Genomic DNA, 71,588 nt, shown 5'->3' on the forward strand with positions numbered 1-71,588 from the left:
GAAGTGCGCAAACAAGCTTTCATGATGAATAAAAAACGATACTGAAGGTAAAAAAGCCGACACAAACTTCGGGCATTTCAGTCTTTGTTTCGTTTTTTACCTGCTTTCTCGGGTGTTTGGTCCAGATATGTACGCAATGCGTCACTAGTAACGACTTGCTTCTACCTAGTTACTTTTTTTCGGTAAGAAGTAATATATTTAGTTACTTTTTTTAGAAAAGGAAAGAGTAACGTACTTTGTTGCTTTTAAAGCCAAGTAATGAGTAGCAATATATCTTTACTTTTGAGCAGTAACGTGTACAACAACGTTTAAACAGTCTGGTTTCAATTCTAACCTGAGTATCTGTTCATTGGGATAAGGGAAAGTGGGCAACCCCCAAAACAATTAAACATTATGAAGGTATAGCAACGTTTATGGCGGAACACGTCAGTCGAACTCTGCAGCTGGGAGTGTTCATCTCCCAGCGAACAAAATAAGGGCGGTTGGTTAAACCTTCTAGATTTGTGTACAGACTGAATGTAAACCCGGAGGTTTCCAACGCGGGAAGGCACAGAAGTCCACTTCGAACTTTACAAGCACAGAGAACAAAAGTGAAAGGAGAATCCCAGTTTCACCTGCTCTTCCTGAAGCAGGACAATGCCGTTCCTTCGAACGCGTCAGTAGAACCACTCTTTAGCGTCGCCGGAAATCTATTAGCCCCGTGCGCGACCGAAAGCGTCGCTGTGGTCGGCCTTCCACGATTGGCCGAACGCTAACTATGACGTAGGAAAGGGGATTTATCATCGACGGAAATAAGAGGAATGAAAGAACTTTAAGTTTGACGGTGTTGGCAGTGTTGCTTTAAAAGCTCAATGATTTCAAGCTTCCACCATGCTATTTACAAACACCATCGAACTTGTTGTTTGCAAGGTAATGACGTCACAAGGGGGAACCATAGCAGGGCGCCACCAAAACATCTCGCCGCTAATTGTGAAGGAAGCCGGGAACAATACCTGATGGAAACTTCGAGACGCAACTATTTAAGTAATGACTACCAAGTATAAAACAACGAACCATGAAACGAACCATGATACAAAAGTAGTTGTGTATTTCGTTGTCAAAGTAACGAGAAAAGTAACTCGCTACTTTGGAGGTAAACTAACGCGTTCCTTTTGAAAATCATAAAACAAGTAACGTATTTAGTTATTTTTTCAGCAAGTAACCAGTAACGGTATTAATTTATTTTGGCGGTAATCTGTACATGTCCCGTTTTGTCCTGTAGAACATATAATAAAGTATAGCACTTAAAAAAAAAAATTACATTTACGAAAGTGGTAGGTCAAAGCATTAGAAAATCCATGTTGCAACTGAAATTTTGTTTGCTGTTTATTTTGCAAGTCCCCTCTCAATATTTCTTTGGTTTTTTTCTGGCTTAAAAAAATACGCATTCAATATTCTGGTTGACATTCTGACAAAAATACACGTCGTAAAATATTACAAACATGCTTCGGTCTTTCTGGGCCTTGTTTCTTTTTTTAAACCAAGCTGTCATGACTGAAGTGACTACTACAGTCACGTGACTGGTAACTATAGTCACGTGGTGCTTGCGCTCTTTCCAGAGCTCCCTCCGGGCTCTAAAAGTTACTTATTAAACTTTCTTGAAAAGGGCGCAAGCATCACGTGATAGACCTGTACGCCTGTAAGAAATTGGCGGCGGCGGCTCGTCGGAGTGTTCCCTTCCGGCGGCGGCGCGGCGAAACGCGTTCAGCCGGCGGCGCGCCATGCTCAGCGTGCGGCGGCGGCGAGGGGTTGTGGTTCTGGGGACTTCAGCGGAGGGCTGAACGGCTCCGACATAACTTGCGGCGGCTGCGGCGCAGCGTGTCGTCGCAAAGGTTTACCTAGTGATATGTGGCGGCTCCCGCGCACCCAAACTACAAATTCGTTTCGCGCGGTAAACATGGCTCTATAATTTTTTTTGTTTGTTTGTACTTTATTTTAAGACGTACTTCACCCATTCAGGCTGTTTCATATTTTTTTTCTTTATTTGCAGATTTTTTTTTTAAGATCGCATTTGCGATTCGACGCCATGCGGGCCCAGGTGCCGCCTCTCGAGTAGAATTATCGCAGGTTTTGTTGGCTAACCCGGTGCGAACTGTCTACGCGAACGCTGAGAAGCGGCGTTCGCGTCGCACTGGCCATGCCTACTTCCATCTGATACATATGCCGGTCGGAAACCGGTGATATGTCACTCTGCTCCATTTTATTTTTGTGTTGTTGCACTACCTAGCAGAGTGCCAACTCCCCCCCCCCCCTTTCCCCTTTCTGTCCATCGCATACCAGACACAGCAGGCAAAGCTAGCATGAGCTCAATACTGAGAGCGTGCGACACCTAGACGGGACACGGGAAGACATACGGGAAGCCAGTGGTTGGCAGCGCCACCAAAAACAACGTCAGCGTTTAGTGAGGCTGTAGATCTTGGACCTCTCCCCGCAGCATCTTCAAGGAGTCTCCGCCTTCCCATGGCCGTGTTTCTCGTCCTCGCTCCGGAGGGAAGGTGTGACATCCTGAAATTATAAAACCTGCTCGCGTCCAGCATTCTCTGTGTGGGTTTTCACTTCGTTAGACCCGCAGGAGTTACACGGAGCTCGGGTTCAGTTGTGTGTCCTGCAGTTGAAAGCGGCAACGGCGGCAACAGGTCCCCTTCTTTTTCTATTATCTGCTCTGGAATAAGCCACTGGAAAACGTTCGTGTTCGCGGTGCTCTGGAAATCCCTACGGGACGACGTTCATGAGAACCAGTAATTGATAAAGTTTACATGAGAACCATTTTTCGCTCCTCTTAGTATTTAATTGCTCTTCACTTGCCGGCGGATTGCGTAAACGTGCTGGAATTGAGATGCTGGACACGGTTTTTGCCGGCGCCTGGAAGGCATCTGTGTTCTCAAGTTCCAGGTCTCGTGTAAAAAAGTTTGCGCCGTGTTCGGCCCTGAACGTAGCGCTGTGCTAAGGTAAGCCAATCTTAGAAACTAAGTTTGCTGCTACACGGAATATCGATGCCAGTCAATTGCGTTGAATACGAAATCCTTTTGCGAGGAGCTGCGCTCTGACGCCACTGTGTTGTCGCACACTTCCGATGGCTACAACGCACAACGAGGAGGAGGGGTCTACTCTTGGATACAACGTTTGACGTCAAAAATCAATGCCACCGCTGCTTAGTGTTGCCAGTAGAGCCACAGTTAGTGATCATGACGTGTAAGCTTTAAAATTTGTCTTATCGAAACAAAATAAAAATGTTGAGATATTTCGCAGAATTATTCAGGGGTAAATATTTTGTACACGGTGAATGTTTATAAAAATCGATGACCATTTATTCATGTTTCGCAGAAGCTTTCCTTTGAACCCGGTGCTTCCACATTCCAAGAACAAAATTGCGGTGTCGAGTTTCGAGGCTATATTTATGTTATTATTTCTCTTTTAGGAGGACGTTCTTGTTAGACTGATTATGTATCGCAATATCAGCAACATGCTGCTCGTACTTTTTGCCGTGGTGCTTATTCTACCGGCATTTCAAGGCGGTAAGTTTGATTAATTATGTACCTATTTAACAAGCATAATATGGTCTTTCTGATTTCTCTCGAAATCTTTTTGCTAGTTTTCCTTTAAAGAAAAAAAAAAAAAAACTCCTGTGATTGGATGCCACCGGTGCTCTGTGAACGTCGTTTGATATTGCAACCAATGCTTTAAAAAGTAAGGTGTCTGACGAGGTCCTCACAAGTAGTTTTAATACCTATCTGACCCAAAAAGAGGTCAGCGCATCGTATACCATTTAAAAGTGCTCCGAGGAGTTTTTTTGAGATCGCCTCTATCTGGCGTTAACTCACTTTATACGCTCGAAGCCTCCTAGAAATCTGTAAATCATAACGATGCGCGGTCGGTTTCCCCATTTAAAATGAAAAACGCTTAAAAATCTCTGTAATACAACATTAGAGCGCAGCTCTTGAGGAGTTGTAGGGGAGGGTACGGAGGGGAGGGTATGCCAATCGTCCTACTCCGTACTCCTTCCTCCCCTTCTCCTCTCCTCCTCTATTCCCTACTCTACTCTCCTTCTCCAAATCAGTTTCCCCGCTAAGTTTAGCGGGGAAGATGACGTCACATGACTTGGTGTCACGTCACCTATGAACAAATTCAGTTTCTCCACTAGATTTAGCGGGAATATTGGCGTCACTTGACGTCATCAGATGACCTCCATTTATCGGGGAATTGAATTGGTGTAGAGGTCACGTGAAGCCAGTTTTCTCGATAAATCTAGCGGCGAAATTGAATTTGTCCGCTAAATCTGGCGGAAAAACTGAATTTCCCGCTAAATTTAGCGGGAATAGAATTGGTGCTGAGGTCACGTGACGTCAATTGTCCCATAAATTTAGCGCGGTCACGCCGATGCCGATGGCGCTCAACCCGGAAACGGGCGCCTAAGTGCTGCGCTCTAAAAAGCCGAAGGCCGGGACGACATCTGACCAATAAGAACGTGATATTTCGTTGAGATTGCAAACGCTGTTATTAGAAAGAGTGTATGCCTTTGTAGATTATAAAAGCATACAAAACGCAGTCCAAAATATTTGTTTCGTGTTTCGCGGAGAGGGAACGTAATACTGCGATAATCGTCTCAAAAAGAGCGCACTATTTATTATATTCCACGGGAGTGATGTGTCCGGTCGTCAGCTTTTGAGCGCGTGCTCGCAAGATTGAATCGTAGTCCGGGTTGTATGGGCAACGAACCGCGCGCATTCAAGATATCACTCCGCGGTTCCACCGGTCGGAGGCGCCAGAATCCTTCGCTTCCTAATGGCTGACATTGATCCTGGCTTCGGAACATGTTACTCCAATCGCCAGAGATGTCCTTTGTCTGTTGTAATTATTGATTGCATTTTTCATAGGGAAATCGGCCGTGTATTGTAATGATTAAGGGATTTCTAGGATACTTAGAGCAAGCAGAGTGAGTTGTCGCCATATTCATGCGATCTCAGAAACCTCCTCAGGGCACCTTTATGAGTGTCATACACCCTACACAGTTGAACTGCTAACCTTTTGTCTATCACTTGCGTTCGAGAAATTTTATATTCTTGATGTCGCAAATGAAGCGGTCGTGGCCCCTCGGGGTAATGCGGTTTTTGCAAGCTTCAGGGTGGGTTAATCAATTCGTTATTAAAAATGCAGCTAATATTTAGTGCGAAAAATAACTGGTGATGATGTTTATCAATATCATCGAATGTTTTGTGCAGATGGACCAATTTGCACACCTGCCATTAAAATGTTTTGTTGGATAACTTGAAATGATTATTGTTGTTCCTAATAAAAATTATTGACAAAAGTAGAACTTGAAATCAAATTTTAATTAGCCGAACTTCTGCCTACGATCTTACAAAGATACGACCATTTACGCGATGCTTTCGCAAACTCACAGTGCGTGCTAATGTAATGCAATTAATGGAATTGTGCAAGGGAGCTGGACAAGACTAACGATAATAATCTCTGGAGGAGGGGGACAAAGAATAATCAAAGATCTCCAAACACAGTTTAGAGATTTCTGCTTCTCTTTTGTTTCTGTTTTTCTGTTCTTGGAGATTAGTGCTTGTCCTTTGTCGCCCTTGTTCCCCTTCTCCAGAGATTACTATCAGTGCTTGCGTTTGCTGTTTACGCAATACTAAAGCTCACACTAATCACCTTGCCTTTCTGTACATTCAAAAACAATTTCTTTTTCAGAGGGATTTTCATCTGGGATTAAATCTCGTTTTCACTGCTTGGGTTTTACTGAACCGATGTTGTCTTTATTTTGCAAACTTAGTGGATCTAAGGTAAGTCTTGCGGACAATCAAATGCAAATGAGATATTTTAGATAATATAAGGCAACTTTCTATTTTTTTAAATGCGAAAACTAATTATTTACTTTTGATATTACTAAAAACCTGAGTTTGGCATAATAACGTGCAATATTGTAGAAAACATTCACAATGTTACCAAGTTAGTGATACATTGCGTAGACGGGGGTGACATAAGGCGAAAATATGTGGCGCTCTTTTTATATTGTCCATTCTACTGGTGTTAGGTGAATTGAGTAATTTGACAAGCTCGAAAGCGGTAGGTATTCGAGAGGTGAAAACTCCTGGGCTCGAAAATTCTCGAGGGTTTTATTTTGGAAAATATTTCTTGCCTAAATATATTTTATAGTTCTTAGCAAGAACGAATGCCTAAATTTTCTGTTGCTCAATCGTTTCTTTGCGCTGATGTCACGCTCGTTCTTTTACTAGCATTATATCACACCTTCCAAGGCTATTTAAGACCTAGCACAGTCTCACAGAGTTCTACGGTGCGCTTGACGACCACCACCGTCATTGATCACCTCACGCACTAACAGCCCTTTCCTATACCCCAACATTCGGCTATGACGTCACGCAGCTGTAGTGGCACTGCTGTCGTAACAGCACAATCGCAGAGACTGACGCGGATCTGGTTCCTGCACACGCGCAGTGCCCACCCCTGGTTTGGGCAAAAGCTAACTTGTTTTGAAAGAGGTCTCACCGACACACCGCTGACAAACAAGTCCCCGTGTGGTGTGGGCACTGCGTGTGCACAGGAACCAGATACTGGGGGGGGGGGGGGGGGGGGGGCGTGTTCAGCGGTGCCATTCCCGTGTCCGCGGCGTACGTGCCGCGGATTCCTTTCGAGGTTAAGACGCGCCTAGGTCGGGGCGCGGTACCTGAAATCCCCGCTGAGGCATGGTTGTATAACAACAATATTAATTGCACTGCAAAGCCTTGCAGACTAAAGATTTTAGAAAACATCACGCGCCACCCCCTTTTTGTACTACTATCCAATAAAAGTTACTACAAAAAGTGTTTTTTTCCGTCTGTTTGCACGGAAAAACCCAGTTCCAGCCTCTGATTGCCCGGCGCGCCCTCGGCGCGGCCCCTGGCAACAGCGGCGGCCTCCGCGATTGGCCCGCACGAATGACCGATTCGGTATCGTTTTAGAAACGGTGAAGAATCCCTAATACCGGGCGATATAGCCGGTTCAGACCCGACAAATTACCAGAAAACGGTGCTGGATACGGTATATCAGCGTGGCGTAGGCCGATTCAAGTGATGTTCCTCTGACATCGGCCACATCACATTAATACTGGCCCGATCTTTACGATCCAGCGCCAATATCGGCAGTATCAGAATGACATTGACCCAATTTCTCCGATCCAACGCCAATACTGGCTCAATACTGTGTGCTGCCTGGGTATTCTGTGTGTGTGTGTGTGTGGGGGGGGGGGGGGGGGGGGGCGTTCATTACAAGGGGCAAAAATGTTTCCATTTACACACTTCGTGAAAATGTCATATTAGGCGCCGATAAGACACGCCAAGGTACTGTGGCATATCTCCAGTGATGGAGGCGCACCCACGGCTGGTCGGGGGCGCGCCACAATCGACATGCTTTATAAATTACCAACCTTTTTGGGGCGCTTTCGGCGTGCCTTTTGCAGAAGGAAGACCGCCGCGCCCTACGAAGCTCCCTCAACACGAAAAGCAACCCGACCGTTCTTAGGTGTTATATATTGCTATCCGGCGGGCACGCTCAGGTATATTCGCGACTACGCGTATGTGATGTTCTATGTCTCGTCGTGACTTCATTTGGGAGACTTCCGAACACGGCATTCCAGCTGGACTCGCCCACCTCGTCGAGTTGGGGGGGGGGGGGGGGGGGGGGAGGGGGGGTCACACCACCAGCGACCGGGTGCTGCCCGAGGGGAATCGGACGTCCCGTTACTTCTCGCAGCCGATAACGGCTGGAAGGTGCGGTTCCGGACTCATTGGCAAACTGAACTCTGGTCCTGGCTCTATTCTGGAGGCTTCGACCACGGCATTCTTGCTTGCCTCCCGCCCCGCCGAGCGACGAGTCGCATGCTACCACCGCCGGAGCGCCGCCCGAGTTAGCTATTAAAAAAAAAAAAACTCGGCGTCAACTTTTCTTGGCGATGGAGTGGAAGGTACAGCCCCGCGTTCCCTCTCCCATTTGGAGTGTACGCAGTCTCTCCTCCTCCCCCATTTCCGGGTAGAGGAAAAGAGCCCCCGCACACTCAAAATGGGAGAGGGAACGCGGGCCTGTACCTTCCACTGCATTGCCAAGAAAAGTTGTCGCGGAGTGGAGGCGTCGGATTTCCAGTTTCTCCTCGGTCCCGTAACGGCTTGCAGGTGCGGGTCCAGACGCTCTAGCAGACAGGACGGACCCAATGGCAGACCGGGGCTTTCGGGTCGACTACGTGGAATCGGGGAGAGGGTGAGGATGAACTGCGGAATAGGGTGACAGTTCCTGGCGGGGTCGCGTCGAGGGAAGCCGGAGAAAAAGCACCTCGCGGTATGGAGGAAGGACGCCGACACGCGGGACGCCGAGAAAGTGCGGGGTTTTGGAGAACGAGTCCCAGGACGCAAGGCCGTTGGAGAGGGGACCCGGCGAGACGACGCAAGAGATGGAGTCAGAGACGGAGAAGGACATCGCCTAGGAGCCGGGCCTGGTGCGGAACCCCTGCGAGCACCGCAAGCCCGCAAGAGATGCACGGCAGGACATGTGAGCCCTGTATCGTCAAAGCCTCATTAGTGTTTTATTAGTTCAAAGATATACATAAAAACTTAACCCGGCGATCAGTGTTGTGAATTCCTCCGCCCTGTGTGAACCCTGAAGACGGTAATGCACGCCGCCGTCACACGTATATGACCTCGTATGAAGTGTAACCCCCGACCGCCGAAGCCCGCTCGCATGGATCAAGTTTCGTTAACAAAGACAAGAACTCGTACGAAGTCCAACCGCCGACCCCCAAGCCTGCTCGCGCGGATCAGGTTTCGTTCACGGGGAGGCTACCAGGCACTCTCAGCCTACAGCGCAGAGTGCGCATCGCTGTGCCGTTCTGTTACGGATTAAATAAACGCATTTACCCGGAGTATGTAAAATTAGGCCTGAGCACTTTCACGATATCACTGTCCGAAAGCGGACTCCAGACGACGGCTTGTTTGTTGACATCAATGCATCCGATAGGCGAAGAATGTCCGGGGCTCGGCAATTCCTCGGCCCAAGCTTCGTCGAGTGTGCGCGACACTCTGTTTCACAGTTGATCACTTCCGTAACTACCGCGACTACGCAGTTGCGGCCATATTACGAGAGCGGCTTGGCTTGGCTTGACTTGGCCTGATAGCTTTGCGGCAGAAGAAAACTGGCTTGGTGGCTTGCTAAATTGAACGCAATTCGAGACTCGCGGATCTGAAAATTGGAGGTGCGTTGATTACGGGAGGGGAAAAAAAGTCAAAATATGGATGCCCGTTGGGGGGGGGGGGGGGGGGGGGGGGTGTGTTTATTGTGCGAGTAAATACTATGCTCCATACATTTCCACAGGACCAAATATGAATGGCACAAGAAATGAGAAGGGGGGGGGGGGGCGGCGCTTGAGAGTCGATCGCCTGAACTCCCCATGTCTCAGAGGACGCGAGTTCGGCCGTTGTTAAAAGCGACGAGCGAAGATTCTGGAATGACTGCTGCCGGAGCCACGTCTATCGCCGTTTCAATCAGACAGGAAAGAGCGCGCCTCGTTGAAGCGAGCAAGCCAGCAGATAAGAATTTTCTGCAGAAACCACTATTGTTGGTTGCCTATGAATTGCGATAACATTCGTCTAGGACAGCCTCAAGGACGATGCCTTAGACAACGTCGAGGACGACGTTCTAGATTGTGATATCAAAGATGACGTCTAGGACGACATAGGTCGATTTTAAGGACGACGCCACAGTCGGTCCGCTGTCAACTTGTCTTGACACCGGTTCTTCTTTATGCGGGCGTTTCGCAGGCAGCACGCTGGTGTCTGGCGTGTGAACCTCTTTAACCGGCGGAACCGCAGTCTCTACCTGAGGCCCTTCATTCCTCAACGCCGGCGGTTGATTTCATGTCCCCGTCTCGCCTTTGTTGGTCGGCGCCTCTTCCCGGCTTCCCGTGGATGCGTCGACCGAAGAAGCAGTGACCACGTTGAGCGAGTGCTCCGACTCGGCCTGGTCGACCTTCGTGCCCGTGCTTTCCGGTGAATCGGTGGTGGGGGCCGCCTTTTCCAGTGCTTCCTGCGAGGTCGCTTCATCCATTACATGCTTGGCGTTGGCGTCTCGTTTACCCGAACATGTGACTACCGCGTAGGTCTTGATGTAGTGATCCGCGAAATAATTGAAGTAACTGCAGGATACGGACTTCGGCATATCTTAATCACACGACGGATGGGCCCGCTCCGTCGATATCGCAGGCAAAGCGGTGGTCTGCCCGACGCCATGACGAGAGCCGGCCCTCCGGCAATATGCAGCTGATGAGTCAGGCATCCAGGCCTAGCCCTGACGGAAGCCAGATAACAGCCGTGCGTGTCATCGACCCGCAGCCCATGACACCTTGAACCCGCCACTTGTCAGTTCCTACGTCGATCACCTGGTCATACGGTGCAAGTGCCACCCTCACCTCGTCGTCAGGAACGTAATGAAGCAGCCAATGAATCTAAGCCCGGGCGTCCCACTTCGTAAGGTGCACGACGACACATCGCCGTCCCTTGACGACGAGGTCGCCCGCTGCGAGGATCTTCCGCTTATCCTCGGGTGGCTTGAAGGTTATAGTCCAGACGTGGTTCATCTGGTACGCGCCCAAGGTAAGAACCTGGGGGAGCAGTGCCAGTTGACTCAGAGTATCGCAAAAGTCTTGCACACGGTACGGCAGTACCCGGACATCGGCGTGAAGAAACACGGTGTTGAGCACCGTAGGGCCTTTGGCAGAGGTGGGAAAATTATCTGATTTTCCGAAGACGCAGAGTTATTCCTGTCACGTGGCCCAACTGGGCCACTATCGCTGCTCCGGTGGATCCTGCCATCCCACGTCCACACCCGATGAAAGCGGGAGTAGAATGGGCCACGCAGACACGGTTGCACGGATTAGGAACGAGCGGTGGTTTATTCGCCCTGTACTGTTTGGCAACAAATTCAGTGGGGCCATCTATTGGGTAGCCCCGACACACTTCCGGATCACATATATTTCCTAATGTTTTACTCATCATTATTTTATCATGAGAGTGAATAAGTCTGACAGTGCTATAAGGAACCATTTCCAGAAGATAGCATGTATATTTGATATCGCAAATACTGCTAAATCCGACATCTAGTTCAGAACTGGAAGTGGATGGGGGCTATTTGCGCACTGGCGCAACCACGGTTCAACTTATGCGAGTAAGAGTGAATATTTGTGGCTATGGCGCTCCACACCTAAAGGTGAAGCGTAAGCATCCTCCTGTAATTTTTCTGACCTCTTTCAAAAAAAGCAAGAGTACGCGTGAATAGCTTTGATATGCGCTGAAGATGAGCGGGAGCAGAGATTCCGAAAACCCCTTTTATGCCGTAACACTCCGGTAAGGAGGTGCTTCACGGTACTTCCAAAAATGATTTTCTGCAACCTCCGTGTACCGAACTAAAAACAAAAACAAAAAAATCTCGATATCGGTAATCCTGGAAGCGAAATGAAGAAGATTTAGCTGTTTTTAGTCAAATACAGAGCCGCTTCGGTTCCCTTTAAAAGCGGTAACCAGGGTGCGCAGGCAGATTAGTGAACGTGAAGCTGCAGGACTTATAGTTCTCCTCGCGGAATCTCAGTCTGCCCGCAACCTGCTATCCTTGAGGAGCGCCCTTTGTGCGCTGGACGCCGCGCTCCTGAGAAAGCCTCATGAGAAAGCCAAGAAAACAACGTGGGCTTCTCCCAAATCGAACACGCCTTCGGACTTGGTTTAACCAAGGTTAATCGTATTGCTATTTCTGAGTTTCCTGCTGGCGAAACGAATTGTTTGCGTTTTAAAAAGGCAAGGTACGGCAAAAGAAGAAAAGAAAAAGGAAACCTTTTTTGTCTGGATTTACATTTAAACTTTCATTGTACCCACCCCAAACTGAACCAAAAAAGAAAATCAAACAGGCAATCCAAAAAGAAATATAGTGGTTGAAAAATTGCGAGGAGAATACGCGAGGTGATTTCCTGCTTTTATGTTCTCGGAGGGTTGGCGGGGAGGGATGTGAGGGTCGGGTTCCTTTTCTCTGCTTGCGGGCCGGTCATTAAATTCATCTATTAAACGTGTTTTACTTTTTTTAATGGACATAGCTTAAATATAATATGTATTTGTGACATCATATTGCTGCGAGCGCAGCTGGCCATGTAAACAGCGTGCCCTTCGCCTAACGGTGATCGTGCTTGCCTCCAACACAAAAGGCCAAGGTTCGATGCCTGGCCGCAGATAAACCTTTCTGTTGTTTTCGTAATGTCGCGTTGTAGTAACTTCTTGAACCCTGTTGCTCATTCGAGGTTAAAATGTTCTACGCGCCGAACCTTCTAAGCCGAGTGTTCCAGGAGCGCACTCGTCTACATAAGCTGCTCCGCGTGGCGGGCCGGATTCAGCCTCGTCCCAGCGTCCGATCCTGATGTCACGCCGACTTCGACGCACGCGACGCTACGTTGTTTTCGTCTGTCTGCTTTTTGTTTTGGTCGCCGAGGAAACGTTTTAGTTTCCTCGGTTATTCTTTGATTCGTCACCTCCTTATTCCTGACAATATGTGAATGCTTTGCAGCATGTTGGTGGTCGTCATCCTTCATCGTGCCAAGTGACATGTGTGGATCGTGACCAAAGGCTGCGGCTGCCAAGAGAAGTTTGCCCCGGCGGTAAGCTGGTAAGTCAGGAGAAAATGTTCTCGCTGCCTTAACGCTCCTTTTTTTTCTCTTTTGCGGGTACCAGTTATTTGCACCTGCTCTATTCTGTATATTTCTCAAGAAGTTATTTATCGTTCACTAATCCTTTGGGCGTGCCACAAGTCTGAATACAAATTTTAGCATTTGTCTTTGTTTGGCCATAACACAAGTGGTACTTATTGGCTCTCCATTCATTCTGTGCAGAGCTAGTACGAGAACAGTTTACTATATTTGCCGGACCATGCGTCATTCCATCGAATCCCCTAGGCAAGACGTAGCCAGTCAACTTTGTTATGTATACTCAGATGTTCAGATATTTTCCTATAACCTATTTTTTGTCTGGGTTTACATTTAAACTTTCATTGTACCCGCCTCAAAGTTGCACAAAGCAAAAATCAAACAGACAATCAAAAAGAAAAAAAAAGAGAATATGGTCAGAAAATGGCGAGAAGAAAAAGAGAGGCCTCCTTTTATGTTCTGGGAGGTCTGGTGACAGGGAATGTGAGGGTCGGGTGCCTTTTCTCTGCTTGCAAGCCGGTCATAAAGTTAATATTTTCAACGTGTTTTATTTGTTTTTAATAGACATAGCTCAATTTTAATTCGTATTTATGAAATCGATAACGCGTCATATTTTATACCCAACTCCACATGCTCACGTCGACTACTAAGAGCCTGATAGGAACCGAAACCTGACGATCCAAATACAGTTCCTGAAGCCTCTCAGTGCTGTGTTTCGGCAAACTAACATCTCGACGATGACTTGTGGGGAGTTGGCGTGGCGATGGCCACGCGCAATGCCTGGTGATGAGGCGAATCTTTGCCTAAAATTTGCAACCTATCGTGCAAGTTGCTTTGCTGCAATAATTATTAAGATACCAAAATATATTACATGCTGATATGAGTATAAGGGTGACTGTATATTTATCAAAATTAAGAGCAAAATTAAAAGCAAAAGTATTAGCAAAGGTAGCAGTATTAGCAAAAGTAGCAAATAGTAATAGTAATATTTAACGGATCCCGGAACGATAGGGCAAAAAACTATATAAGGACAGAGTGCAGAAAGTACAGTTTTTGTGTGTGTGCTGTTCGTGTTCTATTAGGTTTTCAATCTTTCTCAAGGTTTTACACTAAACCAAAGCGCTCCCATACAAAAGAAAGACATTAAGTTGAAACGTTTTTCGTTTTACACAAACATACTAGCACTTGTGCTATCCTAGTATACTTGCCCGCAACACCACTGACGAAGAAGCGTCTTTGCCGCTGTGTAATTTCGGCGGTACTTGTGGATTTTTTCTTCCGACTTCCCCCTCGCCAAACATAATGATGTAGTAACGGGAATTGTGTCGTTCTCGTTGACGCTGGATTATCTCATAAGAACGATATTCAAATGCAGCCCATGGAATTAACACAAGCACTGTGTGAGCACCAGTGTTGGGTAAAGCACACCTAAAATGTACTTCAAGTAAAATACAAAGTATTTGATAGGTTATGCATTTTAAGTACAAACCTCGGGGCAATGTATTTGAAATAAAGTACAATAAATACTATGTACTTTCAAAGTAAAGTACAGGTAGTTTTTAATCTTTCTTCTTTCGGAATACTTAAATATGCCCTTTTAGTTCTTTATAACAAGGTTCTTAAACGCGTGACCCACGACTCTCTGGGATGTGGCCCACAGGTATCCCGCGTCTCCGAGCCCCCGTTCCCAATGCCACGAGCATGCCATGTGCCATAATTATTTTATTTTATTTATTATTTATTTTTATTTAAGAATACTGTCAGCCTTCACTTGAAGGCTATTACAGGAGAGGTAACAACAATATATATAGTCATATCAAAAATTTGAACTCTATACATATGTACGTAATAGAAGACTGTTATACAATTTTTAATTGAAGACAACGTGAATCATATCGCCACACTTTGTAAAAAGAAGTGAAATAGAAAAAAAGGAAAAACGCCCTTCTTATTTATTGCTGGGTAAATATCTTTTCTAAAGAAGACTCGAATTGGGACATATTTGCAGAATTAATGACATAATCTGGAAGTTGGTTCCAGTCTTCAATTGTTTGCACAAAGAATGAATATTTAAAAACGTCTATCCTACTATTATACGGTTGGATTGTTTTATTGTGATTTAATCTGCGCGATCGTTTATGTGTTTCATTTAAATATAGTTCAGGTTCAATGTTTAAGTGATTGTTATACAACGCAAATAAGAACTTTAGCCGCGCTATTCTCCGTCTAGTTTCTAATGATTGAAGTCCACACTGGCTAAGCATTTCAGTCACAGAGTCTGTTCGTTTGTATTTATTAAGAATGAAACGTGCAGCCTGCCTTTGAATTTTTTCTAGTCTATTGATGTCTACTTTTTTGTTTGGACTCCATACAATACAGGCGTACTCTAAAATAGGACGGATCATTGTCTTATAAGCTGTGATTTTGGCATTACTAGTTGCATGTTTTAACTTTCGTTTAAGAAAGCACAAACTTCGATAGGCAGAGGAGTAGACATTATCTATATGGGTGCGCCATTGCAAATCGTGTGAGATCACCACACCAAGGTACTTAAAACTGTTTACAACACTCAAATTAACATTGCCTATATTATAACAAAATTTCAAAACGCTTTTTTTGTTCGTTATATGGATATATGTCGACTTACGAAAATTTATTTGCATTTGCCAGTCCTCACACCATTGCCTTAGATTTTCCAGGTTCCTATTAAGAGCTAATTGATCATTAGTATTGTTTATGACAGAGTAAAGAAGGCAATCATCTGCAAAAAGTTTTAGTTTTACAGGTTCCGCAATATGCGTAGCTATATCATTTATATATATCAAAAACAATAATGGACCTAAGACTGAGCCCTGCGGGACTCCTGAGGTTACAGATAGAGGTGGAGATATGTTTCCATTTATCTCAACTTTTTGACTCCGATTTGACAGGTATGCTTCTATCCAGTTAACGATTTTATCACACAACCCTATCTTTTTTAATTTGAATAATAATTTTTTGTGAGGTATGCGGTCGAATGCTTTTGAAAAGTCTATACAAATTACATCGATCTGTTCCTTATTATTTACAGATAAAGAAAAATCATGAAACGTTTCAACAAGCTGCGTTACGGTTGACAAACCATTTCGAAAGCCATGCTGATGAGAGTATAACGTCTTTCGCTCCTCTAAAAAAGTAAATATATATTTTGAAATGACGTGCTCCATCACTTTACAGCAAACGCTGGTCAATGAAATAGGCCGGTAGTTTTCTATCGTAAAGCGGCTTCCTCCTTTAAACACAGGGACGACACGTGCGGATAGCCAATCTTGCGGGAGTGACTCCGTTTGTAATGATTTGTCGAAGATAATTTTTAAATAAAAAGATAGCCACTCTGCATATCGCTTTAAGAATTCATTCGGTATTTTATCCGGGCCTGTTGATTTTTTTGTATCCAGTGACAATAGCTTAGCAAATATTCCGGACTGGCTTATCTCTATTTCTGGCGTACTCGTTTCAATATCAGAATGAAAGGCCTCATCGAGATTTTGTACGTCGTGGGCTGTGAAAAGACTGATTGGAAAAACACGTTAAACCGATCTGCCATTTCTGCACTGTCAGTAATGACCACATCGTTTTCAACAATCTGCTCGATCATTTCCCTCTTTCCTCTTAAGAAACGCCAGAATTTCTGAGGGGCAGTTTTTATAAAGTTGTGAAGAGTCACTGAAAAGAATCTCTCTTTGGCTTGTTTGAGTGATGTTTTTAATTTAATTTTTAGAGCATTTATATGTTCTTTAAAACCTTTTCTGTGCCTTTTGATTTGACGTTTTAGGTGGATAATTTCACGCGTTATCCAGGGATTTGTGCGATATGTCTTTTTAGTTTTATTGGGAACAAAGGAATTAATACAAAAGGAAGTAGTAGTTTTAAAAAAATTCCACAGATCATCTACTGTACTTGTAATGCTTAGTTGGTCTAATGTTTCTAAGGATGTCTCTAAGTAATCTATAATACTTGTATCGTCTGCGCGAGTAAAGTCTTTAACAATTAGGGGCCTAGCAACCCTGCAATGACCCTGTCGTGGTAGTGGAATCGTAAACAAAATCATTTTATGGTCTGAAATTCCTTCTACAATTGAAATCTCGTAATCCGATATGTTTTCTGTAATAAAGACAAGGTCTAATGTTGACTGAGACTGGTCGGTGATTCTAGTGTATTCCTTGACTATTTGGGTAAGGTTGTGATTAAACGTTATGTCAATTATTTTTTCTCCGTTAAGGATATCAATGCCACCAGCTGTCAAAAGAGCCCAATTTACATGGGGCAAATTAAAATCTCCAGTCATGATTACCTTGGTAGTATCATTTACATATTTGCACAAAAACTCATTCAAGCCCTCCAAAAATTCTACTGGTGCGTTTGGCGTTCTATAAACCACTCCGAAAAGGAACGTTCGACTGTTATAAGAAATTCGGCACCAAACAGTTTCATCACAGTCGCATTCAAGCCCCACACAATCAATGTCATTTCTCAAACAAATAGCCACACCCCCGCCTCTGGTAGTTCTATCACACCTAACTAATTTATAATTGGGGGGAACAATGCAATCGCTTTCTATATTGGAGTTTAGCCATGTTTCTGTAATAGCTACCACATGGGGACTGTGGGCAAGAAACAAAATTTCTAGAGCTTCAATTTTATTAACCACACTTCGGGCGTTTAGGCTAATAACTCTCAATTCAGGTGGATCGTTTTCAGCCGCCCTTGCATCGCGTCAGTTGTAGGCTGCCCCACTGGGTTGAACACGACGTCGCTGGTTTAGATTAAGATCCCACACAAATGTTTCACCATTAATCTTCAGCTTGTCATGTACAAGTGATACCTTATCGCCCTTTGCTCTGTTCGATGCCGCGCTTCCCCATAATAGTTTTCTTACTTGCACTGTTTCTTTTGCGTAGTCACTACTGATACTGAGCTTAGTTCCTTTTAGTTTTCTACAGTTTTTAAATATTTCCTCTATCTCGTTGTAGTCGAAGAACTTTATGATTACCGGTCTATTCGTTTCCTCGCGCTTACGTCCAAGTCTGTGAATTCGCTCAATCGAAGTTACTGTGATGCCGAGAGTCTCCAGGAAGACATCTTTCGTTACGGTTCGCTTCAGTTCCTCAGTGCTTTCGTTGTGTTTTTCGGGTAAGCCAAATATAAGTAGATTATTTCGCCTTCCTCTATTTTCTAGGTCAATTAGCTTTTCACTTTGCTGTCTGACTGTCTGTTCTAGGTTTGCAACGACTTCCTTTAGACTATCAACTTTCACCATTTCGCTCTGAATATTTGACATTGCATTTTCCAGTTTATTAATTTTTCCGTGAATATTATGCATTTCTTGCCTAAGATTTGCTTGACCACTTTTAACTTCTTGAAGATCCTTACTCATCTGGCCCTGATTTTCCAAAATCTTTTCTAACTTCTGTTCTATTGTTAATGGTCCTGGGTTCGATTCAACGTCCCCAGAAAGCAGCAACAACATTAACCGACGCCAGCAATCACACAAAATGGCAAAACACTTTTGAGGGCACGGCACTATCACCACAAATTTGTAGCTATTTTTATAACTGTGCTGCTTGTATTGTAAACCAACCTGCAGAAGTAGTTGCGGAAATTTAGCCATGCTGGCCGTCGGGTGAGTGCCGAGCCCTCTGATGTTGGCCGGGTCTGGTCCTTGCTTTTGTAGTGGCGTGGTGGATGACGTTTCGCGCCCACGATGAAAATCCAGCCAATGGGGGCGGATGATGACTTGTTGTTGTCCGATGCTGTCCTCGGGTACCGTGAATGGCGTGTTGGATGGCGTTTCCAATAGTATCGGCATCACCTGCAGAAGTAGTTGCGGAAATTTAGCCATGCTGGCCGTCGGGTGAGTGCCGAGCCCTCTGATGTTGGCCGGGTCTGGTCCTTGCTTTTGTAGTGGCGTGGTGGATGACGTTTCGCGCCCACGATGAAAATCCAGCCAATGGGGGCGGATGATGACTTGTTGTTGTCCGATGCTGTCCTCGGGTACCGTGAATGGCGTGTTGGATGGCGTTTCCAATAGTATCGGCATCACCTGCAGAAGTAGTTGCGGAAATTTAGCCATGCTGGCCGTCGGGTGAGTACCGAGCCCTCTCATTTTTATGTTTTAAAGTTTTATATCGTCGATTTATTTAAAGGTGCTTTACCCTGTGCACGCATTTTGCACTATTCTGTTTCTTTATATTTTGGAAGAAGTATTGCTTCGTCCAAATATTTGCTTTTCAGCCCTTTCTCATGTAAATCAACCTTCACAACTACTAGAGTACACGAGTGCGAGCTCTGTGCTCAAAAAGGCACCTCGGCTGCACGAACTCTTGCTCAGCAGGAGTAACGTCTAAAGTCCAAGATTTTTCTCTGACTTTAGACGTCTATGATCTCGGGCTTTTGTTCTTAGACAGGGGAATAATAGTGTGCTTGCTCTCGTTCTAATAAGGCGAAAGGCTTACTTGTCCCATAACGCGAAAAAGCGGCATTGGCGTTGTGCCCGAAAACTGGCCATAAAAATAGGTCGCCAAACACGCGTCTCAGAAAAAAGAACACACCAACGCAGTTGTTTTTTCACGGAAGCCGGAGGGGGCGCTCAAGGTCAGACCGCACGGGCCTCAGAAATAGAAGACAAACAAAAGCACAGCAAGGCAGATGCTTCGTCACGAAAGCCGTCGTGAAGCCGCCGGGGTTCGCCGCGCCTGCGCAGTGGGGGAGCATGATGTCACCGCCGGAGAGACGTGTGCGAAAGCAAGACGTGGCGCGCGCTGCTTGTACGAATGCGCTGCGTGTAGGAATGTTTTCGCATTCCAACACAAAAGCAGTCTTAAGTGTCTTTGGCGAGTTGTGAAAACTGTAATTATTGTGGTAGAGTGGTGTTTTACATTTTTTCATAAAACCAGTTGTGGACCCAAAGTAGTCGTATATGCAAATAGAAGCTAAAGAGTGAAAATGATGAGCTTACAAAAAGCAGAAAGCACAAGGTTTCTTGTCTAAGAAATCTATGAGGTGTCGCTGGGACAGCCGGCTGCTTTACAACGTGAAACACCAGTGTTTGTTTGTTTGTTTCTTTCTTTGTTTTTGTCTCAAAATAACAGAACATTGCCCCCGCCCTCCCCCACCCCCATCCCACCCTTTCTAGTTGGACCTAGTCCTTCGGGGTGGGCTACTTGCCCCCCCCCCCCTCCCCTTTTCGCATGAGTTTGATACCCCTGCCCTATACATTGTTTTTTCTAACTGGTGATGCATTGCTCCAAGGGTAATCAGGAGTGCACAAGTTATTTCCGGAATCGGCGGCGAATTTGGGATAAAGTCAAGTGGCATCAGGGTTGACAAATCATCATTTAGTGATTCAAATCGAACAAGGCCAAATTGTGAGAATGTACTTCGGAAGTCAGCAGTTTCACTCTCCTCGGAAAGTACCAGAATTAAATACTTCAAGTAAAGTACGAGTACTTACTCAGTGAATGAACTATGAGTAAAGTACAAGTATTCTAAACCTCCTTGCAGTGAGACTTGTACAATGTACTCAAAGTATTTCCCAACACAGGTGACCACACGACTTGGCCTCATGACAATCAATGCGTGAACAAGTATACGGGTGGTGACTGGAGCCAAATCGCTCCCGCGACTGGAAGAGCCGACCCCTAACGCTGTCTGCAGCTTAGCACGTGCGATGTACTTGCCAACCCCAGTGCACGACTGCGATGAAGGTTGGGCGGCATACAATCAGAACAAGATCGTGTTGCCCATTCTGCCTGTAACTTGAAGAAGTTAACGCCACCTTTTTCTCTAACTTTGTTGCGACTGCCATTACGATTTTTAATCTAACCCATGTTTTGTAGGTTGTGAACGTGAAAGATTACTGCTGCGCGTTTTTTAGTGAAAGTCCAAAAATAGTGGCATTGTACCTTTTATAAAAGAGTCAAGAGGCTAAAAGTATATTTTTGTTGCAAGTAATAAACCAAAATCTCCTTCAAGTACCCGAAATCTTGTTTGTAAAAAGTACATTTTACTGCCCTCTTTTTGGGCGGATCTTTTATCACGCATTCTATTGCACAAAAAGTGCAGTGCAATTAAAAAAGAAACAATTCATAGATGTACTTGAACGATATGTGTGTTTTGGTCATTATAAAACCAGTCTTGCTTTTTTTTTTCTACAGACCTGCAGTGCTGAAGTGGAAGAAAAATTCAATAATTGGATGGTGCAATTGGAGCAGGCGAAAAATATCACTTGTGGATGATTGGTGCCGTGGTTAACAAGGGAAGTAACTTTTGTTGCGGCAACTGCAATAAACCAACACGTTCATGTGCCCTTTGTTTGAATCTGTCATTGATAAATTGCATATATTCTCTTTAGTTAGTCATGTGATGCTCAGTAACTTCAAGCTGGGCTGCGTTGCGGTACAAGCATTTCCTGTTGTATCCTTGATATATTTTTTCTATTATATCTATTTCAATCTGCATCAAGAAAAAATTTGTAGACGGTATCTGTAACTCAGTAATAAAATGTATTTAGAGTTATCGATTCTATTTCAATATCCTCCTGGACACATACGCCTTGCGTTGCATGCGGTTTCAGAAATGAGCGTTCGTAATTCAAGGGAAACAATAAAGGAAATGGTTAGTTCAAACTTCAAGGTGGCACAGTGTTTAGTTGAGAAATCTGGAATATGGCCTTGGCGGACCAAACAACAAATATAATTAAAAGGGAAAAAATGAGAAAAATATGAAAATGTATACCTGGAGGAATGGCTGCTCGGACACTCGGGCGCTAGCTTTAAAGTATTTCATCGACCTCCATTTTTATTTATTTATGTTTTGTCACACAACAGTGTCTGGGGTAAGGGGATACGAAATACGCGCTCTATTGCATTTCTGGCATATATGGAGGGGAACGGCGTTCGATTTCCCCACAAACAATTGTTTTCTGTGGAATTCAATTTCTAGGAAGTTCACCTGATATAATTAGACTGTGGCTGCGTTTACGTGGATGCGACTGTCGCGCATCGAATCGAGATTTGACTATTTCCATTGATAGTAGATCGGTAGAAAAAGAAAAAATTCACAGGGTCTCTTCTGTTATCCTCAGGGTTCTCCCCAGGAATTCCTGAGAGGTGGACAGGACCGGGGGAGGGAGTAAAGGGGGGGGGGGGGGGGCAGCATTCGTTTTTTTGTTAGGTTTCTTGGGTCGTCGCGTCTGTTTATCGCTACCCCCCCCCCCCCCCCCCCCCCGGGACGCTGCCGGCGGAGCGCCGCTGATATAGAGAAAGAAAAAGCCGTTTACAACTCTCTGTAACGCCGGATTAGAGCGCAGCTTTTGAGGAGGAGGAGGGAGGGTAGGGAGGGATAGGATGAAAGGGTACTGAGGGATAGGTGACTCCTTCAGGTCACGTGACCTCAGGTTGGTCACGTGACCTCAGGGGGCACGTGACCTCAGGGGGGGTCATGTTACCTCAGGGGGTAACCTTCATGACTCTTGTGAGGGTAACCCTCGTAACCCTTTTGAGGGTAACTCTCGAAATCCTCGTGAGGGTAACCCTTGTGACCCACGTGACCCTCGTGATTGTACTCGTTTGAGGGTAACTAACCCTCGAAACCCTCATGAGGGTCACCAGGGTTACTCTCACGAGGGTTACGAGGGTAACCCTCGTGATTGTACTCGTTTGAGGGTAACTAATCCTCGAAACCCTCATGAGGGTCACCAGGGTTACTCTCATGAGGGCTACGGGGGTGACCCTCGTGGTCCTCGTGAGGGAAACCTTCGTGAGAGTAACCCTCGTAACCCTCACAAGGGGGGTTACGAAGGTTACGCGCGCTTACGACGACGGCGACGGCGACGCCGCTCAAGCCGGAAACGGGCGCCTAAAAGCTGCGCTCTAGAAGAAACACGCCGAGCGCCCGCGCTTTTTGTTTGAAGCAATGTCGCAGTGACGGCAATCAGCGATGCGATAGCGAACCATAACGTGGCGGTGCGCGGACCTGTTGAGTACGACGGCGACGGTCTGCAGCCATGTGCGCAGGCAAAATCGCACCATCAAAAAAAAAAAAAAAAAAAAAGAAACGAGTGGTAGGCGGTCAGTTGGAGCGATGGGCGGCCAGTCGGAGCGGTGGGCGACGATGCCACTGCCGTCCACCGTGGGGAGAACCCTATAGTTATCCCTAAGACGCCTTGGAGGCGAAAGCCCAAGCGCCGTTGCATTAAAGACAAACACCCATAAGTTACTTTATTCACTTTGATTCCTCTTAATTTGCTTGTCATCCTTCTTAATTTAATTGCCTCTAATTCGCCTGAGTGGTCACGTAAATGTGATAGCGAACTTCTGAAGACAGCGCGCTCTCTCACGGCGCACTTTTGGCGCCATTTCATTGGTCCCGGTAATAGCGAACCTCCGATGACAGTGCGCTCTCTGACCACGTACTTTCGGCGTATTTTGGAAACACCAAGATTTCGGGACACGCACGCTCCGCCACAACTTACGCCATCTATCAGCCGCCGTTGCGCTGGCGCTCATAACTCGATGGACCAGAGCAATTTTTTTTTCAATGCAAAGAAAACTAATCACTCAACCTCTTTGCACTTATGTGTCACTTTTTACTACGCTGCCCTCAAGAAGCAAAAAAAAAAAAAAATTGGTGGTCGCAGGTTTGTAATAAGTATCGCCAACATGCAACCAAACGTTTACTCATTAGTTCCAATATAGGGCCGCAGAAAAATCATGTCTTTTCGACATTCAATGCAAACCTCAAGAGAACCACATCATCAATTTAGTGGCATTTTCGTGTATTTATACCCTGGTAGCACACGTCATCGGGAATCAGATAGCAGACGGCGAACGGGCGGGTATAGGCCATAGGAAATGCACGTCTGCCATTTTTGTTATCTTTCTAATAATTCGCTACTCCCGAGTTCACGTCTGAAAAAAATAAGCAAAAAACTTTGGAATAAACGACGTTCGTGTTCCCAATTTCAGGTATGTACGTTTGAAATTCGATTTTTACTAGGCGTGCGAAGTGTGAAAATTTTTACGGCCGCACCCTGTATATGTTCTGGTTGCAAAACGGGAATTCTGTGCGATTTTGGGCAACGATGAAGAAACTTCCACTTGGAAAGGGATACAGTTTGTGGACAGCGATAAAGGACTGCGCTCGTCTTATGGAAAGCATGCAAGAAAAATTTTATTTATGCTTAGCGCCCACTCAGAGCTCGTCAAAGTAGATGTTCGTCATTCGTAGGCAATGCACTAAAACATACTTGTATTCATTGGATATGAGGTGTACATAGCAATCAAACGAGCGATTATAATAAATAGTGTGCTTCCATGCTTCTCTAATTTCTCATGTAAGAAAGAAAAATCTTTTGCTGCAATTTTTTTTTTCTTGAGTGCTGCTTTAAAAACGGTTTTGCGGATGAGATAGATAACACCGTTTCACTTCGAACATCAACAGGGACGCAACAAAAAATGTAAGTTTCCGCCACTGGGCTGCGTTCCGGAGTTGTTTACAAGCTTTGGTGTGGTCCCGACATGTTCATGTGTTATGACCGCTTCACGGAACAAAAGCGGGAATGTTAAAATTATACACTTAGTTCCGAACTTGCGGGTCGAGGTAATTTACACTGCCCACTTTGGAAAAAAAAACCACCACCTTTCCGCAAGGCTTTTTTTTTATTTTTTTATGTGCATTTACTTTTATCGATTTCCAGGTTTAAAGGGGCCATGAAGTTAAATAAAATTTTGGTTTGGAGGGGGGGGGGGGGGGGGGGCTAGTTGGCACATATCGATTAAAAGATTAAAAGGCGTGACTAAGGTAATTTCCTTTTAGTTGCGGCCAATTTTACATAGGTCAGACCGGCCGATGCCTTAATGAAAGAGCGCGGGAACACAAACTAGCCGGACGCAATGATTCGGGTGAGCATCTTGCGGAACACTGCGAACGATGCGGATGGTAACCTTTGTTAGAGCACGCAAGGTTTATTAAGAGAGGGAAGAAGGAGATGGAAAGGGGATAAATCGAAGCTTTCGGTGTACACAAAGCAGCTGACAAATGCGTAAGCAGCCCTTTTATCTGCTAAACAAAGAAATTGTGTTTCTTGAGGGCTGCGTGTGATGAGCGATAGGAACCTTTATCTGTTGCATGTGTTTAGGCGATGGGGATAAACAGTTTGACAATTTTCCGTGTTTTATTAAATCAGTTGGAAGTTGACACTTGTTCGTGTCGTACGTGCTTCTTTTTTCGTCCTGTTCTGTTATAATAATAATATTCTTTATTCAGACAAGTGTCTAGGAGGATGGGGCAAAAGGCGATTTAAATCGCCTGACAGGGCTCCATCCCCCTGTACAGTCAGCAGCACAACGTACAGAAACATAGGAACAAAAACAATCAAATACTAATAGTGGGATTACACTAAGATACATTGATATAACAAAAGAAATGAGGCCGGAAACTTTAATAAATCATGTTATACCTGAAAGGTACGTTTTCAGTGTTCGTTTAAATGTGTATAGTGTGTTGGAATTATTTATCATGGACAGTATTTCAGGGTGGTTGTTTAATAGCTGTGCGATCTGATTAAGTATTCTTTGTTTACCGTAGTTTGTGCGTACTCTGGACTGAGTGTAGTGGGTATGGCGAAATGAGTATATTGATGCATTGTTGATGTAATTTTCATGTACAAACTGAGGGTGGGCTTTTTTTTTGTAAAACATGTAAATTGCCAGTTTTTGAATGAGTGATTGTTCTACCGTAGGAAGAGAATACTTGATAAAATATGGGCTAGAGTGTTCCTTATATGAGATATTGGCAATTGACCGAACTGCTCTTTTCTGTAGAATGAGCAGCTTGGATATACAGGTCTGTGAGCACGTACCCCATACCAAACTGCAGTAATTTAAACGAGAATGAACAAGAGTAAAGTATAACTGTCGTTTTAACCAAACCGGAATGATATGTTTGAGCCTATTTATAATACCTATTGACCGGGAGATGTTTGGCCGAATCTGATCAATATCATAAGACCAATTAAGGTTTTCCTGAAAGTATACACCTAAAAACTTGTGAGCTTTTACATATTGAATTTCACTATTTCTAAATCGTAGGTTAAGTTCTTGATTAATGCTTTTATTTTTTGCTCGAAATATCATATTCTTTGTTTTCTCGGTGTTTAGCTCTAATTCATTACATGTCAACCATGCACTTAACTCTAACATCCAATCGTTCGCAAGTGATTCAAGTTCATCTATGTTGGGACCAGAAAAAAATACGTTTGTATCATCGGCGTATAGCACAATGTCAGGTGTGTGGGGAATGTTGACAATATCATTAATATACGCCAAAAATAAGAGTGGTCCAAGGATGGACCCCTGGGGAACACCATATTGTATTTTACTGATTTCTGATTTCTCGCAACTTAAAGTCGTATATTGCACACGATCTGATAAGTAATTTTGAATAAGTTCTAGGGCTACTCCTCTAATACCATAGTTATACAACTTCTTCAGAATTATTTCATGCTTAATAGAATCAAACGCTTTCCTGAAATCTAAAAATATTCCTAATGTGTAAAGCTTGGTCTCAAAATTGGTTAAAATTTTGTCCTTGATTTTCAGTAAAGCTTCCTCGGTTGATTTCCCTTTTTGAAATCCATATTGTTGTTCAACAATTAGGTTATTTTTAATAAAATGGTCAGACATCCTGGAGTTTATTATCTTCTCTATTACTTTTGAAAATACTGGCAATACAGATATAGGTCTGTAGTTGTTTAAATTATTAAGTGGCCCACCTTTGTGTATTACTGATACTCGGGCGATTTTTAATTGAGCAGGAGATATCCCGGTGCTTAATATTTTGTCACAGATTGCTGATAGTGGTTGACATATTACCCCAGCAATTGCTTTTATAGGTTTAACTTTCAACTCATCATCGCCGCATGCGCCGCTGTTTCTTAATGAATTTATTACGTTAAGCACTTCAGTCTCTGTAGTTGGTGACAAAAATATAGACTGTTGTAAACATACGCGGGTATGAAACTCAAAGTTTCTTTCCTGTTGTAAGGAGAAGGTCGGAGCGCCCGAAAGCAAAAAATGAGCATTAAATAGATTTGCAAGTTCTCTACCAGAATAATCCACGTCATCTATTCTAAGGACATTGGGGATGGTACTGCTTGACTTGGACATCAGTTCTTTTGCCGTCTTCCATACTTTCACTGGATTATGTTGAATTGTAATGAATTTATTTTTATAATAGTTTACTTTCACCTTTTTTATGTCGGAGTTTAACTTGTTCCGCCTCTTTTTGTATTCAGCCAGTATATCGAGGTCTTTTGTTTTTATGAATGTGTCGTAAAGTTTATTTCGCTCATTAATTCGTTTGAGAAGTGTTACGGTAATCCAGGGTTTCCGTGATTTCTTGTGTCTTTTAGCTTTCCTAAATGGGAACGCATCTTCATAGGCTTCTTTTATCTTTTCTATAAACTTATCGTAGGACTTACTAGGGTTTGGCTCATTGTATATATCATTCCAGTGTATGGTCGATACAAGCGTAACGAAGCGTTCGATACTATAATCGTTTATGTCTCGATAATAAGGGTTAGTTATATTCGTTTTATTGTAGCCGACGTTTGCGCATGGAAGAAAGCAAAAGAGAGGTAAGTGATCACTTAAATCCACCGTCAGTACACCAGATACTACGTCATTTCTCATTGCATTGGTCAAACATAAATCAATTAAAGTTTCCGTCTCAGACGTAACGCGGGTAGGACAATCAATTACATTTTCATAACCATGTGATTGCACGAGATATAAAAATTCTAATTGCCATGAGTCAGACAACATCAGATTAATATTAAAATCACCAACTAGTATCATAGGAAGTTTACTCTCAGATGCATACTGAAAAATTTCTTGTAAGAAGTCTAGAAAAACACTAGGTGATCCGGATGGCGGTCTGTACACAACACCTATAATGTAATCACGACACCCTACAAAAAGACACTCATAATTCGCAGAGACACGAGTATATTCAGAGATAACACTGCATGCCAAGTAGCTTTTATAGTAAAGGGACACTCCCCCACCTTTTTTCCCAGTTCGAAATATCTCTGTGTGGTAGTAACCGTTAAATTCAGGAATATGTGAATCATTCGTAAGCCATGTCTCAGTGAATGCTAGGATATCAAAGCGTAGTTCTAGGCAGTCAAGTAACTGTTCAATTTCGTCACATTTGTTCCTAATGCTTCTTGTGTTTAAATGAAACACAGATAATCTATTGTCATTGTGTGCAATGTTTCCATTAACAAGATTTCTGAACGAATTGTTATCATAATAACTGTGTTCTGTGGAAGAACTACCCATTATCGAAAAAATAAAAGTAAAAGTGAACTTCGCGTTTCTGATTAACGTATCAGTTCCAGGTCATCTTCGCGTCCTATCCTGATAAGACGGTCACCGGCGGCTTTTCTCACGAACATCTTTCCTTCTTTGTGCCATGCAAATCGATAGCCCTTTTCAGCGGTTTTGGTCCTAATCTGCCAGAATAACTTTTTGTTTTGAGCTGTCAGGTTTTCATAGATTCGCACTGTAGATTTCATCTGCCTTAGGCGCGCATTTCCCTGTAGCCACTTATCTCGGGTGAGACGTGACGCAAATCGCACTAAGATGACTGGAACTTTGTCGGACTTGGGGGGGAGTCTGTGTGCTGCCTCGATATCTTGCTCGGTCAGCTTTGGTAACTGAAGTTGTTCCGAGAGCGCGTTTAGTTGACCCAGTAAGTTTTCATTTGCGGAAGGTGCCAGCCCGTGTACTTCAATGTTTTGCCTTCTACTGTACTGTTCTAGATCGTTCACTTCGCGCCTGAGCTGTTGGACCTCGGTGAAGCCACTTGTTTCCACCCTCTCGATACGCTTTTTTAGCTCGCTGATTTCGTTTTTCTGCTGCTTAACTTCGGTAAGGAGTACGTCATACTGGTCAGACATGACCTGGACCGAGCGCTCGATTCCATCAACAGTGTTCTTGATTTCCATCAATGCGTCAACTTTTGCGTGTAGTGTCATCAAAACAGAGAGTTTTCTACTTATTTCCGCAAGTGTGTTTCCATCATCTTTTTCGTTGCTTGATTTGGGATTTTCACCTACTGGATCAATTCTTGCTTTTGCTTTCTTACAAGTTAGACACGTCCAGGCTTCCTTCGAAGCAGCACTTTTCTTTTTGAATGCGCTTTTAGACACTCCCGAACACGCCCCCAAGTGGAAGCTGAACTCACATTCAGCACAACACATAAGTGAGTCACTTTTTGGCAAGGGTTCATCGCACGCTATACATGCTGAATCCCCTTCATCGGATGACATCGCACTAAAACAATCCTAAATTTAGTGGTAGCAGTAGCAGCAGCAATGGCAGTGAAACTTATAAGTTTAAGGAAATAGAAAAAAAAAGCAATGCACCAACCTGGAATTGTAAGTTCGACGTATTAGGGCAAGAAGGTACTGCCGTTGCCGCTGCTAGACTGCTTCTGATGCGCCGTCTTGAAGACAGTCGTTTTATCCGCGTTAGCGTGGTGACGTCGCTCAGCCTCTTTGTCGCTGTCCAATGGCGGTCAGGTGATAGCTTGCAGTAGTCGGCGGCGTCCAAGAGCAACGAAGCAATTCAGCGGTCAGTTGGAGCTGGAATTGTAAGTGCGACGTATTAGGGCAAGAAGGTACTGCCGTTGCCGCTGCTAGACTGCTTCTGATGCGCCGTCTTGAAGACAGTCGTTTTATCCGCGTTAGCGTGGTGACGTCGCTCAGCCTCTTTGTCGCTGTCCAATGGCGGTCAGGTGATAGCTTGCAGTAGTCGGCGGCGTCCAGGAGCAACGAAGCAATTCAGCGGTCAGTTGGAGCTGGAATTGTAAGTGCGACGTATTAGGGCAAGAAGGTACTGCCGTTGCCGCTGCTAGACTGCTTCTGATGCGCCGTCTTGAAGACAGTCGTTTTATCCGCGTTAGCGTGGTGACGTCGCTCAGCCTCTTTGTCGCTGTCCAATGGCGGTCAGGTGATAGCTTGCAGTAGTCGGCGGCGTCCAGGAGCAACGAAGCAATTCAGCGGTCAGTTGGAGCTGGAATTGTAAGTGCGACGTATTAGGGCAAGAAGGTACTGCCGTTGCCGCTGCTAGACTGCTTCTGATGCGCCGTCTTGAAGACAGTCGTTTTATCCGCGTTAGCGTGGTGACGTCGCTCAGCCTCTTTGTCGCTGTCCAATGGCGGTCAGGTGATAGCTTGCAGTAGTCGGCGGCGTCCAGGAGCAACGAAGCAATTCAGCGGTCAGTTGGAGCTGGAATTGTAAGTGCGACGTATTAGGGCAAGAAGGTACTGCCGTTGCCGCTGCTAGACTGCTTCTGATGCGCCGTCTTGAAGACAGTCGTTTTATCCGCGTTAGCGTGGTGACGTCGCTCAGCCTCTTTGTCGCTGTCCAATGGCGGTCAGGTGATAGCTTGCAGTAGTCGGCGGCGTCCAGGAGCAACGAAGCAATTCAGCGGTCAGTTGGAGCTGGAATTGTAAGTGCGACGTATTAGGGCAAGAAGGTACTGCCGTTGCCGCTGCTAGACTGCTTCTGATGCGCCGTCTTGAAGACAGTCGTTTTATCCGCGTTAGCGTGGTGACGTCGCTCAGCCTCTTTGTCGCTGTCCAATGGCGGTCAGGTGATAGCTTGCAGTAGTCGGCGGCGTCCAGGAGCAACGAAGCAATTCAGCGGTCAGTTGGAGCTGGAATTGTAAGTGCGACGTATTAGGGCAAGAAGGTACTGCCGTTGCCGCTGCTAGACTGCTTCTGATGCGCCGTCTTGAAGACAGTCGTTTTATCCGCGTTAGCGTGGTGACGTCGCTCAGCCTCTTTGTCGCTGTCCAATGGCGGTCAGGTGATAGCTTGCAGTAGTCGGCGGCGTCCAGGAGCAACGAAGCAATTCAGCGGTCAGTTGGAGCTGGAATTGTAAGTGCGACGTATTAGGGCAAGAAGGTACTGCCGTTGCCGCTGCTAGACTGCTTCTGATGCGCCGTCTTGAAGACAGTCGTTTTATCCGCGTTAGCGTGGTGACGTCGCTCAGCCGCTTTGTCGCTGTCCAATGGCGGTCAGGTGATAGCTTGCAGTAGTCGGCGGCGTCCAGGAGCAACGAAGCAATTCAGCTGTCAGTTGGAGCTGGAATTGTAAGTGCGACGTATTAGGGCAAGAAGGTACTGCCGTTGCCGCTGCTAGACTGCTTCTGATGCGCCGTCTTGAAGACAGTCGTTTTATCCGCGTTAGCGTGGTGACGTCGCTCAGCCTCTTTGTCGCTGTCCAATGGCGGTCAGGTGATAGCTTGCAGTAGTCGGCGGCGTCCAGGAGCAACGAAGCAATTCAGCGGTCAGTTGGAGCTGGAATTGTAAGTGCGACGTATTAGGGCAAGAAGGTACTGCCGTTGCCGCTGCTAGACTGCTTCGCGCCTTTTATCCTTTTATTCGACATGAAATAAATTTTCGGCTGGTGTAAATGATTCTACCATTCGGGGTTTACTATTCGCATATCGTTTTGTGGGCCAAAATAAAGAGGGTAGAAAGTAAAAAGCCAGCTTTTCGGTACGAACATTTGGAGATATAGGGGACTATTTTGTACTTTATTTCCCTTGAAAGCTCTCCGCCTTTTCACTGTGATACATCCGCGTTACTCAGAGCATGTCACCGTTACCCAAAGCACGTCAGCGGTATCTAAAGCACGTCAGCTGACCCGAGCTCACGCATTGCACACGAGAACTGCGTCACTCGGATGTATGCACTCGTCACCAAATATTTGGATTCGCGTTCGTGGTCAAGGAGTGCCCTGCCGGAAGTTATTATCACTTGCGAATGACAAGTTATATGGTGTGCTCAAAAAGCACGGTGAAAGCTTCGAGTCACCGCACCGGTACAAAAGCATGTCACGAGCACGTGATTTCTCAATCCGCTTTGAGTTGAGAATCAAAGCTATGGAGGAATCAAAAAAAATTTCATGACTCCTTTAAGTGGATTACAATATGAATATAAATGAAAAGGGAGGAGGGGGGTGTATTACGTGAGTGGGATGCTCTGCTAATCTTTTGAGGATGTCACTTTCAGCTGAGTCATTGGGTGGTTATTTTTTGTGTCAGCGGCACGGTAGCGTGATAGTGCTCATAACGGCGCGGAAGGTGCTATAGGACCACGTACCCAATTAGAGAACCACAAGCAGCAGTAAAGCATGTGAATAATAGGCAGTATCATGATACTCCTCAAACATAGGATTTCGGAACAATTCTTTTTAAAAGAAATTCCATTAACACGGCGGTCGTAGCACAGAGCTTCGCATAAGTCAACGGAGCGGTGCTGGCGGGGCCGGAGGACTCCAGAGCAAGGCGGCGGTGGCGCCCTCTACTAGCATCCACAGAAAGAGTAACATCTCCGGCCGGCATCTGGACTCTGGTTAACATGAGCTTTCAGAAAGCTTGTTCTTTGAGCTTGTTCTTTGCATAAAAACAAACAGAAAAAAAAACTATTTTTTTTGTAAGAACTTTTATTGGAGATTGGTACAAAATAGCAGGCACCGTGATGGTTTTAAAAAAGATTACTTTACAAGGTTTCGCGGCACAATTAATATTGTTTTATACAACTACGTCTCACCGGTGATTTCAGGTAGCGCGTCCCGACCTGGCCGCGTGCTGACTTCTGTAATGATTCACGGCACGCCCGCTTGGGAGACGGGGGATGGCAACCCTGGAATCCCTTCCACTGTATCTGTTTCGGCTACGAGGTTGCCGATTAAAGCCAAAGTAGAAGAGTAACAGTTGACGCTATCGAATACGATACTCCTGAACCATTAGAAGCAGCTGTGCAGTTTCCTTAGTGGCCGAGGCGGGAGAAATGGCGGCGTTGCGATCGCCGATAGTTAGGCTCCTCTGTACGGACCGGTGTCACTTCTTCGGGGAATGTTCTATGGCAGTATACTGAGTTCTAGTAACGTTGGATGTACAATCGGCACGGAATGAAACCCGAACGCCGGAACGCGCGGCCATCGAGACAGGCTGCTCCAGCTGGTGGGCCCCTGGGAACTAATGAAAATACGTCCGGTGTTCGAGGGTGCGGGTCCTACAAAGATGTGCTCGACCTTCGCGCGGCGCGTCTGGGACTTCCGCGTTTCGCCGGTGGCGCGCTCTAAGCGCCGTCACTCAGGGTGTTTTCGTGTCGCCGCACTGTCGCCCAGTCGACACCTTCGGCTTGCGCGCGAAGCGAGAAGGTCGATGCTAGTAGAGTTTCTGTATAGGCTCCCTACGAGCGTACAGGAACTCTAGATGCTAGGAGCAACAGCAAGCTGCTTGCGCGCGCGCGAGCGGAGCACGCTCATGGAGTCTTTTCCTCCTGGCGTGCGCAGTTTTATTGTTTGTTATACGTATTGTAATTTTATAATTAGCAGTACTTATAGCAAAACAGCGCGACATACGAGACAGAAGAACAAGTTGGGACACATGACGAGTGCTGACTCCCAACTGAAGGTTGCTACTACAAATATTTAGTATATAATACATGATCACATCCATACGTCCACTCCCAGAGCTCGTTCATTAACCTCCCTTGTTCTTCAGGCTCGTATGCCTCGCTGCAAATGCCATAATGCAGGTCTAGCAACTCGCGCACTCAGCACACATTTTTGTTAATTGTAGCAACCTGAGCCTTGAAGAATACGCCACTCTGTGCAGATTCTGGTCCGATCTGTCCAGCGCTCCCATTAATTATCGCTTTTATATATCAGATGCCCAGTCATATCTGTTCAGCGCTATCATTAATTATTGCTTTGTGTATCTCAAGGGCGAAATGAAAGTTGAAACATTTCGTGCAAAGAAGACCCGTAGTGCTCAATGACGTCTCACCGGAACTACGCGGAGGCTCCGGTGAAAAACGTGGCGTACACGGTTTCTGAGAAATAGTGAAACGACATAGACGTGAAATAAAATTTGTTTATTGACACAACCGTACTCTTTTCGAAAAAAAAAATTAAAAATGCTGCAACAAACCGCGACGCGGATGCCTCGGTTTTGATAAGCGATGCGCATGTTTTTGTGCGAGGTTATCAGTCGATTCTTATTAAAAGCGAGGAACTGCTCGCTGAAGCTCTCTTTGGTAACCACCGATATGCCAGGCGTATCGATTCCGGAGCGGAATAAATTCACCACCCTGTCTGAGCAGGGCCTATCGCAAAGAGCTATGGCCAGGTTAAGCGGCCACCCAGTGTCGACTGTCAATAGGATTTTGCAAGCGTTTCATTACGAATTATAAAATTACGATAGGGTGTGGGGTCCCGTCGGCATCCCTTCTGGTCGACAACCGGACGCCGGCGCCTGGAGACTCGTTTTCGGTCCCCTCCGTGGCAAGGACGGCGCCTTTGAGGTTTGGTTCCCGAGCGCCTCCTCTCTCGGGACCCATCTTGAAGACATTGGCGGTGTCGGCGGTGGACATCATAGGACCCCCCTCCCGGACAGCGTCGGCGCCCGAGGCCCTGCACGTGCTACGGCAGAGCCAGACGGGGAGCTCCAGCGAGAGACCGCCCAAGATGGGAAAGAAGAGGCTCCGGCCGGTCTGGTACGCGGTGACGGCGGGAACGGCGGGGAGGGCTCGGACGACGGGAAATAGGGAGGGGACTCTTGCGCGGAAAACGGGCCACGACGGACGTGCGCGGTGGTGGCGACCGCGACGTCGGCTCGGGCGACGGCCCGGTGACATGGTCCGGATTTAGACTCCGGATTTGACCCTCGACGGCGACGTCCACGGGATGCGGTGTGGACTAGCACCACACGGACGATCGGCATGCAGCATACAGTGGCGGCGCAGCCCCTCCAGGCCTCCTCGATCACTTCTCCCGATCCCGAAACCCCCAGCAGAACGTGAGTGGAATAAACCCCTTCTGCCGAGAGCTATGCGTTTGCTGTGTCACGTTCATCCGGAGACAGGGGCCTGGGGAATCGGACGAGAACCCTACATTATTGGCGCCCAACGTGGGGCCTGATTTACATTCAGGCTAGAGTTCCGATTTCTGGCCTGTTTCCGGTTGGATGGGGGCATTGCTTCCGCACTCCTATTGGGGGCGATCCTCGTTGTAGCAACGCCGCACGAGATCCGACATGATCGTTTGCTTGATGAGGAAGCGCGGACCCAGACGTTGTCTTTCCTGACAATCCTTTGTCCCAATCAACCTGGAGTTTATCCCCTGTGGCGAGGAGCGCCTTAATCTACTGTTTAGCTGTGCCGTCGGATGCTGGCAGGTCTATCCTTCAGCTTCTTGATGAGGCGCAAGTGTTCAGTGTGCGTGGATATTCCCGCCTTCTTTGAGGCCTGCAGTGTCGGGTGTTCTGTCGCCCCAACTACGCCTCCCGCCGTCCACGTCCGATGGGTGAGATGTCAGCTCATTTATTAGGCGATGGGACGCGCGCAGCCGCCTTTGTTCGCGTGTCGTTGCAGTGCCTTGGATTGACTGTTTTCGATCGCTCGCGTCAGAGAGGGTTTGCTGTGGGAGTATCTTAATACCACTTCCATTGCAGACGGCGGTTGCACGGACTGCATTGGGAAATTATACCCGAACTGCATTTTGTCCGAGGGGAGCCTAGCGTTCGAGTTTTACTGCACGCTCGCTCTCAGCCGGCCTTGTTTTGAGCTGTCGGCGCGGTTTTGAGTACCGTGCGTCCACAGCGTTTGGGTACAATATGTGTTCTTGTGGCTCCGACCGCACTGATGCAGTACCTTGCGGCCAGAGGTGATACCTTGGGACTAATCCTCCCAAGTGTTGCCGGATACGCGATGCCTGTTGTGAATGCATCGGAATTCCGAGAGCCACCGAGTTTCCGTGCCCACCTCATAAGTGGCTGTGTGTAATGCTCCGTGGGGCCCAGGTTGACGCGATTGTCACGTTCCGTTTGTCCCTGTCTGTAGAGTCGTGAGGGTGATCCCGCTTAATTGCATGCAGTTTTTGCCGGACCCTCAGACCGCCATATCGGAGTTTGCGCTTCGGGCGGAGATTACTCTCGAGTTGTTGTCCCCATGCCCGGAGAGGGGACGGTAAAGTGCGTGCCCTGCGTTGCCGCTGGGCATGGTACCGGTTCTCCGCCGTGTTTGGAACGCGTTGGGACGCGAGGGCGTGCGGAGGGATAACGTGTTAGAGTAAAAGAGGGAAAGACGGTTAGGTGGGGAAAGAGCCGTTCTCGTGTAGTGAAGAGCCTCACGAAGGAGGTGACGGTCTTGCGATAATGAGACGAGTTGTTGATAGTTTATCCTGTACAGCTGCGCGGGAGGCCCGGAAAAACGTACGGTTCACGTCGGCGGGTGCCCGGGAAGCCTAGAAATTATGGCAGCGGCATGGACGTCGGCGGCCTATAACTGTTGTGCGTTAGGTCAGCCCGTCGCTGTACAAACTGCAGCTTTTGCATGAATGACCAGCGGGTGTTGGAAGCCAGCGGTAAATGCGGTAAACACTTCGACGCTGCGGAAACGGTTTATGCGAAGCAAACATAGTTTATTAACTCGTCCATTTCCAAGATCGGCCGTTTAGATTATATGACACTTTGCTGTCGCGCTTGTAGCGCGGAAGAGAAAAGGCGCGTGCGGGGTGCTCACATTGTTCGAACCTGGCCAGTCTTTTCAGTCGCAAGAAGACTTTTGAGTTATGCGGTGCTTTGACTTGGTCTGGGGCGGGCTTTGTGCCTACCCTGCTGCGTTCATCCAAGGACTCGTTGCTTGGATTGAGAATAGAAGAGTTGCGAGACGCGTAGATGAGGTATCTCCATTGCTCGATCCTGGCCGACCTTCACAGTCGCAAGAAGACTTTTCTGTCATGCGGTGTTGTGGCTTGGCCGGGGAAGAACTTGAATGTGCGTCAGTGCGTTGATCTCAACTTTCGAGCTTGTGCACGGCCAGGACTCACAGTGGTTGCTCCACTAGACTTTTGTGTGTACCCCCGTTGCACGCTCGTCGCTCTTGTTTGGAGATTATCCCCGAACAGTGACGCGGCAACCTCTGGTACAGGGCCAGACGTTGCGGACAGGGCCTTGTAAAAAAGGACGTCCAACAGACTTGCTGGGCGCATCATCCGGCATATCAAAACGTTGTCCCCTTGTGCTGGTCTCAATGGCCGGTACCGCGGGACACGGGCCTCTCGGGGTGGTGGTTATCCATCCAGCATGCCGCGTAGCATAGTCGCGGCTTGCTTGTGGCATAGGAGTCGCGAAGGATGTCTGCGTGAATGTGCGTAATGTTAATTGATACTGTTAGCAGCAGGTTTTGTTCGTATGGTTATTGTGCATCGCACCTCGCAAACGGTGTAGGATTTGTAGCTGCTTGTGACGTGCAGCCGGTAATCTTTTGTGTTCACGTTTTGTGTTTTCATCACAAGTGATTTAGCTGTGAGGAAAGTGAATTTTGTTGTCAGAGAAACGATTCTCTAGCGCTCCCGTAGATTATGTAACATTTTAGCAGAGAGATTGGGTTGTCTTGTATAAGAGCAATGGTGGTCTAATGACTATACATTTCGACAATAGATTAGTGTTGTTGCATGCTTCCTGTCTGGATTATTAGTTTTATTTTTGGGTACGTCTTTTGAACATGTAGCGTGACGGCCTTGATGAGTGCACGCTTAATAGTTTTAGAACGGAAAGGCTTCGTTTGTATCTCGTGGCAAGCTCACTGTGCTGAAGATTTGGTTTTGTCATGCTGTCTGATATTCAGTGCCGCGATTTGTTGGCGTTTGTTTTTCTGTCTCGAACACTGGGGGGAAAAGACTTTAAAGTTTTGGTGTATTGTGTGTGACCTAGTGCCGGTGCGTGCTGTGAGCGGTGGTGCTCTGTGCCCGCTTCTGGACTGTACGCTGCCTGGTCGAGCTTCCCGGCGAATGAACTGTCCCCGCGGGCTTGCCTCGTTTGGCACCCTCGCCGCAATCATCAAGGGTGATCGCCATTATCGGCGACACTCAGCTGAGCTCCCGTGCGGTATTTGGGTCTTCTGCGCCACCTCCACTTCTGACCTTCATGACCCCCGGGCATTCGTTTGAGGGGGGGATGGTGTGGGGTCCCGTCGGCATCCCTTCTGGTCGACAACCGGACGCCGGCGCCTGGAGACTCGTTTTCGGTCCCCTCCGTGGCAAGGACGGCGCCTTTGAGGTTTGGTTCCCGAGCGCCTCCTCTCTCGGGACCCATCTTGAAGACATTGGCGGTGTCGGCGGTGGACATCATAGGACCCCCCTCCCGGACAGCGTCGGCGCCCGAGGCCCTGCACGTGCTACGGCAGAGCCAGACGGGGAGCTCCAGCGAGAGACCGCCCAAGATGGGAAAGAAGAGGCTCCGGCCGGTCTGGTACGCGGTGACGGCGGGAACGGCGGGGAGGGCTCGGACGACGGGAAATAGGGAGGGGACTCTTGCGCGGAAAACGGGCCACGACGGACGTGCGCGGTGGTGGCGACCGCGACGTCGGCTCGGGCGACGGCCCGGTGACATGGTCCGGATTTAGACTCCGGATTTGACCCTCGACGGCGACGTCCACGGGATGCGGTGTGGACTAGCACCGCACGGACGATCGGCATGCAGCATACAGTGGCGGCGCAGCCCCTCCAGGCCTCCTCGATCACTTCTCCCGATCCCGAAACCCCCAGCAGAACGTGAGTGGAATAAACCCCTTCTGCCGAGAGCTATGCGTTTGCTGTGTCACGTTCATCCGGAGACAGGGGCCTGGGGAATCGGACGAGAACCCTACAAGGTATAACAAACAATAAAACTGCGCACGCCAGGAGGAGACGACACCATGGGCGCGCGCAAGCAGCTTGCTGCTGCTCCCAGCATCGACCTTCTCACGCCGCGCGCAAGCCGCAGGTGTCGACCGGACGACAGTGCGGCGACACGAAAACACCCTGAGTGACGGCGCTTAGAGCGCGCCACCGGCGAAACGCGGAAGTCCCAGACGCGCCGCGCGAGGGTCGAGCATATCTTAGTAGGACCCGCACCCTCGCAACCCGGGCGCATTTTCATTAGTTCTCAGGGGCCCTCCAGGTGGAGCAGCCCGTCTCGATGGCCACGCTTTCCGGCGTTCGGGTTTCATACCGTGCCGATTGTACGTACTACTGTTCCGCGATAAGGTGACCGTAACAATTGCCAAAAGGCTGCCCAACTGTTTTCTAATTGTTGCGAGAGAAGTGAGGAACACCCGCTAAACTATGCCACACAGCTGTGGCATGACAGACTCTAGCAACAAAAAGCATGACATTGTTGCCCGATCATGACGAAGCAATGTCGCGAGGAGCGTTGCCTCGTCATGCAGTGCAAATGTTGAGAAGATGCATGCGGCAACAGTTGACAAAAACTGATGTACAGCTGCAGTGCCGTTGTGGCGCACAACGTCTGCCGAATAGGTTTGAGCAACAGTCAACCAACATTGGTGCCGAGTGTTTCCGAAACAATTCCTCGAAACACCTATCAAAACCTAGCGCAAAACTGTTGTGTCGTACGGTTGGAAAACTTTTGGAAAGCAATGTCTGGCGACTGCATTCTGGCAGTATAAATGCAAACTGTTTTTGAATCTGCCACGGGAACAGTTTGCTGACTGTAAAAACGGACGTTGCGATGACTGTTTTTAAACTTTGTTTTCCGAAAGCAAAAAAAAAAAAAAAAAAAGTTACGTTGCCACAACATTTCGAAACAAAGGGCCTGACGCTACCGCAACATCAGTCGAATAGTAGCAAAACAGCAGTTCTGCACTCTCGCAAATGCAAACGTGACGTTGTTGGCGGAGCTTGTGTTGCGTGATAATGTTTCGCTTACGGCTGCGCTGGTCTTTTCCGGAATGTTTAGCAACAACAGGACAGCACACACTTTGCTGGGTAAAAGCAATGCTTCGGTAACTGTTGCGAGCAAGAAACAGTCAACGGTTGACCGACACAGTTGCCGCTGTGCTTTAGCAGCGGACACTTCTGCAGTGTTATGACTGCTGCTGCAACATTGTTGTGCGATTGCAATGAAACTGTTTTCATGTTGCGAAACTTTGTTGCGCGGTCTGTTTTCACAACATAAATAGTTACCTGGGCATTGGACCTTTTTTTTTGCGAATTCTCTTCCAATGTTGTTTCAACACCGTGTGCTACCTGGGTGTAAATACACGAAAATGCCACTAAATTGATGATGTGGTTCTCTTGAGGTTTGCATTGAATGTCGAAAAGACATGATTTTTCTGCGGCCCTATATTGGAACTAATGAGTAAACGTTTGGTTGCATGTTGGCGATACTTATTACAAACCTGCGACCACCAATTTTTTTTTTTTTTTTGCTTCTTGAGGGCAGCGTAGTAAAAAGTGACACATAAGTGCAAAGAGGTTGAGTGATTAGTTTTCTTTGCATTGAAAAAAAAATTGCTCTGGTCCATCGAGTTATGAGCGCCAGCGCAACGGCGGCTGATAGATGGCGTAAGTTGTGGCGGAGCGTGCGTGTCCCGAAATCTTGGTGTTTCCAAAATACGCCGAAAGTACGTGGTCAGAGAGCGCACTGTCATCGGAGGTTCGCTATTACCGGGACCAATGAAATGGCGCCAAAAGTGCGCCGTGAGAGAGCGCGCTGTCTTCAGAAGTTCGCTATCACATTTACGTGACCACTCAGGCGAATTAGAGGCAATTAAATTAAGAAGGATGACAAAGCAAATTAAGAGGAATCAAAGTGAATTAGGTAAATTATGGGTGTTTGTCTTTAATGCAACGGCGCTTGGGCTTTCGCCTCCAAGGCGTCTTAGGGATAACTATAGGGTTCTCCCCACGGTGGGCGGCAGTGGCTTCGTCGCCCACCGCTCCGACTGGCCGCCCATCGCTCCAACTGACCGCCTACCACTCGTTTCTTTTTTTTTTTTTTAATGGTGCGATTTTGCCTGCGCACATGGCTGCAGACCGTCGCCGTCGTACTCAACAGGTCCGCGCACCGCCACGTTATGGTTCGCTATCGCATCGCTGATTGCCGTCACTGCGACATTGCTTCAAACAAAAAGCGCGGGCGCTCGGCGTGTTTCTTCCAGAGCGCAGCTTTTAGGCGCCCGTTTCCGGCTTGAGCGGCGTCGCCGTCGCCGTCGTCGTAAGCGCGCGTAACCTTCGTAACCCCCCTTGTGAGGGTTACGAGGGTTACTCTCACGAAGGTTTCCCTCACGAGGACCACGAGGGTCACCCTCGTAGCCCTCATGAGAGTAACCCTGGTGACCCTCATGAGGGTTTCGAGGATTAGTTACCCTCAAACGAGTACAATCACGAGGGTTACCCTCGTAACCCTCGTGAGAGTAACCCTGGTGACCCTCATGAGGGTTTCGAGGGTTAGTTACCCTCAAACGAGTACAATCACGAGGGTCACGTGGGTCACAAGGGTTACCCTCACGAGGATTTCGAGAGTTACCCTCACGAGGGTTACGAGGGTTACCCTCACAAGAGTCATGAAGGTTACCCCCTGAGGTAACGTGACCCCCCTGAGGTCACGTGCCCCCTGAGGTCACGTGACCAACCTGAGGTCACGTGACCTGAAGGAGTCACCTATCCCTCAGTACCCTTTCATCCTATCCCTCCCTACCCTCCCTCCTCCTCCTCAAGAGCTGCGCTCTAATCCGGCGTTACAGAGAGTTGTAAACAGCTTTCATCCTTTCTTTTTTTTCTTTCTCTATATCAGCGGCGCTCCGCCGGCAGCGTCCCGGGGGGGGGGGGGGGGGGGGGGGGTAGCGATAAACAGACGCGACGACCCAAGAAACCTAACAAAAAAACGAATGCTACCCCCCCCCCCCCCCCCCCCCCTTCACTCCCTCCCCCGGTCATGTCCACCTCTCAGAAATTCCTGGGGAGAACCCTGAGGATAACATAAGAGACCCTGTGAATTTTTTCTTTTTCTACCGATCTACTATCAATGGAAATAGTCAAATCTCGATTCGATGCGCGACAGTCGCATCCACGTAAACGCAGCCACAGTCTAATTATATCAGGTGAACTTCCTAGAAATTGAATTCCACAGAAAACAATTGTTTGTGGGGAAATCGAACGCCGTTCCCCTCCATATATGCCAGAAATGCAATAGAGCGCGTATTTCGTATCCCCTTACCCCAGACACTGTTGTGTGACAAAACATAAATAAATAAAAATGGAGGTCGATGAAATACTTTAAAGCTAGCGCCCGAGTGTCCGAGCAGCCATTCCTCCAGGTATACATTTTCATATTTTTCTCATTTTTTCCCTTTTAATTATATTTCTTGTTTGGTCCGCCAAGGCCATATTCCAGATTTCTCAACTAAACACTGTGCCACCTTGAAGTTTGAACTAACCATTTCCTTTATTGTTTCCCTTGAATTACGAACGCTCATTTCTGAAACCGCATGCAACGCAAGGCGTATGTGTCCAGGAGGACATTGAAATAGAATCGATTACTCTAAATACATTTTATTACTAAGTTACAGATACCGTCTACAAATTTTTTCTTGATGCAGATTGAAATAGATATAATAGAAAAAATATATCAAGGATACAACAGGAAATGCTTGTACCGCAACGCAGCCCAGCTTGAAGTTACTGAGCATCACATGACTAACTAAAGAGAATATATGCAATTTATCAATGACAGATTCAAACAAAGGGCACATGAACGTGTTGGTTTATTGCAGTTGCCGCAACAAAAGTTACTTCCCTTGTTAACCACGGCACCAATCATCCACAAGTGATATTTTTCGCCTGCTCCAATTGCACCATCCAATTATTGAATTTTTCTTCCACTTCAGCACTGCAGGTCTGTAGAAAAAAAAAAGCAAGACTGGTTTTATAACGATCAAAACACACATATCGTTCAAGTACATCTATGAATTGTTTCTTTTTTAATTGCACTGCACTTTTTGTGCAATAGAATGCGTGATAAAAGATCCGCCCAAAAAGAGGGCAGTAAAATGTACTTTTTACGAACAAGATTTCGGGTACTTGAAGGAGATTTTGGTTTATTACTTGCAACAAAAATATACTTTTAGCCTCTTGACTCTTTTATAAAAGGTACAATGCCACTATTTTTGGACTTTCACTAAAAAACGCGCAGCAGTAATCTTTCACGTTCACAACCTACAAAATATGGGTTAGATTAAAAATCGTAATGGCAGTCGCAACAAAGTTAGAGAAAAAGGTGGCGTTAACTTCTTCAAGTTACAGGCAGAATGGGCAACACGATCTTGTTCTGATTGTATGCCGCCCAACCTTCATCGCAGTCGTGCACTGGGGTTGGCAAGTACATCGCACGTGCTAAGCTGCAGACAGCGTTAGGGGTCGGCTCTTCCAGTCGCGGGAGCGATTTGGCTCCAGTCACCACCCGTATACTTGTTCACGCATTGATTGTCATGAGGCCAAGTCGTGTGGTCACCTGTGTTGGGAAATACTTTGAGTACATTGTACAAGTCTCACTGCAAGGAGGTTTAGAATACTTGTACTTTACTCATAGTTCATTCACTGAGTAAGTACTCGTACTTTACTTGAAGTATTTAATTCTGGTACTTTCCGAGGAGAGTGAAACTGCTGACTTCCGAAGTACATTCTCACAATTTGGCCTTGTTCGATTTGAATCACTAAATGATGATTTGTCAACCCTGATGCCACTTGACTTTATCCCAAATTCGCCGCCGATTCCGGAAATAACTTGTGCACTCCTGATTACCCTTGGAGCAATGCATCACCAGTTAGAAAAAACAATGTATAGGGCAGGGGTATCAAACTCATGCGAAAAGGGGAGGGGGGGGGGGCAAGTAGCCCACCCCGAAGGACTAGGTCCAACTAGAAAGGGTGGGATGGGGGTGGGGGAGGGCGGGGGCAATGTTCTGTTATTTTGAGACAAAAACAAAGAAAGAAACAAACAAACAAACACTGGTGTTTCACGTTGTAAAGCAGCCGGCTGTCCCAGCGACACCTCATAGATTTCTTAGACAAGAAACCTTGTGCTTTCTGCTTTTTGTAAGCTCATCATTTTCACTCTTTAGCTTCTATTTGCATATACGACTACTTTGGGTCCACAACTGGTTTTATGAAAAAATGTAAAACACCACTCTACCACAATAATTACAGTTTTCACAACTCGCCAAAGACACTTAAGACTGCTTTTGTGTTGGAATGCGAAAACATTCCTACACGCAGCGCATTCGTACAAGCAGCGCGCGCCACGTCTTGCTTTCGCACACGTCTCTCCGGCGGTGACATCATGCTCCCCCACTGCGCAGGCGCGGCGAACCCCGGCGGCTTCACGACGGCTTTCGTGACGAAGCATCTGCCTTGCTGTGCTTTTGTTTGTCTTCTATTTCTGAGGCCCGTGCGGTCTGACCTTGAGCGCCCCCTCCGGCTTCCGTGAAAAAACAACTGCGTTGGTGTGTTCTTTTTTCTGAGACGCGTGTTTGGCGACCTATTTTTATGGCCAGTTTTCGGGCACAACGCCAATGCCGCTTTTTCGCGTTATGGGACAAGTAAGCCTTTCGCCTTATTAGAACGAGAGCAAGCACACTATTATTCCCCTGTCTAAGAACAAAAGCCCGAGATCATAGACGTCTAAAGTCAGAGAAAAATCTTGGACTTTAGACGTTACTCCTGCTGAGCAAGAGTTCGTGCAGCCGAGGTGCCTTTTTGAGCACAGAGCTCGCACTCGTGTACTCTAGTAGTTGTGAAGGTTGATTTACATGAGAAAGGGCTGAAAAGCAAATATTTGGACGAAGCAATACTTCTTCCAAAATATAAAGAAACAGAATAGTGCAAAATGCGTGCACAGGGTAAAGCACCTTTAAATAAATCGACGATATAAAACTTTAAAACATAAAAATGAGAGGGCTCGGTACTCACCCGACGGCCAGCATGGCTAAATTTCCGCAACTACTTCTGCAGGTGATGCCGATACTATTGGAAACGCCATCCAACACGCCATTCACGGTACCCGAGGACAGCATCGGACAACAACAAGTCATCATCCGCCCCCATTGGCTGGATTTTCATCGTGGGCGCGAAACGTCATCCACCACGCCACTACAAAAGCAAGGACCAGACCCGGCCAACATCAGAGGGCTCGGCACTCACCCGACGGCCAGCATGGCTAAATTTCCGCAACTACTTCTGCAGGTGATGCCGATACTATTGGAAACGCCATCCAACACGCCATTCACGGTACCCGAGGACAGCATCGGACAACAACAAGTCATCATCCGCCCCCATTGGCTGGATTTTCATCGTGGGCGCGAAACGTCATCCACCACGCCACTACAAAAGCAAGGACCAGACCCGGCCAACATCAGAGGGCTCGGCACTCACCCGACGGCCAGCATGGCTAAATTTCCGCAACTACTTCTGCAGGTTGGTTTACAATACAAGCAGCACAGTTATAAAAATAGCTACAAATTTGTGGTGATAGTGCCGTGCCCTCAAAAGTGTTTTGCCATTTTGTGTGATTGCTGGCGTCGGTTAATGTTGTTGCTGCTTTCTGGGGACGTTGAATCGAACCCAGGACCATTAACAATAGAACAGAAGTTAGAAAAGATTTTGGAAAATCAGGGCCAGATGAGTAAGGATCTTCAAGAAGTTAAAAGTGGTCAAGCAAATCTTAGGCAAGAAATGCATAATATTCACGGAAAAATTAATAAACTGGAAAATGCAATGTCAAATATTCAGAGCGAAATGGTGAAAGTTGATAGTCTAAAGGAAGTCGTTGCAAACCTAGAACAGACAGTCAGACAGCAAAGTGAAAAGCTAATTGACCTAGAAAATAGAGGAAGGCGAAATAATCTACTTATATTTGGCTTACCCGAAAAACACAACGAAAGCACTGAGGAACTGAAGCGAACCGTAACGAAAGATGTCTTCCTGGAGACTCTCGGCATCACAGTAACTTCGATTGAGCGAATTCACAGACTTGGACGTAAGCGCGAGGAAACGAATAGACCGGTAATCATAAAGTTCTTCGACTACAACGAGATAGAGGAAATATTTAAAAACTGTAGAAAACTAAAAGGAACTAAGCTCAGTATCAGTAGTGACTACGCAAAAGAAACAGTGCAAGTAAGAAAACTATTATGGGGAAGCGCGGCATCGAACAGAGCAAAGGGCGATAAGGTATCACTTGTACATGACAAGCTGAAGATTAATGGTGAAACATTTGTGTGGGATCTTAATCTAAACCAGCGACGTCGTGTTCAACCCAGTGGGGCAGCCTACAACTGACGCGATGCAAGGGCGGCTGAAAACGATCCACCTGAATTGAGAGTTATTAGCCTAAACGCCCGAAGTGTGGTTAATAAAATTGAAGCTCTAGAAATTTTGTTTCTTGCCCACAGTCCCCATGTGGTAGCTATTACAGAAACATGGCTAAACTCCAATATAGAAAGCGATTGCATTGTTCCCCCCAATTATAAATTAGTTAGGTGTGATAGAACTACCAGAGGCGGGGGTGTGGCTATTTGTTTGAGAAATGACATTGATTGTGTGGGGCTTGAATGCGACTGTGATGAAACTGTTTGGTGCCGAATTTCTTATAACAGTCGAACGTTCCTTTTCGGAGTGGTTTATAGAACGCCAAACGCACCAGTAGAATTTTTGGAGGGCTTGAATGAGTTTTTGTGCAAATATGTAAATGATACTACCAAGGTAATCATGACTGGAGATTTTAATTTGCCCCATGTAAATTGGGCTCTTTTGACAGCTGGTGGCATTGATATCCTTAACGGAGAAAAAATAATTGACATAACGTTTAATCACAACCTTACCCAAATAGTCAAGGAATACACTAGAATCACCGACCAGTCTCAGTCAACATTAGACCTTGTCTTTATTACAGAAAACATATCGGATTACGAGATTTCAATTGTAGAAGGAATTTCAGACCATAAAATGATTTTGTTTACGATTCCACTACCACGACAGGGTCATTGCAGGGTTGCTAGGCCCCTAATTGTTAAAGACTTTACTCGCGCAGACGATACAAGTATTATAGATTACTTAGAGACATCCTTAGAAACATTAGACCAACTAAGCATTACAAGTACAGTAGATGATCTGTGGAATTTTTTTAAAACTACTACTTCCTTTTGTATTAATTCCTTTGTTCCCAATAAAACTAAAAAGACATATCGCACAAATCCCTGGATAACGCGTGAAATTATCCACCTAAAACGTCAAATCAAAAGGCACAGAAAAGGTTTTAAAGAACATATAAATGCTCTAAAAATTAAATTAAAAACATCACTCAAACAAGCCAAAGAGAGATTCTTTTCAGTGACTCTTCACAACTTTATAAAAACTGCCCCTCAGAAATTCTGGCGTTTCTTAAGAGGAAAGAGGGAAATGATCGAGCAGATTGTTGAAAACGATGTGGTCATTACTGACAGTGCAGAAATGGCAGATCGGTTTAACGTGTTTTTCCAATCAGTCTTTTCACAGCCCACGACGTACAAAATCTCGATGAGGCCTTTCATTCTGATATTGAAACGAGTACGCCAGAAATAGAGATAAGCCAGTCCGGAATATTTGCTAAGCTATTGTCACTGGATACAAAAAAATCAACAGGCCCGGATAAAATACCGAATGAATTCTTAAAGCGATATGCAGAGTGGCTATCTTTTTATTTAAAAATTATCTTCGACAAATCATTACAAACGGAGTCACTCCCGCAAGATTGGCTATCCGCACGTGTCGTCCCTGTGTTTAAAGGAGGAAGCCGCTTTACGATAGAAAACTACCGGCCTATTTCATTGACCAGCGTTTGCTGTAAAGTGATGGAGCACGTCATTTCAAAATATATATTTACTTTTTTAGAGGAGCGAAAGACGTTATACTCTCATCAGCATGGCTTTCGAAATGGTTTGTCAACCGTAACGCAGCTTGTTGAAACGTTTCATGATTTTTCTTTATCTGTAAATAATAAGGAACAGATCGATGTAATTTGTATAGACTTTTCAAAAGCATTCGACCGCATACCTCACAAAAAATTATTATTCAAATTAAAAAAGATAGGGTTGTGTGATAAAATCGTTAACTGGATAGAAGCATACCTGTCAAATCGGAGTCAAAAAGTTGAGATAAATGGAAACATATCTCCACCTCTATCTGTAACCTCAGGAGTCCCGCAGGGCTCAGTCTTAGGTCCATTATTGTTTTTGATATATATAAATGATATAGCTACGCATATTGCGGAACCTGTAAAACTAAAACTTTTTGCAGATGATTGCCTTCTTTACTCTGTCATAAACAATACTAATGATCAATTAGCTCTTAATAGGAACCTGGAAAATCTAAGGCAATGGTGTGAGGACTGGCAAATGCAAATAAATTTTCGTAAGTCGACATATATCCATATAACGAACAAAAAAAGCGTTTTGAAATTTTGTTATAATATAGGCAATGTTAATTTGAGTGTTGTAAACAGTTTTAAGTACCTTGGTGTGGTGATCTCACACGATTTGCAATGGCGCACCCATATAGATAATGTCTACTCCTCTGCCTATCGAAGTTTGTGCTTTCTTAAACGAAAGTTAAAACATGCAACTAGTAATGCCAAAATCACAGCTTATAAGACAATGATCCGTCCTATTTTAGAGTACGCCTGTATTGTATGGAGTCCAAACAAAAAAGTAGACATCAATAGACTAGAAAAAATTCAAAGGCAGGCTGCACGTTTCATTCTTAATAAATACAAACGAACAGACTCTGTGACTGAAATGCTTAGCCAGTGTGGACTTCAATCATTAGAAACTAGACGGAGAATAGCGCGGCTAAAGTTCTTATTTGCGTTGTATAACAATCACTTAAACATTGAACCTGAACTATATTTAAATGAAACACATAAACGATCGCGCAGATTAAATCACAATAAAACAATCCAACCGTATAATAGTAGGATAGACGTTTTTAAATATTCATTCTTTGTGCAAACAATTGAAGACTGGAACCAACTTCCAGATTATGTCATTAATTCTGCAAATATGTCCCAATTCGAGTCTTCTTTAGAAAAGATATTTACCCAGCAATAAATAAGAAGGGCGTTTTTCCTTTTTTTCTATTTCACTTCTTTTTACAAAGTGTGGCGATATGATTCACGTTGTCTTCAATTAAAAATTGTATAACAGTCTTCTATTACGTACATATGTATAGAGTTCAAATTTTTGATATGACTATATATATTGTTGTTACCTCTCCTGTAATAGCCTTCAAGTGAAGGCTGACAGTATTCTTAAATAAAAATAAATAATAAATAAAATAAAATAATTATGGCACATGGCATGCTCGTGGCATTGGGAACGGGGGCTCGGAGACGCGGGATACCTGTGGGCCACATCCCAGAGAGTCGTGGGTCACGCGTTTAAGAACCTTGTTATAAAGAACTAAAAGGGCATATTTAAGTATTCCGAAAGAAGAAAGATTAAAAACTACCTGTACTTTACTTTGAAAGTACATAGTATTTATTGTACTTTATTTCAAATACATTGCCCCGAGGTTTGTACTTAAAATGCATAACCTATCAAATACTTTGTATTTTACTTGAAGTACATTTTAGGTGTGCTTTACCCAACACTGGTGCTCACACAGTGCTTGTGTTAATTCCATGGGCTGCATTTGAATATCGTTCTTATGAGATAATCCAGCGTCAACGAGAACGACACAATTCCCGTTACTACATCATTATGTTTGGCGAGGGGGAAGTCGGAAGAAAAAATCCACAAGTACCGCCGAAATTACACAGCGGCAAAGACGCTTCTTCGTCAGTGGTGTTGCGGGCAAGTATACTAGGATAGCACAAGTGCTAGTATGTTTGTGTAAAACGAAAAACGTTTCAACTTAATGTCTTTCTTTTGTATGGGAGCGCTTTGGTTTAGTGTAAAACCTTGAGAAAGATTGAAAACCTAATAGAACACGAACAGCACACACACAAAAACTGTACTTTCTGCACTCTGTCCTTATATAGTTTTTTGCCCTATCGTTCCGGGATCCGTTAAATATTACTATTACTATTTGCTACTTTTGCTAATACTGCTACCTTTGCTAATACTTTTGCTTTTAATTTTGCTCTTAATTTTGATAAATATACAGTCACCCTTATACTCATATCAGCATGTAATATATTTTGGTATCTTAATAATTATTGCAGCAAAGCAACTTGCACGATAGGTTGCAAATTTTAGGCAAAGATTCGCCTCATCACCAGGCATTGCGCGTGGCCATCGCCACGCCAACTCCCCACAAGTCATCGTCGAGATGTTAGTTTGCCGAAACACAGCACTGAGAGGCTTCAGGAACTGTATTTGGATCGTCAGGTTTCGGTTCCTATCAGGCTCTTAGTAGTCGACGTGAGCATGTGGAGTTGGGTATAAAATATGACGCGTTATCGATTTCATAAATACGAATTAAAATTGAGCTATGTCTATTAAAAACAAATAAAACACGTTGAAAATATTAACTTTATGACCGGCTTGCAAGCAGAGAAAAGGCACCCGACCCTCACATTCCCTGTCACCAGACCTCCCAGAACATAAAAGGAGGCCTCTCTTTTTCTTCTCGCCATTTTCTGACCATATTCTCTTTTTTTTTCTTTTTGATTGTCTGTTTGATTTTTGCTTTGTGCAACTTTGAGGCGGGTACAATGAAAGTTTAAATGTAAACCCAGACAAAAAATAGGTTATAGGAAAATATCTGAACATCTGAGTATACATAACAAAGTTGACTGGCTACGTCTTGCCTAGGGGATTCGATGGAATGACGCATGGTCCGGCAAATATAGTAAACTGTTCTCGTACTAGCTCTGCACAGAATGAATGGAGAGCCAATAAGTACCACTTGTGTTATGGCCAAACAAAGACAAATGCTAAAATTTGTATTCAGACTTGTGGCACGCCCAAAGGATTAGTGAACGATAAATAACTTCTTGAGAAATATACAGAATAGAGCAGGTGCAAATAACTGGTACCCGCAAAAGAGAAAAAAAAGGAGCGTTAAGGCAGCGAGAACATTTTCTCCTGACTTACCAGCTTACCGCCGGGGCAAACTTCTCTTGGCAGCCGCAGCCTTTGGTCACGATCCACACATGTCACTTGGCACGATGAAGGATGACGACCACCAACATGCTGCAAAGCATTCACACATTGTCAGGAATAAGGAGGTGACGAATCAAAGAATAACCGAGGAAACTAAAACGTTTCCTCGGCGACCAAAACAAAAAGCAGACAGACGAAAACAACGTAGCGTCGCGTGCGTCGAAGTCGGCGTGACATCAGGATCGGACGCTGGGACGAGGCTGAATCCGGCCCGCCACGCGGAGCAGCTTATGTAGACGAGTGCGCTCCTGGAACACTCGGCTTAGAAGGTTCGGCGCGTAGAACATTTTAACCTCGAATGAGCAACAGGGTTCAAGAAGTTACTACAACGCGACATTACGAAAACAACAGAAAGGTTTATCTGCGGCCAGGCATCGAACCTCGGCCTTTTGTGTTGGAGGCAAGCACGATCACCGTTAGGCGAAGGGCACGCTGTTTACATGGCCAGCTGCGCTCGCGGAAATATGATGTCACAAATACATATTATATTTAAGCGATGTCCATTAAAAAAAGTAAAACACGTTTAATAGATGAATTTAATGACCGGCCCGCAAGCAGAGAAAAGGAACCCGACCCTCACATCCCTCCCCGCCAACCCTCCGAGAACATAAAAGCAGGAAATCACCTCTCGTATTCTCCTCGCAATTTTTCAACCACTTTATTTATTTTTGGATTGCCTGTTTGATTTTCTTTTTTGGTTCAGTTTGGGGTGGGTACAATGAAAGTTTAAATGTAAATCCAGACAAAAAAGGTTTCCTTTTTCTTTTCTTCTTTTGCCGTACCTTGCCTTTTTAAAACGCAAACAATTCGTTTCGCCAGCAGGAAACTCAGAAATAGCAATACGATTAACCTTGGTTAAACCAAGTCCGAAGGCGTGTTCGATTTGGGAGAAGCCCACGTTGTTTTCTTGGCTTTCTCATGAGGCTTTCTCAGGAGCGCGGCGTCCAGCGCACAAAGGGCGCTCCTCAAGGATAGCAGGTTGCGGGCAGACTGAGATTCCGCGAGGAGAACTATAAGTCCTGCAGCTTCACGTTCACTAATCTGCCTGCGCACCCTGGTTACCGCTTTTAAAGGGAACCGAAGCGGCTCTGTATTTGACTAAAAACAGCTAAATCTTCTTCATTTCGCTTCCAGGATTACCGATATCGAGATTTTTTTGTTTTTGTTTTTAGTTCGGTACACGGAGGTTGCAGAAAATCATTTTTGGAAGTACCGTGAAGCACCTCCTTACCGGAGTGTTACGGCATAAAAGGGGTTTTCGGAATCTCTGCTCCCGCTCATCTTCAGCGCATATCAAAGCTATTCACGCGTACTCTTGCTTTTTTTGAAAGAGGTCAGAAAAATTACAGGAGGATGCTTACGCTTCACCTTTAGGTGTGGAGCGCCATAGCCACAAATATTCACTCTTACTCGCATAAGTTGAACCGTGGTTGCGCCAGTGCGCAAATAGCCCCCATCCACTTCCAGTTCTGAACTAGATGTCGGATTTAGCAGTATTTGCGATATCAAATATACATGCTATCTTCTGGAAATGGTTCCTTATAGCACTGTCAGACTTATTCACTCTCATGATAAAATAATGATGAGTAAAACATTAGGAAATATATGTGATCCGGAAGTGTGTCGGGGCTACCCAATAGATGGCCCCACTGAATTTGTTGCCAAACAGTACAGGGCGAATAAACCACCGCTCGTTCCTAATCCGTGCAACCGTGTCTGCGTGGCCCATTCTACTCCCGCTTTCATCGGGTGTGGACGTGGGATGGCAGGATCCACCGGAGCAGCGATAGTGGCCCAGTTGGGCCACGTGACAGGAATAACTCTGCGTCTTCGGAAAATCAGATAATTTTCCCACCTCTGCCAAAGGCCCTACGGTGCTCAACACCGTGTTTCTTCACGCCGATGTCCGGGTACTGCCGTACCGTGTGCAAGACTTTTGCGATACTCTGAGTCAACTGGCACTGCTCCCCCAGGTTCTTACCTTGGGCGCGTACCAGATGAACCACGTCTGGACTATAACCTTCAAGTCACCCGAGGATAAGCGGAAGATCCTCGCAGCGGGCGACCTCGTCGTCAAGGGACGGCGATGTGTCGTCGTGCACCTTACGAAGTGGGACGCCCGGGCTTAGATTCATTGGCTGCTTCATTACGTTCCTGACGACGAGGTGAGGGTGGCACTTGCACCGTATGACCAGGTGATCGACGTAGGAACTGACAAGTGGCGGGTTCAAGGTGTCATGGGCTGCGGGTCGATGACACGCACGGCTGTTATCTGGCTTCCGTCAGGGCTAGGCCTGGATGCCTGACTCATCAGCTGCATATTGCCGGAGGGCCGGCTCTCGTCATGGCGTCGGGCAGACCACCGCTTTGCCTGCGATATCGACGGAGCGGGCCCATCCGTCGTGTGATTAAGATATGCCGAAGTCCGTATCCTGCAGTTACTTCAATTATTTCGCGGATCACTACATCAAGACCTACGCGGTAGTCACATGTTCGGGTAAACGAGACGCCAACGCCAAGCATGTAATGGATGAAGCGACCTCGCAGGAAGCACTGGAAAAGGCGGCCCCCACCACCGATTCACCGGAAAGCACGGGCACGAAGGTCGACCAGGCCGAGTCGGAGCACTCGCTCAACGTGGTCACTGCTTCTTCGGTCGACGCATCCACGGGAAGCCGGGAAGAGGCGCCGACCAACAAAGGCGAGACGGGGACATGAAATCAACCGCCGGCGTTGAGGAATGAAGGGCCTCAGTTAGAGACTGCGGTTCCGCCGTTTAAAGAGGTTCACACGCCAGACACCAGCGTGCTGCCTGTGAAACGCCCGCATAAAGAAGAACCGGTGTCAAGACAAGTTGACAGCGGACCGACTGTGGCGTCGTCCTTAAAATCGACCTATGTCGTCCTAGACGTCATCTTTGATATCACAATCTAGAACGTCGTCCTCGACGTTGTCTAAGGCATCGTCCTTGAGGCTGTCCTAGACGAATGTTATCGCAATTCATAGGCAGCCAACAATAGTGGTTTCTGCAGAAAATTCTTATCTGCTGGCTTGCTCGCTTCAACGAGGCGCGCTCCTTCCTGTCTGATTGAAACGGCGATAGACGTGGCTCCGGCAGCAGTCATTCCAGAATCTTCGCTCGTCGCTTTTAACAACGGCCGAACTCGCGTCCTCTGAGACATGGGGAGTTCAGGCGATCGACTCTCAAGCGCCGCCCCCCCCCCCCCCTTCTCATTTCTTGTGCCATTCATATTTGGTCCTGTGGAAATGTATGGAGCATAGTATTTACTCGCATAATAAACACACCCCCCCCCCACCCCCCCCCCCAACGGGCATCCATATTTTGACTTTTTTTCCCCTCCCGTAATCAACGCACCTCCAATTTTCAGATCCGCGAGTCTCGAATTGCGTTCAATTTAGCAAGCCACCAAGCCAGTTTTCTTCTGCCGCAAAGCTATCAGGCCAAGTCAAGCCAAGCCAAGCCGCTCTCGTAATATGGCCGCAACTGCGTAGTCGCGGTAGTTACGGAAGTGATCAACTGTGAAACAGAGTGTCGCGCACACTCGACGAAGCTTGGGCCGAGGAATTGCCGAGCCCCGGACATTCTTCGCCTATCGGATGCATTGATGTCAACAAACAAGCCGTCGTCTGGAGTCCGCTTTCGGACAGTGATATCGTGAAAGTGCTCAGGCCTAATTTTACATACTCCGGGTAAATGCGTTTATTTAATCTGTAACAGAACGGCACAGCGATGCGCACTCTGCGCTGTAGGCTGAGAGTGCCTGGTAGCCTCCCCGTGAACGAAACCTGATCCGCGCGAGCAGGCTTGGGGGTCGGCGGTTGGACTTCGTACGAGTTCTTGTCTTTGTTAACGAAACTTGATCCATGCGAGCGGGCTTCGGCGGTCGGGGGTTACACTTCATACGAGGTCATATACGTGTGACGGCGGCGTGCATTACCGTCTTCAGGGTTCACACAGGGCGGAGGAATTCACAACACTGATCGCCGGGTTAAGTTTTTATGCATATCTTTGAACTAATAAAACACTAATGAGGCTTTGACGATACAGGGCTCACATGTCCTGCCGTGCATCTCTTGCGGGCTTGCGGTGCTCGCAGGGGTTCCGCACCAGGCCCGGCTCCTAGGCGATGTCCTTCTTCCGTCTCTGACTCCATCTCTTGCGTCGTCTCGCCGGGTCCCCTCTCCAACGGCCTTGCGTCCTGGGACTCGTTCTCCAAAACCCCGCACTTTCTCGGCGTCCCGCGTGTCGGCGTCCTTCCTCCATACCGCGAGCTGCTTTTTCTCCGGCTTCCCTCGACGCGACCCCGCCAGGAACTGTCACCCTATTCCGCAGTTCATCCTCACCCTCTCCCCAATTCCACGTAGTCGACCCGAAAGCCCCGGTCTGCCATTGGGTCCGTCCTGTCTGCTAGAGCGTCTGGACCCGCACCTGCAAGCCGTTACGGGACCGAGGAGAAACTGGAAATCCGACGCCTCCACTCCGCGACAACTTTTCTTGGCAATGCAGTGGAAGGTACAGGCCCGCGTTCCCTCTCCCATTTTGAGTGGGCGGGGGCTCTTTTCCTCTACCCGGAAATGGGTGGAGGTGAGAGACTGCGTACACTCAAAATGGGAGCGGGAACGCGGGGCTGTACCTTCCACTCCATCGCCAAGAAAAGTTGACGCCGAGTTTTTTTTTTTTAATAGCTAACTCGGGCGGCGCAACGGCGGTGGTAGCATGCGACTCGTCGCTCGGCGGGGCGGGAGGCAAGCAAGAATGCCGTGGTCGAAGCCTCCAGAATAGAGCCAGGACCAGAGTTCAGTTTGCCAATGAGTCCGGAACCGCACCTTCCAGCCGTTATCGGCTGCGAGAAGTAACGGGACGTCCGATTCCCCTCGGGCAGCACCCGGTCGCTGGTGGTGTGACCCCCCCTCCCCTCCCCCCCCCCCCCCCCCCCCCCCCCCCCAACTCGACGAGGTGGGCGAGTCCAGCTGGAATGCCGTGTTCGGAAGTCTCCCAAATGAAGTCACGACGAGACATAGAACATCACATACGCATAGTCGCGAATATACCTGAGCGTGCCCGCCGGATAGCAATATATAACACCTAAGAACGGTCGGGTTGCTTTTCGTGTTGAGGGAGCTTCGTAGGGCGCGGCGGTCTTCCTTCTGCAAAAGGCACGCCGAAAGCGCCCCAAAAAGGTTGGTAATTTATAAAGCATGGCGATTGTGGCGCGCCCCCGACCAGCCGTGGGTGCGCCTCCATCACTGGAGATATGCCACAGTACCTTGGCGTGTCTTATCGGCGCCTAATATGACATTTTCACGAAGTGTGTAAATGGAAACATTTTTGCCCCTTGTAATGAACGCCCCCCCCCCCCCCCCACACACACACACACAGAATACCCAGGCAGCACACAGTATTGAGCCAGTATTGGCGTTGGATCGGAGAAATTGGGTCAATGTCATTCTGATACTGCCGATATTGGCGCTGGATCGTAAAGATCGGGCCAGTATTACTGTGATGTGGCCGATGTCAGAGGAACATCACTTGAATCGGCCTACGCCACGCTGATATACCGTATCCAGCACCGTTTTCTGGTAATTTGTCGGGTCTGAACCGGCTATATCGCCCGGTATTAGGGATTCTTCACCGTTTCTAAAACGATACCGAATCGGTCATTCGTGCGGGCCAATCGCGGAGGCCGCCGCTGTTGCCAGGGGCCGCGCCGAGGGCGCGCCGGGCAATCAGAGGCTGGAACTGGGTTTTTCCGTGCAAACAGACGGAAAAAAACACTTTTTGTAGTAACTTTTATTGGATAGTAGTACAAAAAGGGGGTGGCGCGTGATGTTTTCTAAAATCTTTAGTCTGCAAGGCTTTGCAGTGCAATTAATATTGTTTTTATACAACCATGCCTCCCCGGGGATTTCAGGTACCGCGCCCCGACCTAGGCGCGTCTTAACCTCGAAAGGAATCCGCGGCACGTACGCCGCGGACACGGGAATGGCACCGCTGAACACGCCCGCCCCCCCCCCCCCCCCCCCCCCCAGTATCTGGTTCCTGTGCACACGCAGTGCCCACACCACACGGGGACTTGTTTGTCAGCGGTGTGTCGGTGAGACCTCTTTCAAAACAAGTTAGCTTTTGCCCAAACCAGGGGTGGGCACTGCGCGTGTGCAGGAACCAGATCCGCGTCAGTCTCTGCGATTGTGCTGTTACGACAGCAGTGCCACTACAGCTGCGTGACGTCATAGCCGAATGTTGGGGTATAGGAAAGGGCTGTTAGTGCGTGAGGTGATCAATGACGGTGGTGGTCGTCAAGCGCACCGTAGAACTCTGTGAGACTGTGCTAGGTCTTAAATAGCCTTGGAAGGTGTGATATAATGCTAGTAAAAGAACGAGCGTGACATCAGCGCAAAGAAACGATTGAGCAACAGAAAATTTAGGCATTCGTTCTTGCTAAGAACTATAAAATATATTTAGGCAAGAAATATTTTCCAAAATAAAACCCTCGAGAATTTTCGAGCCCAGGAGTTTTCACCTCTCGAATACCTACCGCTTTCGAGCTTGTCAAATTACTCAATTCACCTAACACCAGTAGAATGGACAATATAAAAAGAGCGCCACATATTTTCGCCTTATGTCACCCCCGTCTACGCAATGTATCACTAACTTGGTAACATTGTGAATGTTTTCTACAATATTGCACGTTATTATGCCAAACTCAGGTTTTTAGTAATATCGAAAGTAAATAATTAGTTTTCGCATTTAAAAAAATAGAAAGTTGCCTTATATTATCTAAAATATCTCATTTGCATTTGATTGTCCGCAAGACTTACCTTAGATCCACTAAGTTTGCAAAATAAAGACAACATCGGTTCAGTAAAACCCAAGCAGTGAAAACGAGATTTAATCCCAGATGAAAATCCCTCTGAAAAAGAAATTGTTTTTGAATGTACAGAAAGGCAAGGTGATTAGTGTGAGCTTTAGTATTGCGTAAACAGCAAACGCAAGCACTGATAGTAATCTCTGGAGAAGGGGAACAAGGGCGACAAAGGACAAGCACTAATCTCCAAGAACAGAAAAACAGAAACAAAAGAGAAGCAGAAATCTCTAAACTGTGTTTGGAGATCTTTGATTATTCTTTGTCCCCCTCCTCCAGAGATTATTATCGTTAGTCTTGTCCAGCTCCCTTGCACAATTCCATTAATTGCATTACATTAGCACGCACTGTGAGTTTGCGAAAGCATCGCGTAAATGGTCGTATCTTTGTAAGATCGTAGGCAGAAGTTCGGCTAATTAAAATTTGATTTCAAGTTCTACTTTTGTCAATAATTTTTATTAGGAACAACAATAATCATTTCAAGTTATCCAACAAAACATTTTAATGGCAGGTGTGCAAATTGGTCCATCTGCACAAAACATTCGATGATATTGATAAACATCATCACCAGTTATTTTTCGCACTAAATATTAGCTGCATTTTTAATAACGAATTGATTAACCCACCCTGAAGCTTGCAAAAACCGCATTACCCCGAGGGGCCACGACCGCTTCATTTGCGACATCAAGAATATAAAATTTCTCGAACGCAAGTGATAGACAAAAGGTTAGCAGTTCAACTGTGTAGGGTGTATGACACTCATAAAGGTGCCCTGAGGAGGTTTCTGAGATCGCATGAATATGGCGACAACTCACTCTGCTTGCTCTAAGTATCCTAGAAATCCCTTAATCATTACAATACACGGCCGATTTCCCTATGAAAAATGCAATCAATAATTACAACAGACAAAGGACATCTCTGGCGATTGGAGTAACATGTTCCGAAGCCAGGATCAATGTCAGCCATTAGGAAGCGAAGGATTCTGGCGCCTCCGACCGGTGGAACCGCGGAGTGATATCTTGAATGCGCGCGGTTCGTTGCCCATACAACCCGGACTACGATTCAATCTTGCGAGCACGCGCTCAAAAGCTGACGACCGGACACATCACTCCCGTGGAATATAATAAATAGTGCGCTCTTTTTGAGACGATTATCGCAGTATTACGTTCCCTCTCCGCGAAACACGAAACAAATATTTTGGACTGCGTTTTGTATGCTTTTATAATCTACAAAGGCATACACTCTTTCTAATAACAGCGTTTGCAATCTCAACGAAATATCACGTTCTTATTGGTCAGATGTCGTCCCGGTTACGTCCCAATCCGGCTGAAGCCTCAATTCGGCTAGTGCCTCAATTCGGCTAGAAGTTTCAATTCGGCTGGACGTTCCAGTTCGGCTACATCCTCAATTCGGCTAGAAGTTTCAATTCGGCTGCACGCTTCAGTTTGGCTAAATCTTCAGTTTGGCTACAAGTTTCAATTCGGCTGCATGCTTCAGTTCGGCTAGATCCTTGTTTCGATTCGGCTGGACGTTCCAAGTTTATCAAGCTAGACATCAAAGCATAAGGTGCCCCCAATTTTTTTAGAGAGATGTTAACTATATCTGCATCTTGCCTTAACATTGCAACATGCAAGCTCAGATCAATAAGTTCAAGCAGCTACGAAGGCTTTGGGCACAGAAACATTTGTGTTTGTGTTGTTTGTTCTGTGGAGCTGCTGTGCAAACACCAGGTCTTTGCTTCAAAGAAATTTATTCACTTGCCCAAAGACTGGATTACAGCAGTCCAAAGATTGCTTCTTCCAGTGCTGGCCACTGTTCACGTGAAAGGGACAGGACGCCTTGGCAGCTCCTACGTCGAACTGAGTTGAAGAAAAAAAGAAGATACCTGCATCAGTTATGAGACAAAACAATATGGTAGGGGTTCAATCCAGTGATTCACATCTTCAGGAGGCTAAGGAGAATGTAACAGTATACCTGTAATTTTTTTTCAAGGTCACAAATTTGCCTCAAAATTGGCAAAACACACCAGTAGCTATGACTGACCTCGTAACCAAAACCTTACGTCCGCAAAAAAATTGTTTGGCGACATTTAATTTTCAAATTCGGTCCTTATATTTTCAAAGTGAAAGTTTCTACTGGCAGTATTAAAAATATGGAGGCTCGGGCAATCTGGTGTTGCATACTCCTCCACAGCGCGAAAAATTCGCAACCAAGCACAGGGACACACAAAAGGAAAAGACATTCATGAAGCTCTGACTTGCAACTCAGACTTGTATTTTTTCTTCTCTGCCTGCGCCTGTCTTTTTAAACAATAAGATTTTTTTTTGTTATTTTTGCTTTCATCTGGATGCAACATAATCTGATTCTTTGTTGTAATAAATTTGGACAAGGTTTAGTGACACAGTTTTCTTCTAACCTCGAAATCTTTTCAGCTTCAATAATTTCCCTAATTAGTTGATTATTATTTTTACTTATTACGGGGCAATGTTTTAAGTTCTGCTTGACATCTGCAATCTTGGCAATGTATGCCTTAGTGTCCAGAAGTGATTCTGTTTATGTTGTAGTTGTGTTCCCCTAGTCCATGTGACATCAATATTTGTGACGTCGGGGTGGGGAGGGGTTGGGTTTTGGCAGTAGAACTTGTTTCCAACTGATTAGAAGAATTTCGATGGCAACAAGTAAAGCCTGCGGAACCCCAACAATAGCTTAGCAGCACGAAAAAACTATGTTCCATTCTGTTCTCTGATGTGGTAGTGCTAGCCATGCTCCAAACAAATAAGAGTTTTGAACGAACCATTTGGGCTTCGTAACGTGAAGAGGGGTACAGTTTCTATCATGAAGGAAGCCATTAGCCCGCAGATTTTGTGGGACGAGCGAAGGCGGCGGAACCTTTCTAGATTTCACACTTCATGCCGCGCAGCACGTTCCCGTGGCACCTACGGCTGTGAGTAGCAAGTATGTCAGGGAGCCTTTAAAAAGGTGGGTAAAACAAAGTTTTTCAGTGACTGAATCGAGGAGACTGACAGCTTAATGTACCGACACCTGGATAAGTAACCCTGTTGTTGCTGTTGTTTATGGGTTTTATGGCGCCAGAGCTCCGACGGCCATACAGCGCCAAACTAGGTAGGATAAGTAACCCTGGCTTGCAAGTTTTGTCGTGGGAGAGTTGGTATTAACTGGGGTGTACTGCGAGTTGTAGAGGATCTAGAGTCACACCGCCATATTCAGCTCAAGAAACCTCGTCTAGGCACAGGCAACTCCTTCCGCAATCATTGAGACTATAAATTAATACACCTGTGTCTGGTTATTATTTCTGTTTCTTTTGACTTTCTGAGAATCAGGAAACTCAGCAAGCAAATTTAATATCTAAATTATTCTGAAAAACTGAGAATTTAATCAAAACAAGCTCTGAGAAACATAAAATTTTCCACGAAGGTAAACTCCAGAAAACACCCTCCAAATGCCACAAAGGATTACGTTCTTTTCCCCTGTCTTTCTTCTCCGACATTGTTTCCCTGCTTTTACCAGTCTCGGGTTTTCTACATTATGATCGACAAAAGATTAATTCTGGAAACACGGAATGCCGCTTATAGTGATGCTGCTATATGTCACGCTAGGGGTAGCCAGGAAGGCTCTGGTGCAGCTTGGTTATGACCTTCCTCGCAAAGGGAAGTTTTGGCATTGCATATGAGGCGATACTTGCCCAAGTCTAGAGGTTACCTTGGCAAGGTTATGGAAGCACCCATGCTCACAAGTACGGTAACTGCCCAGGTCACCTTGGAAGGTCTCGGCACACTGCAGGCACCACCGTCTGTCGTAGGTATGATGTGCTGCAATGTCTGATGACACAAACTGCAGCAAAACAAAACATATTTTCCGGTGAAACAGTATCCATAGCTGCGATCTCCGTACCAGCACACTGCATGAGTAGCTAATCTCATTGTGCACTTCTTTCTACATTAGAAGCACAGTTTAGCCTGAAGGCGTCGGCATATTTCGGTTCCACGTATGAAGTCACTCATACAGATTTATGTCAAACAAACATATTTCGCCACGTCTGTGGCTGTGGCAGAAAATACTAAGAAAGGCGAGATAAATCGACGATTGCATGCTTCAAATGGTCAGAAATGGGAGGAAAAAGCCCCGAGACATGCACTTTCCTCCCATTTCTCCTCCTGTGAACAGCAAGGTCGAGGGAGCACACCAGTGGTGCAACCGGTGGTTTGTACGCGGTGCTCGAACGTGATTAATTTACGATGTTTGGATACCATCATTTCAGCCATGTTGCGATTACATCGATACCTTAAGAACTGTCAAACGCCGATTGAAAAAAAATTGTACCGGCTCATTCACGGCTTTCTTAGCTTTGGTTGCTCCCATTACGGAATAAAGGGTTTATTCACCAAATAAAAGACGCACTCCCGAGCTTCATACAGATTGTCACTGAAGGCTTTGTTCGTGTTCGAAGCTAGATCTTTGCTAAAAAAGCACTTCGAAATTACAAACAAATCTACGACGACTCTCAGCAACCCTCGTCTCATTGAACCGCAGTGCAGTTTTCGCCCAAAGGAGCCACAAGTAACGACTCTTGAGAACAAAATAATTATCTATAAAAGCTAAACACAATGCATGGTTCCGGCATTTGAGCACAAGGTATTTGACGTCTTTCGGAGAACGCTACAAAAGCTTAGTATTCCAACAAGAGCTTAAACGTAAAAAAATTTCAGTTTTCCTTGTATCTGCCTGAACTGTGCGGAGCCACCCGAACGACCCGACGTATGCAAGATCCAAAGCATGTGTCGCAAACTGCTGTGTGCAGCACGCCGGAGCAGCCATCTTTCCGACTGTTTGCACGCTGGCTCACATTATTTCGACGCACATGTGTCTTGCGTTTAACGTTTCGATGGCAGCCTTTCAATTCTAAGAAAAAAGCTTCAAGTGCTAGCCTGGCTGTCACTAACACTGTTCACACACACAGTTGCTCAATGCGAAGTGTAAACAAGTACGCCCATGACATGCTGGAAAGGACAGCCTGGCGCCTAGGCAGTACGGCCACGCAGGTCCAATCAAAGCTCGCAGGATGCTGTACATAGACTGCGCGACACTGTTAAGCACTAGACACAACAAAGAAATAAATGCACCTTGATCCTACGAGAAAACTCGGATGACACAGAGTATAGTAAGACTTGCGAAGATTGTAACTGGGTTCACGAGCTTTTAATCACTCCCGCGACACACACCTGCACACAATGTGTCATCCGAATTTACCCATTGGATCAAGGTACATTAAATTTTTTTCCGCTGCCAAATGGAAGGGAAGGTGCGACAACACTATCCTTTTGTCTTACCCTAGCATGAACTAGCTGGTAATGGTACAATGAACCTTTCTCCAGTAAGGAGTGCCCCATGACGGTTTCGCCGCCTACTACAAATGGAGGGCAACCGGACTCGCCTTCTCCCATAGGAACAGATTAGTGTCGCAAGGAAACAGTGCCCCCCGAAAATGGCGAAAGGGCGGTCAAGGTCAAGTGGAAAGGGTGTGCGCGTGCGCAGACGCTTACTGGAAAAAGGTCCATTACAAGCGAGTTGCTTTCACTGGTGTCCCTCCTGCTCGAGCTCTCGTACAACCAAACCGCAATTAAACGCAGGACGCTTGCCCGCACTTGTAGCCAGTCCGGCTAGTCCATGCTAAGACGCGACAAAGCATGGCAGGAAGCCTGCTACTACAGCACGTCGGCCGCCGGGCATGACTGGCGAGTGCAAACGCCACGTGAGTCACATGAATGTTCCGCAATAGCTGCGTGACTTAAAAGAACCCAGATGAAACGCCGTTCGTTGTTCCATTCAGTGGTGCAGGGGTAGAACATCGGGCTCCTAATCAAAAGGCTGTGGGCTCGATCCCCCTATAGGGGAGACATATCATTGATCTTCTTTCACTAGCTGTATTATGTGAACCCTATCTTTGCTTTTATTCTCTGTTCTTCTCATTCGACGTGCTTCCGTGACCGACTGGGTAATCCATGTCGATCTACAACAACTGGATCGGTCGTTGCATGCTCTCAACCCTAGATATATAACACACCGTATAATAAATAAAACAAGCGTCCCGCAACGCTTACCATAGGAACCATCACTGGCATCACTAACAGTGACAAGGTGCAACGCAACGTCGCATCGCTCGGATGTAGCCCATCAAGAAAAGATTGCGCAATCTGTCAGCTGCAATTCATTGAGAAGCAAAATGGCCTCCCTGTATGTTTCGATTGAATCGGTGCTGTGGGCGGACTCACTGTTCTCTGTGCGAGCCTAGCATCTGTGTACATCTTTGCTGAGTGAGTACTGTGGGCTGCACCGGAAATTATTTTCTCGCGTCCGTTGTTCTCATCAAGAAGAGCGTCACACTATCACTGTGCTCCTAAATAGCTTGGATGCAGCACAGCGTTCAATATGAACGCTTTCGCACGCTACAAAAATATTACCCTCTACTTGTGCAAAAAGAGAAAAGACCTTCAGAATTTCACTAAAAAACATATCTTGAAAACATGGAACCCTAACTATAGCCACTCGAGTGTATTAAATACTTGGGCAGGTGTGGCCAGGCCGACGCGGCCTAAGAGCTGCAAACAAAATCACAAAATGTTCAAGAGCCGCAGAGGGAAGGGGGGGGGGGGGGGGGGGGGGGCGCGGCAGATTTTTGTTTAGAGCAATAAACGAAACTCAAACTAATTTCGGTCTATCTTATCTGAGTCAAAAGCAGTCCAATTGTGCGTAAGGCAGCAGTAGCACATTTAAAACGCGTTTCATTTCTCTTTTAGGGGAAGTGTTCCAGGAGAGAGGGGGGGGGGGGAGAGAGAGAGAGGAGGGATAAGGGAGGGAGCGGTGAGCCGCACTTTAACACGCGGAGAGCCGCAGCTTGGCCACTCCTGTACTAGGGCATCGCCATGCAGGTTCTCAAGGAGCTTGGGAACGGCCTTTCCCTCTAAATTAATTCCTGGCATTGTATACTAGGCAATACCTGCTGTAGTTTATGGGTTACCTTTGCAGGGGGATGGAGGTATCGATGATCACACGTACGGCAATTGCCCATGTCGCACATCATCATGGAAGGTCTTCATGAAGCAGGCAACTTGTCCTGTCGATGGAGACCACACATATCCTGCATATGTGGGTAAAGTGCCTAAAATTTAATTTATTACAACTACAACTACTTCTCTCCAAAAGCATCATGACATCAAAGCTTGTCACTTTCCATAGATGGGGCTCGCTAGCACAGCCTGGCCTTTTTCGGTCGGCCAGGGCGTCGAGAGTGTTTTGTAGCGACCCGCCACACGCCCTCAAAGTTGAACTTGTGTCGTATTCAAATTTCGGAAGAAATGCCTACTACCAAGTATGATAGAATTGTAGCGGGGGGTCATGATGTTAGCTCCGTAGCCCCCGCAACCCAACCTCCATTATCGCCAGCCCCTTTGCCGTCTACTTCCTCACCCATCATGACTACCCGTCATCCCTTGTGGTTGACGCTTGTTCGTAGGGAAGGACTGGCTGGCACTGCTGGGCTCTGCGCCGCTACTCATCCCAATTCCCAAATGGAGACTGCGGCTGACCGGTGACATCCGTCGTCTGCTTCCTTTCTTCGGTACTTTGCTTCGGTTAAGGAACTGCTTTTTGCAGATAGTATAACGTGTTGAAATCGCTTACCTACTAATTTCAACAGCAATTCATCTTGGAAGTGCCCGCGCAAAGCTGGTGTCGCGATGTGTGGTGATATCAAACGCAGAGAGTGCCTGAAGAATTTTGAGGTTGCTCAAACGATTTGTGGATCTGTTTGGACGCACTTTATGACAAACAAATCAGCGGCAAGCAGCTCATAGTCAGATCTTCTAAATTGCCAATCGCAACACTTCCCTGATGACTTGCTAAGTGCTTGGATATGGTCAAAAAGCTTCGAGTGAAACCTATTTCTTCAGACTACGGATACCGAAGGCTCCGCTTCTCGGGCCGCGATGACCCAGGTCCCCTCTACAGCCGATCGAGCCTTCGGACGGCGCTCGAATGCGTGCTCAGAGTGCAGTCCAGTGTTACTTTGGTGTTATCGGACGGCACTCAGATACAACCTGGATTAAAACAGTTCGCTTTTATTGTTATTGCGGTCACTGTGTAGGTCACTCACTGAGGTGAAGAGGTGAGACGGGGTCCAGTCACCGCCGCGATCAACGACCAAAATCCAGCGATTCCGCAGCTCGCTGACCCTCGTAAAACCAGAACTGCCCACAAATTCACTTTACTGCGAATTGTATCATGTTGTGGGACCTAACGGTGAAATGTAATGCCTGCGGAAGAATAATCTCAACGGCCCTTGTAGCCGCGCACACTGGAAAGCCCCATCCTGGCCCCTCCGACGCGCGATGCCACATACTTTCGATTCCTAGAGCTCGCCTGTTCATCGCAGTTCGCCCAGTCTGCCGCTCACGGCTGCGCTCGCTATATCCCTTCCGTTCTGATAAAACCCACTAGACAGAACGAGTGAACGGGTGTGGTTTTACAAAACGTAGTGTCTAGAAAACTGTCCGACAGCACTCTTGCAGAGCGTTCAAATGCCGTCCGACGGTACTCCACTCGCGCGTTCAAGTGCCGTCCGAAAATCTCGTATAAAACGAGTTCTCAAAACGACTTTTACGAAGGGGAGTGTGGCGTAGTGGTGAGATGTGTCACATAAGCATGTGATCCCGGGTTCGATCCCCAGTGCGGGCTTACTTTTTTGTTTTTGTTTTCTCGAACATTTTATTTTGCCGACGCATTTGGCGATATGTACATTTATTTTTTTACCATTAACTCAGGAAAAAAAAGAAACGAATGTTGTCGCCGAAATTTCGCTGAACGAAATAGTATGGTACTTCGTTTCCGGAGGTGCATCGGGTACAGCGGGGCTTGGTTTGCCGGCTGGACGCCGCGAAGCGGCGTGTACGACAGGGCCAAATGGGTCAATAGTTTTGTAATTAGGAGCCGCATACTGTCGCCGCGAAGCGGCGTGAACGTAGGCGGGGGTGTGTGTTAACGAGCTCCCCAGTAATACACGCGCCGTCAGACTCTCGGACGGCACTTTTAGGCGCGATTGGAGTGTCGTCGGGCGGCACTGTAGACACAGTCTTCGGAAAGTGCTTTGTGGCCCCTTCCCGAACTTGTGCTACCACGCTTTCGTGGATACTCACCCTTGATGAACGAACTGTGAAGTGGGGCCGGTCAGGGATTCGGTATTACTTTCGCTGCAATCGGAGGCGTTGATTTGAACCGCTCGTTTTCGAAATAGGAGCCTTGTCTTGAACAAATCCATCCAATAACTCAAAGGCCGCAACCAAACAACGCACCAACCGCTTTACATGCCTTGCGCCATCTTGGCTCCCAGTGTTGCCAGGTGGGAGAAACAAAAATTGGTGGATAGAACTCAATCGAACTCCTAAAAATCAGTTAATAGAATTATGTACTTTTTGTACTCCAAGACTAATATTTTAGCAAGTATCATAAACTATATGATGACAGTTTAGCTAAAATCGTATGCCCAAATTGAGCTTTAATAAAAAAAACTTTCCTATACTAAAATTAGTGTTATTTTGTTGCGTCACTTTGTTGCAATGTCCGGCAGAAATGTTTTAACGTCCAAAAGTCGCTTTGATTGTATCAACTATTCCGATGACTTGACTCAACGCCTGCAATACAAAAACCCAAACCCTTCTGCGTGAAAACGGAACTACGTAGATGCGAGTCGCAAAACCTCTTCGTGGTCTGGAAACACTGTACGGGCGGCCGTCCTGAGTTTCGGTTTCTCCGCATTTCCTTCCAGGCCATGGACGCTCCTCCACTGAGTGCGATTCGGAAATTTTATTGTTTTCTGACTTCCGACCGATCACCCAACGTGGCCAAAGACCTAGGCCGTCATGCGCTTTATCTCTGAGGACACTCTTTTTTCGATGCGAACACCGATGAAATCGTACTGTTTAGTGGTAGAATGCCGACGGTGTTACATGCGACTCAAAGTTTTTTTTTTGTTGTTTTGTTGTTTTTTTTTAATTGACAAAAGTGTGTTAATATTTTTTTTTTTTAGAAAGCTTTGTGTTTTAGTGGGAACTGTGCCCTGGGAAATATTTTTCAGACGTTCCAAGAGCTTAAATTGGTTTCAGATAGCACTTACCTCAAGCACAGTTGACGGATGTTTCGCTATTATTGAAGATTTGTTCAACCCTGGCAGGATAACTGCATTGACTTTCTCAAGACTAAACAACTTTTTTTTTTCACCTTTTTTTTTCAACTTTTTTTTTCACACACAAAAAAAATGAAAAAAAGAAAAACGATGTAAAAAAATTAGTGTGAAATGAGGTTGGCACCACCGTGTTGCTCCACTCGACGTCCGCAACGTAAGTTTTTACCGCCGCGGCCGTCGAATTTTTCGCCACTGCGATAGCAAAATCCCCTCTCCATGAATGTTGAGCAAACAGACACGTAGTCTGTGTTGAAACGCCCGTTGAATCAACATTAGAAACAGGGACATAGGTACTTCGCATGAAGCGCAGCAACAGGAGCAACCTAAATGCGGTATTGGCGACGTCAGCGATCAAAAGCGTCGCTGTGGTCGGCCTGCCACGATTGGCCGAATGCTGATAATGAGGTAAGCAAAGGTTTTCTCATCGACGCAATTAAGAGGAACGTACGAACTTCAAATTTGACGGTGTTGGCAAACTTGGTTTCAGAGTGATTCCAAGCTTCCAGCATGCTCATTAAGGTGTATCCACACGACGGACCGGGCCGCGGACCGATTGATCACGTGATGCGCGGCCCGCGGGCCGCCCGGCTGCAATGAGCATCCACACGCCGGACCAAAAGAGCAGACGACAGAGCGAACGGGCCGGTCTAACCCTCGACCTCACCGCTCCGCCAAACGCATGCAGCGAGCTGCTTTGAGGCTATTTGTAAGGTGCCAAGATGGAGGTTGAACGAAAGAGGCGTTTGGCTGCGGTGGCCCTGGCGTTGAATATTGAGGACGAGGACGACTTCAGTGAACCGAAAAAGGCATGGGGACATCTTTAGATGGTTATCTGAGTAGTCGTCGCGACTATTGTCCCACAGAGCGGGGAATTGCTCCAGGAGCGCGATGAAGTAAAAAGTTGCATCGTCGCGCAACAAAAGGTTCGTCTTCTTCGTCTTCAACAGTTGGCGCCAAAAGAAAACGACTTTGGATTTGGATTCTAATCCAAACAACAAAAGTAAGCTTGTTGCCAGACTTAGCGCTTCAATTATACTAAAAACGCCGCGGTCCGCCGCCAAGGTCCGGGCGAGAAAAGTCGCTTGGCATTTCTCAGAAGCGTGGGCCGCGGACCGCCGGCGGACCTCGAAAACCGGTGACGTAAGATCACGTGATGCGCGGCCCGCGGACCAAAACAGCAATTTGGTCCGTCGTGTGGATACACCTTTACAAACACCATCGAACTTGTTGTACGCATGGTCATGACGTCACGAGAGGAAACCACAAGAGGGCGCCACCGTAACATCTCGCCGCTAATACGAGACACGGCCGGACATGCCGGGGTGACTCGGGGTTCTAACATGAAAGCTAGATCGGTGCTGTATGTGGGAACAAAAACCTCAGCGCTTGGTTAGCGCGTGTAGCCGCCGCAGTGAGGTAAAGCGCCTCATCTTGGGAAAAGTGGCGCCATTCATTGTTGTGGAAATGCTCGAGACACGTGCCGAGCGTTACTTCTGGGAAGAGCATAACGTCTGAAATATTGATCAGTGCTGCGCTGTGCAGCCATGATCTTCCCAAGTGTGGCACGTGCCTCGTGGATCCACGCACCTTGCGCTACTTTTGAAACGTGAAGGGGCTTTACAGTGAGGATCGCTGAAGTGCCCCCTTACGTGCTTCTCGCCGGGAATGCATTCGTGTTATCTTAGTGCGGACAAAGCCCCAAGGCTACGAGCGCGAGCTCCTAGTGTGACAGCGGCTTGGCTGAACGAGCGCTCTAGCCAACTGTAAAAATTATTGACACCAATTAAGTATAGGATTTCGAACGGAGGCTGATGGCGCGTGCTCCCTTTTTGTTTTCTTGGTTTAAATATTTTTATTTATTAGCGCGCGTGGATTGACGCTGTAGTGCCGCTTTATATTGGCACGCTCACACCCTCGCCAGACAACATGGCCGCCGCTCCGCCATCGCTCCCTCTGACCAGACAAAGGAGCCCCGCAAAAGATGGGACGTTTGCAGTATTGATCTCTATGAAAATATACCTAATACTAAATTACCCAAGCATCAAGGAGAATGCGGGGATTGGTGTTCCAGGCGCCGCACGCGCATGCCTTCCCCGTGTAAAAGAATTCGAAGTAAATAACCAAAATAAAGCGTTGGCGAACGCGCGTGTAGATGCAATTTGTTTTAGGCATCTGCTTTGGAAAGTTACTAATGTGAGGCCAGCACGTGCGGCGCGTGGAACACCAATCCCTGCATTCTCCTTGATGCTTGGGTACTTTGGCGATAGGTCTATTGCTGATCGCGCATCCCCGCTTAGTCGCTGAAGTGATAGTGAAGTCACCGGGCGGCCATCTTGCAAATAGACAAATTGCGGTTTTGCTAGCGTTACAGAGGCAGCCGGCAGCGTGCTGGAGAAACGTTTTCTACTCGTTCGTCGTCATTCGCAAAAGAGGTTTTCCAAGACACTGTGTAAGCGTTGAGACTTACTGTTGAGAACACGTGGAAAAAGTTTACGAAAGTGCAGGACCGCACGAAAAGGGCACAATTCGTCGAGAGCAAGTTTCACCGGTCTCGCGACGTAATCAAAATTTCTTTGTCACGCCGAAGTGCTACGTCTCTGTGCCTTCGTACGCTTGGATACCGATCAAGATTCGACGTCATGTGGATGTGTTTTACTAGTACAATGTGCGTGAAGGTGTATGTGCCTCCACAGCAGCGTTTTACTTGACTCTGCCGACTGTATTTGTAACGTGCGGCACTCGCAGTCCAGAAACGAGCTACATCCAGCATTAAGTGGCGACGGAAGAAAGGGGGGGGGGGGGGGGGGGTACGTTTTTTTTACGGGTTACAGAATACCAAGGAACAGCAGCTCATCACTGATCAGTGGTCTGACTCATTATCAACAACTGCACGTGACATCAAGTTTGAGCGCGGCTCGGTTAATTATGATTGGTGAACGGATTGCACACCGCTTCAAAGATTTTCAATCTCGCCGTCTTTTGCTTTTGCCTTCTAAAACCATCCTTGCTCCGCAGCGTTGCTCTATTAGTTCTGCTATGTCATCGATTAGAGATGAGTGCTGCTATCTTTTGCGGGGCGCCTTTGTCTGGCTAGAGGGAGCGCGAACCACCCCTCTATTAGGGTGCCTCAATGTGCGTTTGTCATAGGGTGAAGACACCCATTGTTGTATTGAAAACTGCCTGCGCATGCCGAATGGGCCTTAAAATGGCGCCAAAGCGCCGGGCAGGGCTAAGCGCTCGCTCCGAACGAGATCGAAGCGCGCGCATTCTGGGCATAGAAATGGCCGAGATGCCGCCACCCTTAGACAGACCTGGCGAAAGTGCATGTATGAAGGCACCCTATTCCTATCCTGGGAAAAGTGGTGCCATTCATTGTTGTGGAAATGCTTGAGACACGTGCCACCCCTTAGCGAAAACTAATACGTTTGAAATATACCACATTCTAATTTGAGTGTATTTGAAATACAGTTCATAATTGTAAGTACACGAGAAATAGACCGAAAATATAAACTTCTTTTTTTTTACTTAGTACTAAAATATACTTCTAAAAATCATATTAAAATACCTTTACTTAA

General features: G+C 46.5%; 4 protein-coding genes across 4 annotated transcripts; 2 read left to right on the top strand and 2 right to left on the bottom strand.

Moving 5' to 3' along the window:
• Positions 1-3,481: 3,481 nt before the first annotated feature.
• Positions 3,482-12,720, top strand: LOC120836515 (the record flags this gene model as incomplete). Its single annotated transcript, XM_040205467.1, has 3 exons — positions 3,482-3,554; positions 5,740-5,831; positions 12,634-12,720. Coding segments are annotated over exons 1-3 (252 nt in total), but the record flags the coding sequence as incomplete, so codon positions are not given.
• A 4,805-nt stretch (positions 12,721-17,525) lies between these two features.
• Positions 17,526-18,813, bottom strand: LOC115332038. Its single transcript, XM_042288338.1, has one exon. The coding sequence runs from the start codon at positions 18,648-18,650 to the stop codon at positions 17,526-17,528; it is 1,125 nt and encodes a 374-aa protein (XP_042144272.1). The 5' UTR covers positions 18,651-18,813.
• Positions 18,814-21,031: 2,218 nt separating this feature from the next.
• Positions 21,032-34,118, bottom strand: LOC115308492. Its single transcript, XM_042288339.1, has 3 exons — positions 34,093-34,118; positions 27,337-27,985; positions 21,032-21,088 (listed from the first exon to the last, which is right to left on the bottom strand). The coding sequence occupies exons 1-3, from the start codon at positions 34,116-34,118 to the stop codon at positions 21,032-21,034; spliced, it is 732 nt and encodes a 243-aa protein (XP_042144273.1).
• A 10,606-nt stretch (positions 34,119-44,724) lies between these two features.
• LOC115320087 lies at positions 44,725-46,012 on the top strand. The gene has a single exon (XM_042288337.1). The coding sequence runs from the start codon at positions 44,888-44,890 to the stop codon at positions 46,010-46,012; it is 1,125 nt and encodes a 374-aa protein (XP_042144271.1). The 5' UTR covers positions 44,725-44,887.
• The last annotated feature ends 25,576 nt before the right edge of the window (positions 46,013-71,588 follow it).

Source organism: Ixodes scapularis, unplaced genomic scaffold (assembly GCF_016920785.2).
Source record: "Ixodes scapularis isolate PalLabHiFi unplaced genomic scaffold, ASM1692078v2 ptg001934l_1___fragment_3__unscaffolded, whole genome shotgun sequence".
Lineage (NCBI taxonomy): Eukaryota > Metazoa > Arthropoda > Arachnida > Ixodida > Ixodidae > Ixodes > Ixodes scapularis.

Excerpts from the sequence above, each read along its gene's own strand:
- LOC115308492 (XM_042288339.1), bottom strand. The coding sequence starts at position 34,118 with ATGCCGACGGGACCCCACACCCTATC. Across the intron at positions 27,986-34,092 it reads ACGGGACCCCACACCCTATC|ACTACGCTTTGATATCCTAG; the intron begins GTAATTTTATAA and ends TGACTGCCTAGA. Across the intron at positions 21,089-27,336 it reads TCGAACGCTTCGTTACGCTT|TTGCCGCAACAAAAGTTACT; the intron begins GTATCGACCATA and ends GGTTTATTGCAG.
- LOC115320087 (XM_042288337.1), top strand. The coding sequence starts at position 44,888 with ATGGCTAAATTTCCGCAACTACTTCTGCAGGTGATGCCGATACTATTG.
- LOC115332038 (XM_042288338.1), bottom strand. The coding sequence starts at position 18,650 with ATGGCTAAATTTCCGCAACTACTTCTGCAGGTGATGCCGATACTATTG.